We start from the raw sequence: 71,272 nt of genomic DNA, 5'->3' as shown, positions 1-71,272 counted from the left end.
ACAGTGTAATACTGGACCAAACAAACCACTACTTACATACAAAAAAAAAGGATAAATTTTATAAATAGTATTGAGCAAAAGAAGGCAAAAAAGAATACATACTTCAGAACTCCATTTATCCAAAGTTCAAAAACTGGCAAAAATTAAAAAAAAAAAAAAAAAAAAAAAAAAAAAAAAAAACTGGCAAAAGGAATCTACCGCAACAGAAATCAGGATAGTGTTTGTGAACCTTTGGAGGAGAGCTAATATTGACTTGGAATGAATCAGAAAGGGAGCATCTGGGAGCGCTGTTAATATTTTTTTATTTTTTTAAAGATTTTATTTATTCATGAGAGACGGAGGGGGGGGCGGGGGGGCAGAGACACAGGCAGAGGGAGAAGCAGGCTCCATACAGGGAGCCAGACATGGGACTTGATCCTGAGTCTCCAGGATCAGGCCCTGGGCGGAAGGCGGCGCTAAACCGCTGAGCCACCCAGGCTGCACAGTATTTTATTTTTTGATTTTATATTTGTGATGCCCTCTTCCAGAATGGAGAAAAGGCCTCCCAGAAGCCAGGCCAGGGACCCCAGAGGACATAGGTTTTCTTCCAGAGAGAAGAATCAGAGTCTAAAAACACCGTAATCACTTCCTAATCACTAAACTCTACCTGAAGAAATAATACACTGAAACTAATAATACACCGTATGTTAATTGGTTTTAAATTTAAAAAAAAGGGGGGGGGAAGCCTCCTTTGTGGTTAGGGCAAGATTTCATAGGTGTGGTGCACTGGAATCTGCCTTTTCCTTTGCGAATCCAGTCCCTCCCTGCTCACCACAGTACTTTGGGAGTGGGGCGGGGCTCAGAACTTGTCCTTTAGCGTCAAGGTCAATGGATCCCCGGGACTCTCGGGACCTGAGCTATCTGAGTTACCCTTTTGGGAGGGTAGTGCAGTATGTGTAGGAAGAAAGATGGACAGATATCCAGGGACCAGAGGGTGTCTGCCACCAGTGGGGCTCCTCCTCCAGAGGATGGAGGTCTTGCTGGGAGATGGGGTTGGACGAGGAGAAAGGCCCCTGCCCGTACAGTGGATCTGGGGGACGATCCCCAGTGATGGCCAGCAGCAGATACCTGCCCCCACTGGAGCCACCTGCGACCCCGCTCCGGGTCCTCCCGGCTGCCCCGCCGCCGACTCCGCCCGAGCGCTAATCATGCTACCTCATCAGCAGCAGCAACGTTAACGTTGTGTTCTCCGTCATCCCCACTCGAAAGGCAACAGCCCACCCTTCCCGCGGCAACGTACCCGCTTCCGGGTCTCCAGCACGCATGCGTGTTCTCCCAGCGGCCTACAACTCCCAGAAAGTCGCGGGAGGCGGCGCACCACCTTCTTCTACAAGTCGCGTTAGCTGTGGCGGCGGCGCCCTCTCCTGGCGAGAGAAGGAGACGACAGCAGATCCTGGATGTCAAGGATTCAGATCGCAGGGCTCTGAAGTGATCCCACAGGTGAAAGGAAAAATCACCCGCGGAATTCAGCCTCAAGCACCGAGCCCCGCAGTTCCTACTGGATTCATCCTCAACGGCTATACGCGGAGCTCTGAGCCAGCCTGTAGGGGCGGTAGGGACCTTTATCTGGTGACTGAAGTTTACTTTTGGCCACCCTAGGTGTTCTTACCAGAATATTTTCTTTAATACAAGGAAAAGTCAATGGCTTAGACAATTTGTCTAGAAACGAATGAGGGGTAACTCCCTCAGCCAAAGATATGTGAACCTTAGAAAATACTGCATTTATTGGACTTACTTTTCCTCAACATCCTATTTAGAACATTTTCAATTATTTAGAAAACTTAGCAAGATTGTGGGAGCACACACCTAACCCTGCCCCTAAATTAGACAATAAACGTTTAACAACAGGTGTTTTATCACTATACACATAAACACCATTGGGTTTATTTTGATAATAATCGAATGGGATTAAGAGTGGTTTCAAAAAGGCACGGCCTTTGCCTCAGGTTAACACAGATGCTTTCTAGCTTCATAAGTGATGTAAAAAGACCTCTCCAAAACTCACCTTTAGGGACACCTGGGTGGCTCAGCGGTTGAGCATTGACCTTCGGATCAGGGCGTGATCCCGGGATCCAGAATCGAGTCCCACATCGAGCTCCCTGCGAGGAGCCTACTTCTCCCTCTGCCTATGTCTCTGCCTCTCTCTCTCTGTGTCTCTCATAAATAAATAAATCTTTAAAAAAAATAAAACTCACCTTCCTCATTTGAAAATCAGAGTAATTAGAGAGCTCTGTGAGGACTGTATTGCTAGTACCTGTGTGTTCTATACACACTAAACCCTCAATGCAGATTCACTATTGTTTAATTACTAAGGCCTTTTTAAGAAGAATTTCTAGAAACGGAATTCCTAGATGCCAGAATGATAGGAACATTTTAAGTAATTTTATATTATTATGAACTCTCCCTTCATACTTATCCCACGTATACTCACCACCAGATGTTTCCAGAGTCAGATTCTTGGGACCAACAATAGAAATGAGGCAGGACCACAAATCAAATGTAAAGGCAAAGCTATATTGGGGGTGACAGCTCAAGCTGAGGAAAGACAGTACTAACAAGCAAGAATTAAACTCACTCCTCGGGCAGCCTGTGTGGCTCGGCGGTTTTACGTGCTGCCTTCGGCCCAGGGCATGACCCTGGAGACCCAGGACCGAGTCCCATGTCGGGATCCCTGCATGGAGCCTGCTTCTCCCCCTGCCTATGTCTCTGCCTCTCTCTTTCATGAATAAATTAATAAAATCTTAAAAAGAATAAACTCACCCCTCCTAACCATGGAGAGGCCCTGCTTATATAGAGAAAGTTCCATCCACTAAGGTTCCCACTCAGGTCCAATATGCTAAGGACAGAAAGGGGTAAAAAAAAATACCTCATCCTGATTGATCAATATTGGTAGTTAACACAGGCAACTCATTGGTGCTTTTGGGAGCCAGGGTCTTCTGTTTTTGTTTTTTTTGTTTGTTTGTTTTTTTAAAGATTTTATTTATTTATTCATGAGATACACAGAGAGGCAGAGACACAGACAGAAGGAGAAGCAGGCTTCTCGCAGGGAGCCCGATGTGGGACTCGACCCCAGGACTGGATTCACACCCTGAGCCAAAGGGAGACACTCAATCACTGATCCACCCAGGCATCCCCAGGGTCTTATGTTTTAAGTCTGGCTTGTATATGGGGTGGGCCATATCCTGGTTCTGCTTTGTAGGAGAAAAACCATGTAACAACAAAGTGCTCCAGATACACAATGTTTTTTACCTGTAACTTGTTTCCATAGTCCCTTTCATGCCTCTATTGTTTCTCTTGCTATGTAATAATCTACCATAAATTTAACACCGTAAAACAACATGCATTTATTATCTCGTAGTTCCTATGAGTTCAGGAGTCTGGCATGGCTTAACTGGGTCCTCTGTCTTCAGTGGGTTGCATTCTCATCCACAAACGGGGTAAGAGTATACTTCCAAGCTTATTCATTTGTTTAAGATTTTATTTATTCATGAGAGATACAGACAGAGGCAGAGACATAGGCAGAGGGAGGAGAAGCACGCTCCATGCAGGAGCCTGATGTGGGACTTGATCCCAGAACTCCAGGATCATGTCCTGAGTCAAAGGAAGGACGCTCAACAGCTGAGCTGCCCGGGCGTCCCCCAAGCTCATTCAGATTGTGACTGAATACATTTCCTTGTAGCTGTAGAGCTCAGAGCAGCTTGCCTCTTCCAAGCTAGCAACAGAGAGTCTTAAACACTCTTTTCAAGACTTCAGACTGGGGCGCATGGGTGGCTCAGTTGGTTAAGCATCGGCCCTTTTTTGTTTTAATAAAGATTTTATTTATTTATTCACGAGAGACACAGAGAGAGAGAGACAGAGACACAGGCAGAGGGAGAAGCAGGCTCCATACAGGGAACCTGACGTAGGACTCGATCTTGGGCCTCCAGGATCATGCCCTGGGCCGAAGGCAGCGCTAAACCGCTGAGCCACCGGGCTGCCCAAACATTTGTCTTAGGCTGAGGTCAGATCCCATGACCCTAGGATTTCTCCCTGGTTAGCAGGTAGCCTGCTTCTCCCTATGCTTGCTGCTTCCCCTGTTTGTGCTCTTTCTCTGTCAAATAAACAAAAACCTTAAAAAAAATCAGACTGACCAAGTCCAGCTGATTCAAATTAACCTCCCTTTTGATTAGCTTAAATCAACAAATTTGTAACCTTAATTACATCTTCAAAATCCCATCCTTTGCCATACAAACTAAACTAATCATGGTATAAAGTTCTTAGAAGGGATCCCTGGGTGGCGCAGCGGTTTAGCGCCTGCCTTTGGCCCAGGGCGCGATCCTGGAGACCCGGGATCGAATCCCACGTCAGGCTCCTGGTGCATGGAGCCTGCTTCTCCCTCTGCCTGTGTCTCTGCCTCTCTCTCTCTCTCTCTCACTGTGTACCTATCATAAATAAATAAAATTAAAAAAAAAAAAAAAAAAAAATAAAGTTCTTAGAATTCTGTGTACCACAATATCCAATCTAGAAATTGCAGCACATCATTGATTTAACTTGCATGTCCTTAATAATGCACATTTCTTGCATGTCGATTCATTAATACCCAATTTGGAGGGAGGACTAGTCAATATTGTTTATTCATTTCTATGCTGGAGTCCATTGATCTCACAGATGTGTCTGAACTTTAACGTGGAAGCTCCTCTGCCTCCTTTAACACTTTTTTGTTTTGCTTTTCAAGGTGGTGCAGTTCAGCATCATACACTGAGACAGAGATAAAAGTGCAAAAATGATACCAGAGACTAGGGGAGTTGCAACGCCTCAGACTTTAACCACCAGCCAGTGGCAGGTTCTTTTTTTTTGTTAAGACTTTACTTATTTACTCATGAGAGACACACAGAAAGAAGGAAACAGAGACACAGGCAGAGGGAGAAGCAAGCTCCACGCAGGGAGCCCGATGTGGGACTCAATCCCGGGACTCCATGATCACGCCCTGGGCGGAAGGCAGGAGCTAAACCGCTGAGCCATCCAGGGATCCCCGCAGGTTCTTGATTTTAGCATAGAACAAATTCAAGGATGAGTCTGCTGAAGTATAGAAGTGGCTTTATTGCAAAGTAAAATTACACACCTGAAGGGGCGGGAGGAGTGCAGTCACAGATACAGGATCTGAGTCGCTAGGTACATGTGGGGATCTGATCTTTATAAGCAGTTTTATTAAGGGGGTGGAAAATTCATGTAGAGTTCTGGGAATAAGCGGGACCTCTAAAAAGTCTGTATGGCTATACATGCTCGATGCTAGACTATGCACAGGCGCAGTCTGATTTTTCTCTTGGGACACGCCATAGATATTCAAGATCTACTAGGAGTCCTCAAGCGCCCCCAGTGGAGGGGTCATTCTCGGTCATTTGCAATTTTTAAAAAAAAATTTGTTAATTTATTTATGATAGTCACAAACAGAGAGAGAGAGAGAGAGAGAGAGAGAGAGGCAGAGACACAGGCAGAGGGAGAAGCAGGCTCCATGCACCGGGAGCCCGACGTGGGATTCCATCCCGGGTCTCCAGGATCGCGCCCTGGGCCAAAGGCAGGCGCCAAACCGCCTTGCCACCCAGGGATCCCTCATTTGCAAATTAAATGGGTCTTGGTGTGTATGCATGCTGTGAGCTTGTGCAGCAACAGGATTCTTGTGGCCCTGAGAAACCACAGGGGTATCAAGAGGTTGCTTAATCACCAAAAACTCTGTGAGTCATCAAACTCAGTTTCCCCATTTTGTTCCTCCTGCCATTTCCCAACGCTTCCTTATTCTACCTGCCTCCAATGGTTTGTTGTGGAATAACACTGGTAAAAGAGAAAAAGGATAAAAGAGGGAGGAAGCAGGACAGGGCAGAAGGCACTGTCAGATCATAGAGCTGCCAACAATAAGCTCCAGGGCAGAGACTGCTGATTAAAGGAGTGTCATGTTAAGTGCAAACATTCAGGCCTTTGGACCATGGCCTTACTTGCTTAGTGGCCAGGGCTGCTAGAACAGGAGTATGACCCTGGCTCCTGAAGGAGCTCACGGCTAACAGCAGACCCCTCCTTGAGGGGGAATTTGGGCAGCAACTAACCAAGTCTCTAACCTTGGCACATTTTCCGCTGTTGGTTCCTTTTTTTTTTTTTTTTTAACGATTTTATTTATTTATGTATTCATGAGAGACACAGAAAGAGAGGCAGAGACACAGAGGGGAGGAAGCAGGCTATATGCAAGGAGCTCAATGTGGGACTTGATACTGGGAATCTGGGATCATGCCTCAAGCCAAAGGCAGATGCTCAACCGTTGAGCCACCCAGGCATCCCTGTTGGTTTCTTTTTAAGAATAAAATCCTTCACTCAGTTTACAAGTCCATACCTGATCTGAGCCCTGCCCCTCAGGTTCGTCAGGTTCTAGCTCATTGGTGTGTGTGGCCTCTGATCTTCTTTCAATTCCTGATTTCTCTATCAGGCACAGAAAGCACAGTATCCAGGGCCCAAGATAACTTTAAGGGTCCACAAAAATGGTAGAAGTGAAAAATGAATATAATCCCATCTGGATTATATTAATATTTGGACCAATGCAGCCATACAATATAATTTTCTATTTTTGATGAAAGAAGAAGCCCATGATAGCCAAAGGGAAAGAGTCGGGGAAAGGAAGTCACAATCTGCCCCTACTGTGTTGCTCTTCACACTAGGTTCTCTGCTAATAGCACTCTCCTCTCTACTCCTCCTTCTATTCAGCACCTCATTTCTTCAGATTTACTATTGCTTTCTATGACCCCTAAGTGTATAATTTCAGCTCAGATTCTTCCTTGAACTCCAGAGTAAAACAGTCGCTTAATTCCTTGACACCCCACTTGAAAGTCTGATGAACATCTTATAGGCCCCAAACCAAACACTGGTGCTTCCCCCATTCCCAGCCCCTCTCACAGCTTGGCCTGTGCTGGTCACCAACATTTCTGTTCTTCCCCTGGTATAGGCTGAAACCTTATTGGTATCCACACTCTCTTAATTAATATCCTACATGTGATTGGGGAGCAGGTCCTGACAGCATCATGCTCAAATCTATCCAGAATGTAGCCTGCTTTCACTTCCTGTCTGGCTGCCAGCATCTATCACAGTGATGTCACCAACCTCTCTGCTTCTATCCTTATCCCCAAGTCTATTTCCCTACAGCAGCTAGAGAGTTCTATGGCACCTCCCTCCTTTGCTTAAAAGTTTCACAGGTTTATTTTTTCTTTCTTTTTTTTTTTTTTAAGATTTTATGTATTTATTCATGAGACGCAGAGAGAGAGAGAGAGAGAGAGAGAGAGAGAGGCAGAGACATAGGCAGAGAGAGAAGCAGGCTCCATTCAGGGAGCCCAATGTGGGACTCCATCTGGGTCTCCAGGATCACGCCCTGGGCTGAAGGCAGATGCTCAACTGCTGAGCCACCCAGGTGTCCCTCTTTCACAGGTTTCTAACTCCTTCAGGGCAGAAGTCCATACCACAGCCTGAAAGGTCTGACCAGGTCAGCCTCTGTTGCCCTGTTGCCCTGCTCATTGTCCATTCCATTCCCTCTTCCTCAATCAGTTCCAGCCACATGGGCTCTCTCCTTGGTGCTCTCACATGCACAATATGCTCCTACCTCAGGGGCTTTGCACATGTTGTACGCCTTGCCTGGAACACCTTTCTACCAAATATCTACCCAGCTTGTTCCTTCACCTCTTTAGGTCTTTACCAATACCTGGAACATACTAGATGCTTAATGAATTTATTGACTGAAAAACAATCAATTGAACTGTTGGTCCCCATTTTTTCCTGCCTTTGCTAAAGGAGAATTACATGTTCCCATATTTCACTAATGATTTGCAAGGCAATTCCTTGTGGGATTAGAAAGGAGGCATATATATGGGTGATATACATGTATGTCTATGTTTGTATATATATTATATATTTATTCATAAATAGACATATAAATAACAATGGAAGAATAAACCAAATACTAATGAAAAATTATTTATCTACAGGTAGTAAAGTAACCAGGGTGGAAAGGATGGGGATAAGAGGTAGACTTCTCTGAGTATACATTGTTCTTCATTTTTGACTTCGGTATCATGTAATTAGCTTACAGGATTTAAAATTTAAAAAAACTATCAATTAGAAATAGTTTAATCTTCGGGAGTGCCTGGGTGACTCAGTTGGTTAGGCGTCTGCTTTCGGCTCAGGTCATGATCCCAGCATCCTGGGATCAAGCCCGTGTGGGCTCCCTGCTCAGCAGGGTGCCTGCCTCTCCCTTTCCTGCTCCCCTCACTTGTGCTCACTCTCTCTCTGTCAAACAAATAAATACAATCTTTAAAAAAATAGTTTAGGGGGGCACCTGGGTGGCTTAGCAGTTGAGCATCTGCCTTTGGCCCAGGGCATGATCCGGGGTCCTGGGATTGAGTCCCACATTGGCCTTCCTGCGTGGAGCCTGCTTCTCCCTCTGGGTCTCTGCCTCTCTCTATTTCTCTGTGTGTGTCTCTCATGAATAAATAAATAAAATCTTTAAAAAAAAATAGTTTAGGGATGCCTGGGTGGCTCAGTGGTTAAGCGTCTGCCTTTGGCTCAGATCATGATCCAAGGGTCCTGGGATCAAGTCCCACATCAGGCTTTCTACAAGGAGCCTGCTTCTCCCTCTGCCTATGTCTCTGCCTCTCTCTGTGTGTCTTTCATGGATGAATAAATAAAATCTTTAAAAAAATAGTTTAATCTTCTTAATATTCTTCATTAAAATTCATTTTCAAATGTTTAGTAGAAAGAGTGAAATAGGAAGGAAATTGCCCAAGGGCCTCCCTGAGGATGGCCTGAAGGGACTAATTGTCTGTCTCAGGGATCCCTGGGTGGCTCGGCGGTTTAGCGCCTGCCTTCAGCCCAGGGCGTGATCCTGGAATCCTGGGATGGAGTCCCGCATCAGGATCCCTGCATGGAGCCTGCTTCTCTGCCTCTCTCTCTCCCTGTGTTTCTCATGAATAAATAAATAAAATGTTTAAAAAAATAATAATTGTCTGTCTCACATTTACTTTTTCAGGCAATGCCCCCCATTCACAATCTTTTAAAAAAATGACTATTTCTGTTTTGTTTTTTTTGTTTTTTTTTAAGATTTTATTTATTCATTCACGAGAGACACAGAGAGAGAGGCAGAGACACAGGCAAAAGGAGAAGCAGGTTCCATGCAGGGACCCCAATGCAGGACTCCAACCTAGGACCCCAGAATCATGACCAAAGGCAGATGTTCATCCACTGAGCCACCCAGGCACCCGACTATTTGTTTTGACCAAAACCCATCGGTAACTGGAAATATGTATTGGTCAATTATTATCATAAGACAATTGTGCAACAAACTGCCCTTAAAATGCAGTGGCTTAAAATAGTCATTTGTTCTGGCACATACCCCTACAGGTCAATGTGGGGTTTGCTGACCTAGGCGGGGTTTAGCTGAGCTGGCCTTCAGGCTTCATGAGGAGCAGATCTGCTCCCTTTGTCTCCCATCCTCCTTAGACAAGTGTGTTAGCCAAGTCTTGTTCTTGTTATTGCAATGCAGAAGCATAAGAGGGGAAGTCCAGACACATTAGCACATTCTACACCTTTACTCACATCATAGCTGCTAACCCATTTTTTGCCAGAAAAAGTCTCATGCCTTAGTCCAAAGTCAGGGACAATGAGACATAGTGTACATTAATTATCCACTGCCATACAAAAATTACCCCAAAATACAGTGGCTTAAAACAAGAGTAGCAAGCCTTTTCTATAAAGAGCCAGAGGGTAAATATTTTAGATTTGGTGGGCCACATGGTCTCTGTTGCAACTACTCAATGCTGTTTTTGTTATAGGAAATAAGTAATGAATGGACATGGCTGTATTCCCATAAAACTCTATGGACAGCAAAATTTTAATTTCATATAATTTTAACATGTCATACAATATAATTCTTCTTTTGATTTTTTTAACCATTTACAAGTATGAAAATTATTCTGTTTGTGAGTCATCCAAAACCAAAACAAAACAAAAAAAGATAGCCAACTAGATTAGTCCTGGAGGCTGTAGTTTGCTGACTCCTAGCTTAAAACAACAAATATTTGATACCCTCACAGTTTCTGTGGGTCAAGAATTTAGGATCAGCTTAACTGGATGGTTCTTCCTCAGGGTCTCTCATGAGGCTGTAATCAAGATATTGTCTGGGACTGTGGTCATATAAAGTTTAACCGTAATAGAAGATATATTTACAAGTTTGTTTTTGTTGTTGTTGGCAAGAAGCCTCAGATCCTTGTACCTTAAGCCTTTCTACATGGCTAGTGGAGTTTCCTTATAACATGGCATCTGGCTTCCTCCAGAATGAGAAGAGAGAGAAACAATCAAGACTAAAGCCACGTGTCTCTTATAATCTACTCTTGGAAGGGATATACCATCACTTCTGCCACATTCTATGAGTCATACAGACCAATCTTGGCACAGCATGGGACAAGGGAACCACAGGACAGTGTGAGTTCCAGGAGTGGGGAATCACTAGAGGCCATCTTGGAAGCTGCCTACAACACAGCATCTGTTTATTTTCCTTCTACTTGATCTGTTGTGAAACATGGTCTGTCAGACTGTAAAGTTTCCATGGTCTGGATTTTCCTGATCACACCCTCACGGTGTCATCTGTGTTCCCTGAAGTTTCCAGGCCAGGCTTCTTTCTTGCCCAGAGTCATTCCTGCCTTGGCATTTTTGGCTACATTTTACCCCTGACCTGACATCTCCATGCTGTACCTCCTCCACACAAGATTCCTCGAGGGCTACATGCTGCAAGTGTCATTGGATGAATCTTCCTTAAGGACTATAGGCTATATGCAACTCAATGTCTCTCAGTTGGACACCCAAGTAATTCAGTAAGGAGAAAAGTGGAAGCCCCATGACTGCCAATGAACTCAGGTTACCATGCTGGAGGGATTAGAGTTCAGGACCACTGGGACCATACAGCATCCTGAAGATGATGTTACTGGGGCATAGGAAGATTACTCTGGTATCAAGGTGAGTCATAGGGCAATGACTAAAGAGAGAAGATTAAGAATGCTTTCGTTATCCAAGTATGAAGTACTAGGGTCCAGACTCTTCCCTCATGGTTCTTTTTAACTCCATTGCCTCTGTTCATTTGCCAACACTAATCATTTCCTACTGAATGTCGGGCAGCTGTTGTGCTAGGGGCTGCATTTTCTTTGGAAAATCTTCATGTATACAAGTCATCACCACACATCATAAGCATGGCATGTGAAAAGAACAAGAAAATATGAGGGAACAAAAGAGAAGGTACTCTAGATCATATGGACTGTATTATTATTTTTAAAGATTTTATTTATTTATTTATTTATTTATTTATTTATTCATTCATTCATTCATTCATGAGAGACAGAGAGGCAGAGACATAGGCAGAGGGAGAAGCAGGCTCCATGCAGGAAGCCCAACGTGGACTCGATCCCGTTACTCCAGGATCACGCCCTGAGCTGAAGGCAGGCGCTTAACTGCTGAGCCACCCAGGCATCCCCATATGGACTGTATTAGTTTCCTATTGCTTCCATAACAGATTACCACTAACCTAGTGGTTTAAAATAATACAAATTTATTATCTTATAGTCCTAGAGGTCAGAGGACTAAAATGAGTTAGTATTCTTCCTACAGACTCTGGGGGAGAATCTATTTTCTTGCCTTGTCCAGCTTCTAGAAACCACTCACATTGTGTACTTCATGACCCTAACTCACTCCAACCTCTGATTCTATCACCAAAACTCCTCTGATTCTGATTCTCCTACATGCTTCTTACACTTTTGAGGACCCTTGTGATTACACTGGGCCCACCCACATGATCCAAGATAAACTCTTCATCTCAAGATCCTTGACTTAATCACAACTGCAAAATCCCTTAGGCCATGTGAGGTAACATGTTCTCAGGTTCTGGAGATTAGTACACAGACATCTTTGGGGATGATTATTGAGTTCACTACACAGCTCAAGAAGGCCTATTTGAACAGGTCAACTTTAATCTGACCTCTTAGGCATGAAAAGCAGCCAGTATATAACGAGCTGGGGAAGAGCATTTTGGCAAGAGAAGTACTAGTGAAGGTGGGAAGGTGGGAGGTGGGAAGAATTTGGTGCAATCAAGAAACTGATGGCAGGCAATGAGGACAGAATGGATAGGTGAGGGGGTGAGAGCAGGACGAGGGTCAGATGCAATGAGGCTCAGATGTGCCAGCCTTGTGAACACTAATTAGGGATTTGAGCTTCCTTCTGAATGCAATGGGAAGCCACTTGGGGTGGGGTTACCATGGAGAGTGACATGATCTGATTTACATCATTAGAAATTCATGGCATGCTGTGTAGAAAAGATCTTCAGCAAACATATGATCACAAAATTTGGAAATTTAGAAGTCGGGGGTTAATTATCTCAACTTGGAAGTCATCCACATACCAGTCAAAAGTGAAATGGTGAGGGGTACAAGTGACCTCAGACAGTTGGTCAACAAATAGTCTTTGTTTTTCAAATATTTTATTTATTTATTCATGAGAGACACAGAGAGGGAGAGGCAGAGACACAGGCAGAGGGAGAAGCAGGCTCCATGCAGGAAGCCCAACGTGGACTCGATCCCGGCACTCCAGGATCACGCCCTGAGCTGAAGGCAGGCGCTTAACTGCTGAGCCACCCAGGCATCCCAAGTCCCTCTTCCATGCCAGATGTGGTATTACCTGTATGCATCTATCATCATATTGGAAGGAGATACTCTAGAAAAAATTATAAATATTTTCAAAAATATTTTGTTTGAGAGAGAGAATTGGAGAGTACAGGCAGGGAAGGGACAGAGGGAGAGGGAGAAGCAGACTTCCCACTGAACAGAGAGCCCAATCATGACCTGAGCTGAAGGCAGACACCCAACTGACTGAGTGACCCAGGTGCCCCCAAATTATAAATATTTAGGAGTAACCATTGGTTAAGTTTAAGTAGGAAAATGACACTATCTGGTTTACATTTTGGGGTTTTTTTTTTGTTGTTGTTTTTAAAAATATTTTATTTATCTGTTTAACAGATTGAGAGCACAAGCAAGGGGAGTGGCAGAGGGAGAGCGAGAAGCAGGCTCTCCACTGAGCAGGGAGCCTGATGCTGGGCTAGATCCCACGACCCTGGGAACATGACCTGAGAGGAAGGCAGATGCCTAACTGATAGACTACCCAGGTGCCGCTGGTTTATATTTTTGATTTTTTTTATTTTTATTTATTTATGATAGTCACAGAGAGAGAGAGAGGCAGAGACATAGGCAGAGGGAGAAGCAGGCTCCATGCACCAGGAGCCTGATGTGGGATTCGATCCCGGGTCTCCAGGATCGCTCCCTGGGCCAAAGGCAGGCGCCAAACCGCTGCGCCACCCAGAGATCCCTATATTTTTGAAAGATTGTGCCGGATGAGCATCAGGACAGAGCTAAGAACAGAAGGAGGAATGATAGTTAAAGCACTACTACAGTATTTCCTCTGACAAGTTCAGTGACTCAGTCAGACAGGGCAATGGAAATGAAAATGAGACCAACTTAATGTATACTCAAGGTAGCCACAAAATTTGGTGATTGATTCAAAATGAAAGTGGAGGGTCTGTGAACAACTGGGTTAATGGTGATGCTGTCCACTGGTAGAGAAAACCAGGATAAGAGCAGGTGGGGATGTGGGATTAGTATTCAATTTTGGCAGGTTGTGGTTGTAGAATAGAGATGCCTAGCAGACAGATGAATGTGTCCAGTGCTCTGAAAAGAATCTGGAATTAAGCTACAGAAATACGATTTATCAACGTTAAAAATGGTGTTTGAATCCAGGAGATGTTAAAAAGTCCTCAGGACACCTGGTTGACCATCTGCCTTTGGCTCAGAGTGTGATACCAGGGTGCCAGGATGAGTGCTACATCAGGCTCCCTGCAGGAAGCCTGCTTCTCCCTCTGCCTATGTCTCTGCCTCTCTCTCTGTGTCTCTCATGAATAAATAAATGATATCTTTAAAAAGTAAACGTTTAAAAAGTCCTCAAGGAATTGGGGTCTAGGGCACCTATGTGGTTCATTCAGTTGGGTATCAGTTTTCAGATCAGGGCATGATCTCTGGGTCCTGAGATCCAGCCCTGCATTGGGCTTCCTGCTCAGCAGGGGGTCTGCTTCTCTCTCTCCCCCTCTCTCCATCCCCACTGCTCATTCTCTCTCTCTGTCTCATATAAATAAATAAATAATCCTAAAAAAGAAAAAAAGAATTGGGATCCAAAAGAGCACCTAGAAAAGATGAGGGAAGAGTGATCAATAGCTTAGACTGATTTATCTTCCCATAAGCTACCTTAAGGGGCCGCGTTCACTCTCTATGCTCACAGCTCAATCACTTCTTGCAAGACATTTTAAAACAAATCCACATGCTTCCAATGTGCTTCTTCACTTAATACCACTATTTTCTCTCCATGAGTTTTTCTCTAAGCACTTAAAATTATGGTTTTTTTTTTTTTTTTCCAGATTGGGAAACTAGACTCGAAAGTAAATAGTTAAGCAGAAATCAGGGCATTTCTCTTAGAAGCACATGCTGTCCTGAAAACAGATTCACAAGGGATGAACTATATCCCCCCATATTTGTCAGAGACCAAGAATGTGAAGCCTACTTAAAGAGACAAGAGAACCAAGAAAGATGGAAGAACATATCATGAAACACTGATTCAGGACAGAGGCTGAAATAATAATGAACTTGGGGGAAAAGCTGATTAGAACTCGATCCTTCTTCCACTAGGCAATGACATCAGAGAAGTCATACTTAAAAGAAATCATATAAATGTGATGAATGTAGAGAAGTTCAAACAGAGCTCAACTCTTTTAACTGAGCAAGTTCACTCAGGAGATAAACTTAACAAATGTATTGAGTGTGGCAGAGTCTTCACTGAAAAATATTGCCTTTCATAGGTTTCAGAACTCATACAGGATAAAAACCATATAAACACAAATTATTCCTTACTCAGTATGAGAGAATTTATACTTAAGAGAAACTTTATATTTGCAGTGAATTCAGGAAATAATTTGCAAGGATGGAATGTTTTACTCTATATCTAAGAATTTATAAAGAAGGAAAACACTACAATATAATCATTCAGGAAAAGTTTCGTGCTTTTCTCCTTCCTTTCTCAACACCACAGAATGAACGCTAAAGAGAAACCCATGGATATATTCATTGGGGGAAAGTCTTTAAATATAGCTCAGCACTTATGTTGCTATACCAGAGAACTCATACTGGGAAAAACCCTCTATATATAATCAATGTGGAATAGCCTTCAGGAGGTGTTCTCACTTTTTCAACACATGAGGACTCATACTAGAGGACACTGTAAATAGAGTTAATGTTGGCACTCTTCCAACTATGGCTATTACCTTATTTGACACTTGGAAATTCATATAGATTTGAGAAGCTTTTGATTGTAATCAATATGGAAAAGCTGTTAGTTGGAATTCCATTTTATTCGACATCAAAAATAAACCAAAAGAGGCAGAATCCACAAGGTATTTTTGACCCATAAACAGGTATATGCATGTAATAAAACTTTGCACTTGAGGTTCCCTGCAGTTGAGGATAAGCAATTATAAGCAGTTATGTTCTACATATGCCCTTGATTTACCATTGAAACACCATTTAATGGGACTCATAGTCTAGGCATAATGGACAATGTATCATAGAAATGATTGCCATAGATGATAAAATGTAAAGGTTAAAACAATACCGTATCTAACTTTTTATATCATATATGATTTAGAGACCTACCACGTTTGAAGTGTTATACAGAGATTATCTTTTAGTATCATAGGGATCAATATATGCATAATTATATAGTATTCATAGAAGAGGACTGAAGAATATGCCATTCACTTTTTCCCTCCATAATCTAAATGCCATCACTTCACACAAATCAGGGAGGTCTATACTAACTCAGCAATATTTCACACACAGCATTCTACTATTAACTTTAAGAAAGGTATCATAGGGATCCCTGGGTGGCGCCGTGGTTTGGCGCCTGCCTTTGGCCCGGGGCGCGATCCTGGAGACCCGGGATCGAATCCCACGCCGGGCTCCCAGTGCATGGAGCCTGCTTCTCCCTCTGCCTGTGTCTCTGCCTCTCTCTCTCTGCGTGTGACTATCATAAATAAAAATAAAAATTAAAAAAAAAAAGAAAGGTATCATAAAGAGTTGTATGCATTTTCACACTTCCATGAGCATAGCCAAGATCCAGGCAGGATTAAAAAGACATACCACACACCACAGCCGGGTGACATGTCCATTCTCTAAGGATAATGCAAACCTCATAAACTTCAACTAAATTATCTTAAAAAGATGGATCCTGAGGCAGCCTCACCCATAGCTGCCTAAAAAAATATATGGTATGTTCTGGGGGAAGATATGAGGAAGAATGTCCTTCCTATACATGAATGCTGAAGACCTTCCTCTCCATCCCCCTTTATGAGAATCCTTTGAAACACTGGTTTTCCTCCGAGACCCAAGGGAGAGCCCTGCTCCTCTCATACTCTGTGGAATACCACTTTTCCTCTCCAACACAACCATCAAATTCTTTCCTTGCTGTCCCTTTGATCTTGAGACTTCATTCAGTTCCAGACCTCTGCTGGTAGCAAGCCCAGAAACTTCCAGCACCATCTGCTCTCAGATTTAGCATGTAGCCTTTAAACTCAACTGGAGGAGAGGCCTCTGGGGCAGATGCATTTCAAAAAAAGAAGATTTTTGTGCCTGTGGCTATGCCATCCTCCTCATTGTGGAGAGCCCATCTCCCTCTATAGATCTCAAATGTCAGCCACTCTCTTTACCAGCTTTTCTTACAGGCAGGACATAGACACAAGTGTCAATCCTGGCCAATGGGGTGTGAGGAAGTTCATGAGAAAAAGGGTTTCTGGAAATATTTTATCCCTTCTCTGTGCTAAGTAAAGTAATGGCTCCCAAAGACGCTCGTATCCTAATGCTGGGATCCTGTAAATGTGATATTTTACAGGGCAAAAGGGACTTCACGAATGTAATTACATTAAGGATCTTGAGATGGGGAGATCATCCTGGATTACATGTGCTGGCCTAATGTCAACACAATTGTCCTTGTTTAAGAGAAGCAGGAGAAGTAGAGTCCGAGAAAGTCCCTCAGAATCAGAGGGAGACTTGAACATGGCACACTGCGGCTTTGGTAATGAAGAAAAAGATCACAGGCCAAGGAATGCAGTCTCTAAAAGCTGGAAACGGCAAGGAAACAGATTCTCCCCTAGAGCCTCTAAAAGGAATGCAGCTCTTCCAACATCTTTATTTTAGCCCATTAAGACCCATTTTGGACTTCTGACTTCCAGAGCTGTGAGATGATAAATGTGTGTTGTCTTAAGCCTCAAAATTTATGGTAATTTGTTAAAGTAGCACAGGAAACAAATACACTCCCTAATGCCAGTATCTTCAGCCAAATGTTGCATGGCTCCATGCAATGCTTGGAACTGTGATAACCACTTTGAGACTATGGGGACACAAGCCTCAGGAATAATCAAGACAGTACACTAAGGAGGGGTTGAGATAAAAGATGGACAGTGCCTGGCTAAGGGTAGTGGTCAAGTCCAGGAACTATTCCTGGAAGCCCTTTGCCTCTGGATTTCATGCAGTGTCAGATAATGAATGGTGCCATATTTTGTTACTTGGAGGGAAAAAAAAAACCTACAAATTTCTTACACTATCACCCTTTCTTGCTCCCAACCAGCTTCTGCTTTCAAGTGTCTTCTAGTCATGCTGAGCCATGATTTAGGTAGGAAATAGCCATCAGAGGTAACCAAGTTCTGCAGGCTCAGATTGACCATTGCTCACCTGATTTAGAGCCAATCCTTGGGAGATGAACACTCCACAAAGAGCAGAGATCCACTGAAATCAGCAGGAAGAGCCAAATCACCTCAACTACAATCTCAGAGGCATAGCCAAGGGACTCCAGAGAAGGCGCAAAGACATTTCAGAGGTCCAAAGGGAAGAGGTGAAAACACAGAGTGGGACCAAGAAGAGATGGTGGCTTCATCAAATTACATATGCAGACACGGGTACAGTCTCTCCCTCATATTCCTCTTCATAGTAGGTGACATAAGAGTGCTTGAAACAAACCACACACTTCTAAAAAAAAAAAAAGTGCCAACTCGCTGAACCACAAAATGAATTTCCCACCACCATCATATAAAATGTTCTGTGATTATAACGGCATGCTATGGTTGGCTTTGAAGTCTAAATTTATTGGCAAAAAAACAAGGAACATTTTTGAAGTAGTAGTTTCTGGGACCATTTCCCTTTAAGATGAGTTTGAATCCATCTTGTGTGTGGGTGTGTGTGGGGGGTGTTAAGATTTTATTTATTTATTTATTTTTTTTTTTTTATTTTTTATTTATTAATTAAGATTTTAGTTATTTATTCATGAAAGATACACAGAGAGAGAGAAAGGCAGAGACATGGGCAGAGAGAGAAGCAGGCTCCATTCAGGGAGCCAGATGTGTGGGACTTGATCCCGGGACTCCAGGACCATGTCCTGGGCTATAGACAGGCACCAAACCGCTGAGCCATCCAGGGATCCCCTGTCTGTCTGTCTGTCTATCTATCTATCTATCTATCTATCTAGACACAGAGCTAGAGCCAGAGACATGGGCAGAGGGAGAAGCAGAATCCCTGTAGGGAGCCTGATGCGCGACTCCATCCCAGGACCCCAGGATAATGACCTGAGCCAAAGGCAGACGCTCAACCACTGAACCACCCAGGCGTCCTTGTGTGTGTGTGTGTGTGTGTGTTTAATTTAAATTCAATTTGCCTGGGCAGTCACGGTGGCCCGGCGGTTTAGGGCCGCCTTCAGCCCAGGGCGTGATCCTGGGGTCCTGGGATCCAGTCCCATGTCAGGCTCCCTGCATGGAGCCTGCTTCTCCCTCTGCCCTGTGTCTCTGCCTCTCTCTCTCAATCTCTCTCTCTCTCTCTGTGTCTCTAATATAAATAACATCTTAAAAAATAAATAAAATAAAATAATAAAATAAAATAAAATAAAATAAAATAAAATAAAATAAAATAAAATAAAATAAATTTGCCTGGGAAACCCTGGGTGGCTCAGCAGCTTAGCGCCTGCCTTCGGCCCAGGGCATAATACTGGAGTCCCGGGATCCAGTCCCGCGTCAGGCTCCCTGCATGGAGCCTGCTTCTCCTTCTGCCTCTGTCTTTCTGTGTCTTTCATGAATAAATAAATAAAACCTTTAAAAAATTTCAATTTGCCAACATAGAACACTCACTACTCATTCCATCAAGTACCCTCCTTAGTGCCCATCACTCAGTTACCTCATCCCTTCACCCACTTCCCCGTGTGTGTGTGTTTGTGTGTGTGCTTTATTTTTTTTTAAGATTTTATTTATTTATTCATAGACACAGAGAGAGAGAGAGAGGCAGAGACACAGGCAGAGGGAGAAGCAGGCTCCACGCAGGGAGCCCGATGTGGGACTCGATTCCGGGTCTCCAGGATCACACCCCAGGCTGCAGGCGGCGCCAAACCGCTGTGCCACCGGGGCTGCCCTGTGTGTGTGCTTTAAAGATTGATTGATTGATTTTTGAGAGGATAGGTGAAGAGGGGCAGAGGGAAAGAGATTCTTAAGCAGACTTCACTCTGAGCATGGACCCTGACTCCAGGCTCGATGCCAGGCTTGATCCCATGACCCTGAGATCATGACCTGAACAGAAATCAAGAGCTGGACGCTTAAGTGACTGCACCATCCATGCACCACAATCTTAATTGTTCTTGTGAAAAACTAGTCAGTTCTTCCCCCTCATACTTTGGGGAAGAAGGAAATACAGAGTAAAGTCCAAGGGCCAGGATCCCAAAGCATCCTGCTATAATCCTATTTCCTCTTGAATTAAGCCTAGTGATCATTTGGGATTTACAACTGGACTTCCCATTCTGGAACATGATAATCATTTTTACATTAGTATATGTAAACTTACTTATAATTCTTTCCAGAAACTTATCTTTATATAGGTCCCCTGCATTTCCCAACAAATTAATCCCAGACCTTTGACTATATGGAGTATACTTTTTTTTTTTTTTAAGATTTTATTCATTATTCATGAGACAGAGAGAGGCAGAGACACAGGCAGGAGAAGCAGGCTCACCGCATGGAGACCAATGTGGGACTTTATCCCGAAATGCCAGGAACATGCCCTGAGCTGAAGGCAGACACTCAACCACTGAGCCACCCATGTGTCCCCTCTATGGAGTATATTAAGAGAGGAAAAGTACAAATTAAATTTTACATTGAATGAAAAATTACTATTGCTAATCCAGCCATTTTTACATGATCCACAATGCCTTTTATGCAATTCTAAATTCCCAAGCCTTTCCTAATCAAGTGTCTTCCTCCATTATGTATCTGCCAGATTTACCAGAACTCACCAGGCTATTCACATTGTCTTTCTCCAATTTAGCATTACTCTTCATGTATTTTGCTATCAATACACGTATAAGTGGCTAGATGTTGCCCCAGACCTGCTCAGGATGTTACATATTGTGTGGTATATGCGTCTAACACAGTGGATTCCAAAATAGTTTTGGCCATTAAGGTTTTTTTCTTTTTTAAGATTTTATTTATTTATTCATGAGAGACACAGGGAGAGAGAGAAGCAGGCTCCAAGCAGGAAGCCTGACGTGGGGCACGATCCCAAGATTTCAGGATCACACCCTGAGCCAAAGGCAGACACCCAACCGCTGAGCCACCCAGGCATCCCATGGCCCTTAAGGTTTTGAATGAGGGATTGGGGCCCTGTATGCAAACAGGATGCATAACATTTTTGATATTTTACACCCATAATAGTAATTGTTCAGAAATACTTTAACATAGTCAAATTACAGTAAATTAAGTAGTTTAATTTGCTAAATGAGAAAAATAACAATTTGTTGCTTAAAAGTGGCTTTCATGAATAAATCTTCAATAATACACGTACTGAAAATCACCTTTGAACCAAAATCATGTTTTTATCCCATACCATGTAAACAGAATAAATAACTGAAAGAACTTCCAAGGGGGCTTGCTCCCCTAAGTTGTTAAAATCCTCCATCAAACTTGATGGTGGACCACTGCAAGCTTCCCCAGTTACATCCAAAACAAAGCAATAATAACATGACAAATTAATGTGGCTCTGTTGCACTACCTAGGGCTATGTAATATCAATTTTTTAAAGTCAAGATATGGAAAAGGAAGAAGTGAAAGTACTTATGGAATGGGGTAGTGTTTTATCCACACAATTTTTATAGCTATGAAAAATTCAAGGAAATACTGTTAGAATGAAAGACATCGGCATGGTCTCTTAGTAAATACGAATCAAAATCAAGCCTGTCTAAATAAAACAAATTAGATGAACAATGTGCAGCCTGCAGGTGGATGCTCTCCACAGTGACCATAAAGATTAACAACTCCTGGAACAAGTTTAGCAGGCAGTGTGCAAGATGACCCAAAGGGAGGAATAGGGCTGCTAAAACCTGCTAGGAGGGCAGGTTGAATGAATAAATAAAATCTAAATAAATAAATAAATAAATAAATAAATAAATAAATAAATAAATAAATAAATAAATAAAACAAACCTGCTAGGAAACCCCAAGAGGAGAGTACAGCAGGTCCTGGGCCTAAGAATGTTAGGAAAGCCCCAAGAACATTGGAGCCTGGGCCCTGAGGAAAACAAGACCACAGTAGGCCCTGGGACCTGAGGAAGATGAGAGAAGCCCAGATACTGGACTCTGAGGAAGATAAGATTCTTAGTCCTTGCTCCCAAGAAAGAAGAGAACACAATGGGCAGAAATAAGCACACACCTGATCCTGGCCAGCGACAGACTTCTTTCATTTCCTAGACACCAGCCCCTTGGCTCACAGAAGAGGACACTGAGTAGAGGATCCTACCCATTCCACTACTTCTCCCTGACAGAGTCTTTGCTTACCGGAACTTGAGTCAGGTTCCCCGAACACTCTTCCTAACAGGGCCCATCCATGAACTTCCTCCTAGAATCCAGGTTTGTTGTTGTTGTTGTTGTTGTTTTAAGATTTTATTTATTCATGAGAGACACACGGAGAGAGGCAGAGGGAGAAATAGGCTCCATGCAGGAAGCCTGACGTGGGACTTGATCCTGGATCTCCAGGATCATGCCCTAGGCTGAAGGAGGCGCTAAACCGCTGAGCCACAGGGCTGCCCCTAGAATCCAGTTTTAGCAAGAATCCTGTCAGTTTAACAAGACTTCTCTACCTTGAAATCTGATAAAAATTCTCATCCCCACTGTTGTCCTCAGGTATTATCTGACCACCCTGGCCTGCCTTCAGCAAAAATCTTATTAGGTTGGTTCAGCGAGAAGCCCCCAGACTATGTAATTTTCTAGCAACCAACACCCTCCCACACACACTCCAACTTGCTTCTTAGCTATAAATTCCCACTTGATCTTGTATTTAGAACTGAGCTCAGGTCTACACTGGAGCGTCTCTACTTGCAGCAACATTTTTGGGAGTAAAATCTATTTCCACTGTTTAACTTCTTTGTAGCTCTGGTTTTGACAATCCACCCCCCACCCTCCTGCTTATGATGACGTTTTGGAATATAAGTGAGGTTTGGTGGGGTGAGGTCTGGGGCTGACGACCAAGCACGATTTCTTAAGACGTCTTTGGTACAAAATGGTGGTTTTATTAAAGCATGGGCAGGAATTGCTGCTGGCCTGGGGCCTGTGAAGAGTGGCTGATTAAATACCTGGAGTTGGGAGGGGTTTGGGGATAGCTTCATCTCTAAGGAATTTTGGAAGCAAGGTTTCCAGGACCTTGAGGGGGTTTAGCTATTGTTGGGAAAAGGTCATTTATTACCAGCTAATAAAACCTTCAAATGTTTATCGGTGGGCCATGTGCTTGGAGGATGACTGCCAACACGTATTTTGGGGGTTTAGAGATAAAGGAAATTTCTGAATGAGTTTTTATACGTTAAAGTACACTTACAGAATCCTGGGGTTCAGGCTAAGATTGCCTTCTGCCCTTAGTAAAGTACAAACATCCAGGCAGTTGAGTCCCTAGAGGAATGTTTCTCTGCTTGTTTCAAGGACTTGTCAATTATGCCGGCGGGGGCTTGTCCTTTGTCAGGTAGTCTAGGGCACAATTAACCCTGCTTTTCTTCCCACAGCTTGAGTGAACACCTAGGCCTGGGCCCTCTCCCCTACTCCCCTCCCCAGACACAGAATCCCGCCGTTTTCACGTTCCCAGCAGGCCTCACCCCCAATCCTCTCAAAACCCAGGGCTGATCTTAGACCCGCCTCCGGCACACTTCCTGCCCTCCCCAACCCCGCCCCCTCCGTTCAGACACAGATCCACATTCAGCACCGCCCCCACTCTCTTCCGTCCATCCTCTCAGTGCCTCTTCCCAGAACTTCAGTGGACTTTAGCTCCGCCCCCACACTACCCTCCCGTCCCTCCTCCCCCAGCTTGGCGGGACGTTAGCTCCGCCCCCTAGACGCTTCCTGCCCGCCTTGTTCCCGCCCCTCCTTCCTCCACATTGGGTAGGAGTAGCAGTTAGCCCCAACCTTCTACGCTTCCGGGCCCTGCCCGCTCTTCCTCCTCCGCGCTGGGACGTAGTAAACCTTCTCGCCAACACCCCACCCACCTGTAATCAACTTCCGGCCTACCCCCTTCTGCGCTCCTTCCCTACCCAACTTCCGGTTCGTCCCACGAGTGGTCGCCCTCGTGGCGGTGCACGACTCGGTCCTGGCCTGGGCCACTGACTGGAAAAGTGTTGATACACCGCGACGTAGTGTATCCGACTCGAGCCCTCCCCCAACCCAGCTGGACCACCGAAGGTCGCCAGCTAAGGCCCTCTTCTGGGCAGCCGGGTCTTCGCGGGCCATCCGAGATGGCCCTCCAAGATGGCCGCCGCCAGGGAGAGGTCGAGCGGGTATGCCGTAGGGGTGGCTGGGAGTTGTAGTCCGGGCCGACGCGCTGACGCATTTCGCCGCGGGCCGACGGTCGCCATTGTGCGCCGCGCGCTGGGTGAGTGTGGCGCGAAATCTGCTCCCGTCGGGGGCTGTGCGGATCCATCGCGGAGGCACTCTTCGGGGTGTGCAGCCCCAGTCTCCTCTCGGCCAAGCTCAGCAGCCGGAGGCCGGTCTTGCCTGCCGTCTTCCCGCCGCGGGGCCGGAAGGGGCGGTGTGGTCGGGGACTCGGGGCCCACAGGGAAAACAACCCCCTCCGGGCGTGGGGCTTAAATCGGGCTTACCTGTAGCGGGCGCGTGCGGACTGGACAGGGAAGTAACTCCCTCCAGGTGAGAAAGCTGTGAGGACGGCCTTCTCTCCAGTAGGGGGAAACCTGCCCTCCAGGTGTCGGGGAGGAGGGGGAGACGAACCTTTCAGTGCGTTTTTCTAGGTTGGGGGTGGACTTGTCAGTTCACTTTGGTCGGGTCGCTGCTGGGTAAAGGAGGGGTTGCCCCTCTGCGTAGCCCTCACACTCCTCCTGCCTCCCAAATTCAACCTTCTCAGGACTGCCTCCTCCCACGAGATACGTCAAGAAGGAGGTATGGCCTCCGGGCTTCCGACAGCCTGGTTCCATGTGAGTAGAGGCTTCTTTGAGTTTCTGAATCTACCCCTGGATTTGGGGGTGGGGGTGGCCGGATGATAGTGAGATGTCACCTTCCCTCGAGATGTCTTCAGGCCCCGAGCATTTTGGGGAGGATTGAGAGACTGGCTGGGAATGAGAGACCCTGCTGGACAGATGAATCTCAGGTTGCTTAGCTTTCCAAAGGAATGGTTAGAATACAGGTCAGGTTCTGGGGGATTCTGATTTATCCTTTATATAGAGGATAGGCATTGATAGGTTTAATCAGGGAGTAGGCTCATATTTAGATTTCAGTAGCTACTTTGGCATCAAAGCTAAAGGGGAAGTGAGCTCAGTCATTAAGATAAAACAGGAGGATGGGTCCTTGACATGTGAAGGAAGTAGAGGCAGCACAGGCAGTGGGGTGGGGGCTGAACGGTTGAGTGTGATGATTCAGCTTACAGGGAATTCTTTAGGAGGTATAACCACTGATACCAGTATTGGAATCCCCAAGTTAATAAACGGAGAGGTCTTCAGAGAAGGAAGAGCCCTGTCTGGCCTCATGTGTTGTCCTCCTTGCTGTGACCTGAACAGGGTCAGGCTTGGGTTTGCTCAGTTTCAGACAAACGCAGGAACACGTGAGACACCTGGAATGCTCGGGTCATCTTGTAGACTGTGCCTTCATGTGCTGGGTCAGCCTTCCCCCTCCTGTCAGTGTAGGTGACGACAGACCATGGCTGAACAGAAACCTGTGGGTTTTAGGAACCAGTGACCTTTGAAGATGTGATCCTGGGTTTTACTTCAGAGGAATGGGGACTACTGGACCTCCAACAGAAGTCCCTGTACAGGGAGGTGATGCTGGAAAACTACAGGAACCTGGTCTCAGTGGGTAAGGATGGCCTCCATGTCAATAAAGATCTGCGCTTTGCAGCACGAATGTGGTGCCTCTGAAGTGTGTGTCTGCTTGGGCTCAGATTGCAAGGATGAGAGTGAAATTGTAAAGGCTCCAGAGCTTGAGGGAAAAGGCTTTAATTTGTACCTGGAGGGAAAGGTAACTTTATGTGACTTCTGAAGCCACCTAGTCCACCCCCCACAGTCCTTGAATGCTATGGAGGTAGGTCTGTCACGGATGTTTTCAGACAGTAGTGGATGCTCATTTATGTAACAAGAATTCCATAGTATGTGGGGTCGGTGTCCCAAGAATTCAGGAGTGTCACTGAAGACTGATCCCTTCCATTTCTTTGTGATTAGTATGAACTTTTCCACTCTTAGGTTAGTGGCTGCATGGCTGTGGCACCCAGCATCATGTTTGTATTCAAGGCAGAAAGAAGGGAGGGGGCAGCTTTGGCTAGTTCTCTTTTCACACCTACCATATTTAGCAAGAAAGAAAAGTCCCTAAGGCCCCCAGCTGACATATTTTTCTTTGTACCTTGTTGGCCAGAACTGGATCCCATTGCTGGCCAGCCGCTTTTAGTGGCAGGGGAGTCCAGGGATGCAAATAGTTGATAAAGGGAATGGATTGAGTTATCATCACTGACATAGACCAGAAGTCATGCCCTTGCAGGGAATAATTCAGGGACAGCATGTGCCACAGCAGGAACACATTTTCTCCGGAACACAGACCCCCCAAGCCCTGTCTCTTTTCCCTTGGGCAGAACATCAGCTTTCCAAGCCAGATGTGGTATCTCAGTTAGAGGAGGAGGAAGCGCTCTGGTCCGTGGAGAGAGGAATTCCTCAAGACACTTTTTCAGGTGAGAACCAGGCCCACAGGAGTCCTGGCAGGGATGGGCTGTTTAAGATAGGGACTGGTGTCTTAGAAGAAAAGATGGGACAGGGGAAAACCCCAGATGGGGTGTAGCTGCAGACATGCTGAAACTGTTTTCCTCTGGTCTGAGTCAGGGGTACCTCTTGGTTGAATATGAATTTGTTGCAGCTGGCAGGTTGGCTGTAGGGTCTCCATCTGTTCTACTGCTCTTCTTTCATGTAATCCACCAGTATCTGGCTTGGTATGTCTGTCCAGACTTCTTTATAGATGTTTATATGTATGTATATGAGTATGTTTATGACTTGGGGGTGTTACACTCAATACAAATAGGCCTGTTTCATTCATTCTAATAGATACTGTGTAATTCACGTTTGATCTTTCCTCTTGATGGTTGTTCAAGTTGTTGAAGAAAACTTTGTTGCATATTTTTTTTTGCACATTCCATTTGGGTTTTTTGTAGGTAGAATTTCTTGAACTAGAACTTCAGAATCAACCAAGATAGAATCTAAAAATATGGTAGCAACAGATTGCTTTCTAGAATCCTTTAAAATATATGTAGGTGCTCAATTACATGAGAGCTCCTTTTCTGCTTCATTGCCAGCAATTTATAACGATCTTTTTAAGATTTGCGGATCTGATAGTATGTTCAGTGTAGTTCACGTTTTCTTCATGAAGTTTTCTTCATGAACATATATTTTTATGTTACGTTTATATTTTTTCTTGTATGAGTTCATATATTTTCCTTTTTTTTTTCTGTTGGTTTTTGTCTTTTTGGGTGGGTTATTTTGCTGAGAACTCTGCATTCGTTATGAGTATTGATAATGTCTCAGACCAACAGTTACCATCTGCCTTTAAATTTAGTCTCCATAAGGAAGTTTTATGATTCAGGTATTTTTCCCTAACAAAATTTTTTATTCCTATTCATATCATAGTGGCAGATTTTATACTTTCTTGTATTCCTGTATTTTTTTGTTTAATTGCTGCACTTATCTGGAGTTTGTGTATATGGCATGGAGCATAAATTCTTTCAGCACATTTTCTGATTAGATTCTTCCGCTTATCATAGACTAAATTCCCACAGTCCTCATTGGATGCAGGGCTCCATCTTGGTCCCTTCTGCTTCATTGATCTCAGTCTGAGTAAACACCATATTGCTGTACATATGGTAGTTTTATAACAAACCTGGATAAATGGGAGTTCCTCTCATTATTTAAAAAAAAAATTCTTAGCTGCTCTCAACCACCTGGTTTGCCAGATGAACACTTAGCATCAGCTTGTCAGGGGTTCATTGAGAAAATCCTGTTATAATGATTGGATTTAGAATTCCTTGATGCAGAATTGGTTCGTCTAGTTTAACAAGTGTGCAAAGAAATCTGCTCACCTCACTGCCTCACTCAGGCCTTTTGAGTGTTGTTGGGCTTTCACTGTGGTTGCAGTTAATCTTCTCAGGTTAATCTTTGCAATCTCACGTCCAGATGAGACTGTCAGGTTGCTAAATTCTCTTAAAGTTGTCTTATTAGGTTCTCATTAATTTTCTTAGTGCAGCCATTTTACCAGCAAGTATAAAGGAGGAGGCAGCTGTATTATTATTATTATTATTTTACTTCTTTTGCTTAATTACATAATGACATCACATCTAGTACTTTGAAAACACTGAAACTGAGAGTGTGAAGAGTGAATGTCTGACTTAAATAGTACAGTTTCTTGGCTTTGCCGAGCATGATCCTGGACTCTTCTTTGATTCAAATAAGTTTTATTTGGGTAAAGAAATAGTCCTCTAGCTCTTTTGATAAATGAAAAATCAGTAATAGCCCTAGGTTTCCCTCATTATCTTCCCAAAGTGATCCTCACAATTATCTCCTTCAAACAGTTAACACAGTGACTTAATAAATGTAGAAGTGCCCTTGTTGTAACATGCTGCTGGCATCCACTAATACATCAGTATTCATAAATTAGGTTGGGGAGGTGAGTGGATTTTTTAATTATTTTTATCAACTTTTATATCAGGTATTCTGAGTTTGTAAAGAAAACTTTGGATACTCTTTCTTCCCTTTGTTCTTTGCGTTCTAATGCAAGTGACTTTGGAACTACCTGCTCTGGCAGTATGCAACTATGAAATCTGCACCTGGTCCCCCATCTTTGGTGATGATTTTCTGCTTGCCACAACATAGACTGGCATTTATGTGACTCTCTGCCCCACTTTTCTAGACTCAGTTTGATGGCTCAGCATTAGTGTTTTTTTCTTTTCCGTATTCAGATTCATTACTTTCATTCCCTACGTTGAAAACCTTTCCAACCATTAGCACAGGTCACTAAACTGTACCTCACTGGGAAGGTCCCCAGCAACACAAGCACTTTGTATCCACCCACTGTGGTATCTTCCCTGGTGTTTCCCCTTGATCCAGCCTCCGAAAGTCCTTTCCTGTGGTGGTGGCTCTGGTTGTGGCAGGTCTGTGTCTCACCCTACCTGGAGCTCAAGCCCCAAGTTCCTGTGTTGGCAGACCCTCCAGTCTATTGATGATCTAGTAGTTCCCTGAACCTAGCTGCCATGTGGGATTTGGGGCACCTGTGATTCTGCACATCCTAGGAGAACTGGCTTATTAACAGGTGACAGGAGATTCTGAGGTGATGTCCCAGAGCAAGAGACCATGTGCAGGGAGGCTTATCAGGACACTTTATTACCTATGCCTGAGGTAATAGGTGCTGGACTCTGCTCTGTCACAGAGTCCTTTTTTATAGGTTTTCCCTCCACTGCCTCCCTTTACACCTCACAAATACTTGTGGAAGTCCTGGTGTCCCCTGTAGTACATTAAGCACTTTGGTAATAAACCAAAGACCTAACATAATCCCTGCCTCTGTGGACCTTGTAGCCTAATAAATTATGGCTTCTACAAACAAGTTCCCCAGATATCTGTAAACAGATAAATAGTGGTAAGCACTGAGAAGAAAAAGGACATGATGTAAAGTGGGAGGTAGTGGGGAATTACTCTAGAGGAGCTGGTTGGGGGGCACTGCAGGGGTGAAATTTTAAGCCAATTCCCAAAGAAAAAGAATTCTACAGACATGTAAGAGTGGTAGTAAAGAGAGCTTCCAAGTACAGAGACAACATCTGGCATGACCATGAACATGGAACAGCTTGGCACATTCAGGAATCCATCCCTGAATGGGCTGGGAGGAGGTGATTGAGGTATACTGACATGTAGGCTAGGTTTGGCAGTGCACATGTGGCCTCCACTTTGAGGAGAGTTTTGATTTTTATCAGGCAGGTGTGTGATGTGGCGTTTCAAGTACAATTCAGGTGCTTTTGGGCCATATTGGGGCACAGATGGAAGCAGGCTTGGAGCTGTGGTAGGTAGCATCTAGGGAGGAGCTGATGACACCTGGCCTGAGTAGCAGAGGGGTTGGGGAGAAACTGGCATGGGCTTATCCCAATTTATAGGTGGATTCATTGGGGCCAGGTGAGTAATGGGAAGAAAGTGACCAAGAATCCTTCACAGGTAAAGGCTTCAGGGATTTCCTAGGACTATTTATAATGTATGTGTTTGCCACATAAGTTCTTTTTGTATCAACATCTAGTTTAAAAAGAGAATAAGTAAATAAATAAAAAGAGAATAAAGGAGAAAAATTATTACTCCTGAATTTTTGTCTTTAGTCAGTGACATGAGGAAATCTGGTAAAGGCATAAACTTTTGAAGGGTAGAAATGGAGGTTTTGTTTGGTTTTACTCAGTTGAAGTAATTTTTAGAATTACGTGAATAGTACAAAGAACTCCCTTATAGCTTTCACCTAGATTCAATAGTCTGTGGTACTGTCCCATGTCTTGACTGGTTCTGTTAATGACTTGTGAATGAGAAGGAACTTAGAGATGTTTAAGTAGAGGTTTGTGAAGCCAGTGGAATGCACCTCTCTGGACTCCAAAAGGAGGTCCCAGTGGGGCATAGAAACTTGGGAATGACAAGTGTTTGGAATGGCATGCTTTATTACTATTAGATTAGAGCATCATCTCCAGCAGTGGTCTCTTTGCCATCACTGGTGTAGTGGTGCCTCTCCCCAATGCAAGGGACTGGGTTTAAGTGGAAAGTTGTCTTTCTGAGGCAACTCGTTTTGTATGGCTGGCTCTTCAGCTCCCTCTGACAGCAAAAATGCAGCACAGATATTGGCTGCCATTGAAGGTATACTGAGTAATAAGCACATAAGACATGGCCATCTTTAAGGTGGCACTGACTTGGGAAAACAGATACTTGATGGCATTCAGATCTTTAGCTGTAACTCTGTCCTTTCAAGAAAGTTCTGCCATATATGTGGTTTGGGTGGAAAACTTGACATAAGCTAAATTTAATCCATAGAAAAGCAATGGAGTAAAGACACTATATTTAAAGTCATGAATATAGGAAAGCCTGCAGGATATTTAATTCTTGACTTGTCAAGGAAGACACAGGAGAGATGAGCCCTACAAATATGAATGTAGCAACACTCAACTTAGTGTGAACTTTAGCAGAGAAAAATAACCTCTATAAGGAGACTGTTTTGGGGAGGAAGACAAGGAAATCCTTTTCTAGATTTCACCCTTTGTGTAGCCTGAGAGGACTCACATAGGCTACAAAGCAAACATGTAGTAGGTGTAGGAAATCAGTTGTTTTATACAAAGGGTAATTCATTCAAGAACAGTGTGTTCAAGAACACACTCCATAAATGTGTTCAGTGTGAGGAAGCCTACTGTCAGTTCAACCTTTAACTAAGGGAAGGCTCACATGGGAGATAAACATGGAAAGACCATAAATGGAGAAAGTTCTCATGACTTTTTTTGACCTGAGAATTCAAACAGGGAAGAATATCATCATAGCGGGAAAGGCTTCTGGCCTGATTCACTCTGGCTTGTAAAAGCTCATACTGGACACACACAGAAAACTCCTAAAACCAGTTGTATTAAATGTGGGAAAGTTGCATGCATAGCTCTCTTACTCAGCACCACAACAGTCCTACTGGAAAGCACCTGAGAATGTCATCAGTGTTAGGCTTCAGGAGGCATAGAACATGCTGGCAAGAAGCCCTTCAGTAGGAGTCCTCATTGTACTCAGGATCAGAGGACTCATATGAAAGCACTCCCTCAGTGTATTCTGTACAGGCAAATCAGCCTTAGTTCCCACCTTACGTGACAGAACAACAAGCCAAAAATCAAACTGGAGAGAACTACACTGAAGAGTGAAAATGAAATGTCTCATCCTATTTTTATACCAGATAATCATACAGAAGGTAAACTCTGAATAAAACTGGTGACATAAGTATACAAGTATAGTAAAAGAGGTCTTGTTTTTTCCAACTTGTTCTGTTATCTGAGCTGAACACCTAGAACAGATATTAAACAACATGAGAACAGTCTTTATTTCAGTGTCCCATATAAGGTTCCCATTACTAAGACAATGACTCAATCTCTAGCTCAGGAAACTTGGGTGAATAAATGTTTGAAGCAACTAAAAAACAAGAAGACCTCTTCAAAGAGGAGACTTTGAAGACAAGATCAGGCTTTGAGGTGAGAGGGTGGGAAAAGGACGATAAGGGGGAAATCTTGAGATACATAATGCAATTAAGAACTCTTAAACGTTCACATCCTAGGGAGTGGGCCAAAAGTTTAGAATCATGAGTGATTATCAAAACATTTGACAAGAATCTAGCCTAGCAGGATGTGGCCACATACCATGCAACCTTTATTGAAGAATACATTCTCTGTCACCTTTCATATATTTACTCTTTTGGACCCATGTAATCTTGATTCTTTTATCTGGAAACCACTCTGCTTGGTGTCTAGATGTAATCCCCAGGGTAATTTCAAGGCCTGAAGATGCTTTTTAATTGAATAAGGAAAATAGGGGCAATTTGGCTGATTTGGCAGGAGGAGCAGTAACTCTTGATCTTGGGGTCTTGAGTTCAAACCCCATGTTGGGTGTAGAGATTGTTTAAATAAAAACTTAAAAAAAAAAAAAAAGGAAAACAAACATTTGATTCCAAAAGTTCTACGGAAAAAAGGGAAGATAAATACAGCTCAAATAAAAGAACCAGAAATGGAGAAGAAAAAAGGAACCCAAGAGCTAATGTTCCAGAAGGAGAAAATACAAAATCAACTTTGATTAAATAGAGGGAAAATAAAAGACAAGTTAAAAAAACTACACAGGGAAACAGCAGTCACACATTCAGCAATACATGTAGTTTTCATTATAGTACTTTGTACAGTAATGAGCCGGCTATATGTACTGATATGGAAGTCTCCAGGATATGCATATTTATTAAATATATCGTTTAAGATGTATGAAGATATGCAAATGCACATAATATCAATGCCTTTTTTTTTTTAATATTACAAACACAAATGTGTCAGTTATCACTGAATGTAGAAGCTTACAGGCTGAGATGGCCTCCTGAGAAAGAAACTAGACGGAAGAGTAATTTTCCATTTTTAGAAGTGTTGCCCATAACCATGCTGATAAAATGGAAACTGCTATCTCCTGTTGTGTTACCAGTTCATGACACAATACAGATGCCTCAGTAATTACTTGTTGAGTTTAGGAATGAACAAACGATAAAATGGAAAGATTTCTGGAAAAGTTATGGTTGTCAAAATTGGTCACAGGAAAAGTACTAAAATTAACCCTTTTAAAAATAAAGTGGCCAGCTGCCACTTTACTGACCTGGGCAGTGAATATTTTCCAACTTCTTGTTAAAAGAAAATTCCTGTGGTACATGAGCAGTTCAGTGGCAAAACACAGGCTGGAATGCTGACAAATTCTGCAAAGTATACACAGCATTACTAAAGTGCAAAATGAGAAAAACATTAAAAAGGAAATATTTGTAGCTTATTATTATATATGAACCACTTTAAAACTTCTCCTCTGAAATAGTTTTTAAGAGTTCATCAGTATGACAAATTACAAAATAATATGGAGACTAACAGCTTTGGCTTATACCAGGAATAACGAATTTAACACAGAAAAGATTGTTAATAGGTTCTTGAAATGGGATCTAAGAATAATTTAAGAAATGATTGTTAAGGAATCAATTGTTAAGGAGTTTCTATTTGAAAAAATTCTAAGTGGGATGTAGAGTAAATAGAAGCAATGCCCCCTTCCCCGCTTTTTTATCGTTAGTTTCAGAGGTAGAGTGTTATGACTTCTTTTTTGAGGGCTTATAAAGGCTAGAAGTGTATAAAGTCCCTTTAAGTCCTGCTATCATTCTAGCCAGCAGCTTCTAGAGAAATGTTGATGTAGCCATTCTACCAGTGGAAGCAGAAATGCAAGTCTCTGACCTGGCTGGCCTAGGAGTACAAACTGGGAGTCCTCTTACTGGTGGCCTGCACTCCCAGCTACTGCTCAAGCTCTCCAGGGGAAGAAGGGAACTTTGTAGCAATAGCAATCCTCCCACACAATTAAAATGATAGGGAGATTTCTTAATTTGACAGAAATAGGGGAAAATCCAGACTGACAGCTAAAACTCAAGTCACTCTGAAGCTGTGTTGAGTCAACAAATACTGCTTGAGAGCCTGCCAAAGTGCCACATACTGTTACAGGGATGGGTCACAGTGTTGAAAAGGATATAGTCAGGCCCCTGTCTCATTGGGCCTACATTGTTCCAGAGCAGCCACTAGCATGTGGCTGACTACATTTAAACGGACTAAAATGAACTTAACTAGTTCAGTTCCTTAGTTGAATTGGCCATCTTTCAGATGATCATTGGTCTCCTGCAGCTAAAGGCTACTATGTTGGACATTGTAGATCTAGAACATTTCCGTAAATGAGCATTCCATTGGCCAGTGCTATAGAGAAGGTAGAGAGTGATAATTAATGAAGCAAATACTTTGAAGTGGCAGTGACCTGAAGAAAAAAATGAAACAATGGAATATGCTAGAGGGGAGTGACAAGGGTGGGCAATACTAGTTTAGAACTGGGCAGGAAGGCAGTTCTGAGGAGGTGATAAACTTTGGTTCAAGAGCTGGATGGTGAAGGGATACCAGGTAAAGATGTTAGGAAAGACTACCAGGCAGGGGTGTGGCCAGTGCAAATACCTGTAGACAAGGCACACTGGCACATTTAAGGAAAAGTAAGATAGCAGCTGTGAGAAGCACCCTTTGATATAAAGGATATAAAGGAGCAGAGTTTGGACCCCAGCTGATCTGTTCCCCATTGTGGCCTGGGCAGGGCTTCTAGGCTCTCAGCATGGATTTCCTTTGTGTGAAGGATGGACGCTACTGCTTAGTGGGACTGTGGTGTGTAAAGCCCAGGTCTTGGGGGGCCTTCAAGTAACTCTTGTTGCTCAGAGACTTTAATGTAAAGATGATCAACACCTTTGGCAGATCCTCCTTTGGGCCTGGCTTTAGGAATTCGAATGCACAAGACCCAGTTGACATCCTCAGCAGGTCAGTGGGGTAAACAAACTAAACAAACTTAGAAGGTGATGCTATAGGGTGCCCAGCTGAGCTGAAGAGTGATGGGAAGAGGAGGAGAAAGGGTGAAGAGCTGAGGGCATTCTGGACAAGGAGAAAGAGGAACAGGGGAGTGTACACAGGGATAGGGGGAGCTGAGATAAGCATTCTTCCTGGCTTTGGCCTCCAACAAGATCATGAAAGGTCACTGTTAATTAGTCACTGTTGAATTTATGGGCTGACAGCCCTAGTATACCTGGCTAGTTATGGAATTCTGAGCACTGAGAGATGGCTTATCCTGGAAGGGATGCAGCAGAGACATGAGAGGAACTGTAAGAGGAGGAAGAAACAGCAGCTCCCATCAGCCTTTCTTTTTTACATACTATATCTAATCAGAGGAAACTAAGGTCCAGAGGATTAAGCCCCTAGTCCAAAGGCTTGGTGAATTTGTTTAACAACCCACTGAATAGATAGTTGGCAGGTGAGGGGACTAAACTGATCAAATCCCCACCCTAGATCATTCAGTTGATGGATTGAAAACCAGTACTTAGGGATGCCTGAGTGGCTTAGCAGTTGAGCATCTGCCTTCAGCTCAGGATGTGATCCTGGAATCCCCGGATCCAGTCCCACATCGGGCTTCCTGCATGGAGCCTGCTTCTCCCTCTGCCTCTGTCTCTGCCTCTGTCTCTCTGTGGGTCTCTCATGAATAAATAAATAAATCTTAAAAAAAGAAAAGGAAATCAGTACTTAGAGCTGCAGTTGATAGAGACCATTTTGTGTAGCTCCACACAGATGAGTGGATCAGTCAGTCCCAGCTACGCTCCAGTGAGCTGAAGATCAATTCTGACTCTGCCAGCTGGAAAACTTGCTTTCACTTTGTGAAGTGGGGTGACTACTTCCAGTAGGAAAGAATACTTTAGAGGGCTTGGGGGTTGGTCCAAAGGATGAAAGATTTAGAAGTCAACACTGCCTAGAATGACACTTACCCACTGGCTTCCAGGCTTGTGGCTCATCTCATTTTTTGCATAGTACCCAGTAGGTGCTTTACAATAACCCTGCAGAATGTGTTGTCCTGAAGGGCTGCTACAGCAGGGAGAACCAGGCTGCAGATCCACTGAGCGCGCTCAGCACCACAAGGATCAGCAGGGTTCCCAACATCCAAACCTATAGAGGCTTTAAAACTTAAGATGGTAAGAGTTAACATTTTTGAATGAGCATTCAGTTCAGGATTTTGAGAAATTTCCCTGGTGCCCTCAAGGATAAGAGGAAGAACAAAATACCTGATCAGGATTAAAGGAGAAATAATGGGATGGATTAGAATAAAAAGAACTTACAGTTAATTTTCTTAAGAGATAAAGTACTAAGTAATACCTGTGATTAACAAGGAGTAAAAAACAAGTTTTAGAAATTAGCTGGAAAGCATTGTGGAGCATGATACATTTTTTAGGTGTCATGCATTATTGCTCAAAATGGCGCCTGTGGCCCAGCAAGGAGCCGCTAGGGAGCGCTAACTACCCCCTAGCACCCCAATATCCCACATCGGGCACTTTTCAAGGTCCAAGGGAATCTGGGAAATTGCCATCTCTGGCTTCCTGAGTTACTCTTACGGAAATTTCGAGCTCTGAGAGCTCCAATAAAAAAGGAATACATACTTTGCTTTCAAATCAAGAATTTGGAGGTAAATGAACCCCCAGAAGTCCTAAGGAACAGGAAGGGAATTACATGCTAACGACAACAGCAGATATAAACGAGTTGGGAAGGGCAAGCCCCCAAATGAAATTAATACGAAAGTTTAGGGGAAAAGGTCGGCAATGGGAGATCAACGCTGTAAATTTTATCAAAGAAGAAAGTCACTTTAAACCTAGGAAAAGGGACGCCTGGGTGGCTCAGCGGTTGAGCGTCTGCCTTTGACACGGCATGGTTCTGAATCCCGGGATCAAGTCCCACATCGGGCTTCCCTGCTTGGAGCCTGCTTCACCCTCTGCCTCCCATGAATAAATAAAATCTAAAAAAAAAAAAAAAAAAAAAACTAGGAAAGGAATACAAGATGAAAAGCGCGGCCCCGGGCGTGTTTGGCAACCCCGAGCGCCCAGGGCCCGTCCGGGGCGGCGGGCGGCCCCACCCAGCGCGGCCGACTCCTGACCCCGAGCTGACTCACTTCTCGGATAGCGCGCCAGCGACTTACAGCCCCAGTGAGGTCGGTGAAACCGGTAAACCGAGGAAACCACCGACGAGCCAAGGTTTGTAGTCAGGAAGTTGGGAGGGGGAGGGGGAAAACCCCACGGGAACAAAGGAAGGATTGCAAATCGGAGGCTCGAAGATTGTCTAGGAATCGGGTGAATCGCTGCCTCAGGGGGAAGCGACCGCGCTTTCCCCCGCCCCGCGCTCGCCCAAAGGGAAAAAACTTGCAGATCCGCAAGGTGGGTGTAGAAGTTCCAGCTGCGTCCGCGCCGCCCCAGGGCGCGTCCGCTGTCGCAGGGAATCGGGGGATAGGGAACGAGAGCGGAAGAGGCCGGAGCCCAGGGTTCAGCGGTTAGCCAAGGGGCCCGCCATCCGGGCAGGGCTCGGGCAGGCTGCGGGCCGGACCTATAGCCCCAACATGGCGGCCCCGGAAATCGGCGCGGAGGCTCCTGGGAGTTGTAGTGTGTCGGTGCCCAGCGCGTGACGCACTTCTGGACCCGGACGGAAGTTGCGGCCTGCGCTTTTCCGGGCTAGGGGATCGGGGCGTGGCTGTGGGGGCTTGGCCGTTGTCGCCCCGTTTTCCCAGCGTGGGGGGATGGGGACTAGGGTTCGCTTCAGTTTCCCGAACGCGAGCGGAAGCGTGTGCTTGTGGCTGTGGCCTCCGCCGGAGCAGCCTCCCCGGCATCGCCGCGTTCTGGGGGCGGAGCCGCTGAGCACCGCTTCAAAAGGCGCGCGGCAGCCGATTTGAGTCCGAGGAAGGATGGTCACCGAGGAAGGAAAACATTGGCGCGATGCACGCAGGCCGCCGATGCTCTTCGTGTCTTTCCGAGTTGGTTTTGTTTTTATATAACACAGCTGCAGTGACTCCACACCGGTAATTTTTCGCCTCGCTTTTTTTCCTTCACGTGACTGAAGCTTTTCTCTGTTGTAACAGCCACAGCCAAAGCAGTGCTCTTAATGCTTACCTGTGAATCTTGCACGATTTTCTTGAGTCATGTTTTAACATCAGCAGATGTGGGTCGTGGAAAAAAGACCACACGAAGGAGAACAGGCAGGGGCTGTCGTGGGAGCCCACTGGAGCGAGGGAAATGGGGAGTCGGAGGAGGGCCTCCCTGGAGGTTATTGACTTGCAGGGGTAAAAAAGACAAACAGGTCCTGGGTTTGTTGCCACAGAGGTTTCAGGGTCGGAGTTCTGCTGTCCACGTGGTCTGCTTTGTCTCCAAGTAGTCATTCCCTTGGTGTTTGTACATCTGTGTTCCTCTTCAAAAAGCTCCCTGACCACGAGTAGATGAATCTGGTGAGAGTCTTCTGGGCATTTCCCTGGGCAGTCGTTGCTAAGGCTTTGAGTCCATGCTGTAAATTCCCTTCTAGGTAGACTTGTGCTAATCATGTGTATTCAAAACAGCCAGAGTAGGAGGGCACCTTTGCTCTTGACATCAATTCTGCCATTTCTGTTTTTATAAAGCAACGTAAATCAAATTGGAAGTGAGCCATTATGACCTGTGGTTTACAATTTTCCTCTTTGCTTTTTTAAAGCTTTTAACTCATTTAGTCAATTAGCATTTCTTCATGGAGTTGTAGAGAACTTTCTTGTTTCCTATTGGTTTGTGTCCCCTCCTTGGTATTTCCGGGCCATGCTAGAGTTGTGTTAAGCAGCTGCTCTTGTAAACCCTGTGCCAAGACACAGAGCCCCTGACTTTCCCAGTCATTGTTTTGGCTCCCATGAAGGCAGGATCAGGTTCTATTCCATGTGCATGGCTGTAGACCTATACAGTCTCAGAGGTCTCTACTTAATCCTCCTTGTTTCTCATATTTCTTTTCACCTTATAATGAAATATAATTTACATTCTGTAAAGTTTACTTTTTGAGAGTGTACAGTTCATTGGTTTTTATTATATTTACAGTGTTATGTAGCTATCATTACAATCTAATTTCAGAACATTGTCATCACTCTAAAAAAAAAAAAAAAAACACTGAACAACACTCCCCAATTACCTCAATTCTCTATCTCCTCAAAACCACTACTCTGTCTCTATGTTGGTCTGTTTTGGACATTTCATGTAATGAAATCATACTATAGGTAGCCTTTGGTGTTTGGCTTCTTGCACTCAGTATAACGTTGACAAGATTTATCTATACTGTAGCATGCATCAGTACTTCATTCCCTTTTTACTGCCAAATAATACTCCATAGTATGGGTAGACCATATTTTCTTTATCCACCCTTCATTTGATGGACAGTTGAGTTGTTTCCCTTTTTGGCTGTTAGGAATAATGCTGCTATGAACATTCCTGTACAAGTTTTTGTGTTGACATTTATTTTTATTTCTCTTGGGTGTATGCCTAGGAGATTTCCTGGGTTGTAATGTAAGTCTGTGTTTAACTTTTTGAGGAGCTGCCAGACTGTTTTGCAAAATGGTGCAGCGTTCTATATTCCCACAAACAGCAGTCTTTCCACATCATCACCAGCAGTTATGTATCTTTGATAATAGCCATCCTAGTGAATATGAGGTAGTATATCAGTGGTTTTGATTTACACTTCCCCAGTGGCAAATAATGTTGATCATCTTTATATGCTTGTTGGCATGTGTCTGGCTGTGCTGTTGACTTACAGAGTATCCTGCAACCCAGTTGGACCCTCATTTGGATCCTCTTCCTGCTGGTAATCCCCTGATGAAGATCGAAGTCGTTGAAGTCCTCACACTGAACCAAGAGGTAGCCCGTCCCCGAAACGCCCAGATACGGGCCCTCTATGCTGAAGATGAGGGCCTGAGCCTAGATGTGCCTGGGGAGCCCACTCAGCAGCTAGGCAAGCATCCAGGTGACCCCGAGGCTGCACGCCAGAGGTTCCGGGGCTTTTCCTTCGAGGAGGTGGCAGGGCCCAGAGAGGCCCTAGCCCGGCTGCGGGAGCTGTGCCGCCAGTGGTTGCAGCCAGAGGCGCACTCCAAGGAGCAGATGCTGGAGCTCCTGGTGCTAGAGCAGTTCCTAGGCGCACTGCCCAGGAAGCTCCGGATGTGGGTGGAGTCGCAGCACCCAGTGGACTGCCAAGAGGCAGTGGCCCTGGTGGAGGATGTAACCTGGATATCTGAGGAGGAAGGTAAGTGCAATGGAAGGGTGGAGAGAGGCAGTTCTGTGGGGGCAGCTTGGAGGATGAGGGAGCTCAGTTCAGAAAGACCTCAGGCTTCCTGGAAGCAGTCGGAGAAAGGTCACGCTCTCTCCATGTAGGCCAGGGTCTGCCTCCTGAACATGATCTTGAGTCAGTGCTTTAGATGCTTCCTTGCTGAAGTACCTAGTGCCTCTAAGTCAAGGGATCTGATTCAAGAATGGTGTTATCCCTGGACCTATCTATGGAAATGGAAAGTCTCAGACCCCTCTTCACAGCTACTGAAACCTTTGGGTCGGACCTAGGACTACATTCTAACCAGCCCTCCCCAGGCTTCTGATAAAAGCTTACAGTTAAATTCTTTGTTTTCATCCCTTTCAGATCTTTGCTGCACTACAAGCTAATCAAAAGTGTTCTTTTAGTCACTTAAGCATATTCTCAGAATGCATTGGTTTTTTTAAGATATGCCTGATATTTTAAGATTTTTTTAGGTAATTTCTACACTGCCCGCACATGAGTTTCAGACTTTTCAACCTCAGGATAAAGAGTCACATGTTCTACCAACTAAACCAGCCAGGTGCCCCTGCCAGAGTGCCTTCCAATGTTGTGCAATTGGTGGGGGTTGTAGATAAAGTGGTGACCAAGAAAGGACTCAGGCTCATGAGTTCAACAAGACTTAGGTCCAGCAGGAAGGATAGCAATTTGACGAACAGATATGCCTGTGACAATAGGGGGGATGAGAAAAACTCAAAGGTGCTGGCGGGGCTCCTGGAGGTAAGTTGCTGTAGCTAACATCTGGTGTGGAGTTAACTTAGAAGTGGACAGGAAGGGGGCATGTAAGTGGCTTGATTTCTGATCAGGTCATGAGATCCAGCTGCATGGCAGGCTTCCTGCTTAGCAGGGAATCTGCTTCTGTCTCTCTCCATCACCCTCTATCCTCCTCTCTGCCCCCACAGTGTGTGTGTGCACATGTGCGTTCTCTCTCTCTCTCTCTCTCTCTCTCTCAAATAAGTAAATCTTTAAAAAAAAAGAGAGAGAAGTGGGCAGGAAGGATGTGCCAAGCAGAGGACTATCACCTATGAAGGCCCAAAGTGGGAGCAATAATAGTATACTCCAAAATTGGAGACAAATTGGGTAAATCTGTAGTACAAGGGAGCAGGGTCAGGGCTGATGGGGCCTTTGAAGGGATTTTCATGTCCTAAAGCAATGAGAAGTATAAAGCAGTGGGAACCAATCCATGAGCTCTCCCTAGAGACATATGGCTTGGTCTGAGCTCTAAAGATGTACCAGGTTGCAGCTTGCTTTGGATGGTGAACGGTGAACAAGCTCAAAATGAGAAGCAGATTGGCCACCTAGAGCTGTTACTATGTCCTTCAAGAGGTGTAGTGGCTAGGGCAGGAGTGACAGTGGTGGGGAGCTGAGATGGGAGCAAATATGTAGGGTGCATTTGGAGGTGAGATTGCATGAAACTTGATTTCTGTCGGGCTGAGTTTCATGGAGCACGGACACTGCTTTCTTGCTTACCTGAATATGTAATCTCACACAGTCAAAGTGACTATAGATGCAGTTAATTAAATCGAGAATTTTGAGATGGGGAGATTATCCTGCATTATTTGGGTGGGCCCAGTGTAATCACAAGGGTACCTATAAAAAGTCAGGCATGAAATTTAGGGGCAGAGAAGATAGGTGACCCCCAAAGCGGCGGTGACATGAGAAAGGGCCAGGAGTCATTCTAGGTGGCCTCTAGAAACTGGGAAAGGTAAGGAATATATTTTTCCCTAGAACCTCCAAAAGGAGGGTAGCCCTCCCAACACCTTGATTTTATTAGCCCAGTGAGGCTGGTGTCAAGATTTCTGATCTCTGTAATCATAAGAAAGCTAATTTGCATTATTTTTAGTCACTGTTGTGGCAATTTGTTAAGGCAGCAATAGGAAACTGATAGAGATGCCAAGGGGACAGTCTTGGAGCTCATAAGACAAAAGCCAGTTTGTCTGTTATTTCACATCTTGGGGGTGAATGAAATCAATATCACAGAGGATGGTGGAAAGAGGCCTTCCAGAGAACTCTTAAGAATTCTGCATTTGTGATCAGCAAGTTAGTTGGGACTCTTGGTTGTGAATGCCAGGGGAGAATTTACTGAAAAAGGCCCAGGGCAGTCTATTAACTTCAGGCATGACTGGACCCAGGACTCCTGTAGTGTCCTCAGGACTCATCCTCTCTATGATATTTCTGCTGGCCTCTGTTAGCTTTACTCACTAAGGCAAGCTGTCTTCATGTGGGGCCTCACTGCACAGAATTTCTCTTTCCTTAATGTTCAAACAAAAGCCTCTTTGGCTCTGATTGTCTAGCAGTGGGCCCCATCTTCATCCATGATCCAATCATTATGGCCGGGAGGAAGGGGCAGCCTGGCGGGTTAGCCTGGGTCACATCATGTGTTCCTCTTGAGAGTGGGGGTGGAGTCATTATAGAAGCCCATGGACCAGCTGGGGACAGATGAAGAGAGTCAGACATGAAGGAGCTGTGGTTGAAAGGGGTCTTAAGATCAGGCAGAGGTGTTTTCTAAGATGGAGGAAACTTGATAAAACAATTGTCAAGATAGGTGTGTTACAAGAATAGATCTGGTCCTGGGAGTCAGAGGATGTCCTATGGAAAAAATGAGAAAGAGGAAGAGGGTAGAGTACTCAGAGGCCAGAAATGGGGTCTTTGTTGCTGCTGCTGCTGCTGCTGCTGCTGCTGCTGCTGCTTCTTCTTCTTCTTCTTCTTCTTCTTCTTCTTCTTCTTCTTCTTCTTTTCATTAAAAAAAATTTTTTGGGGGGGGAGGGGGTTCTTTGCTTCTGAGGTCAGGTGTGAGGCCAGCTGCTAAGGTGAATGGGGAGATGAGGCAGCTGCTTCAGGGGAGGGACTGAGTCCAGAACAGTCCTTGGAGGGAGAGAAAGTGAGATCAGGGGCTCAGCAGTGGGGACATTAGTGCTCTGTATCACATTGGGTGATGCATCCTGAGCTATCCAGGTGTGGGGATTTGGGCATGGGCTGTGAAGAGGAGCCAGAATGGGGATCTGAGCTGGTAGGGGAAAAGGCTGGAGCACAGATGCCCTCACAGTAGCACCGCACCCAGCTGATCCCCTGTGCTGATGTCTCTTCCCAGCATCACCCTCCCAGGGCCCCATCAGCTCTCTCCAGACCACAACTCCTCAGGAAGAGAAGGAAGAGAACATGACCACCTGGCCAGTGAAGGCACTGCCTGAGGTGAGTGGGGAGTGGTACCATTTCCTTCTCTGGTCATAGTATCCCCTGTGAGGTGACAACCCTTCTCCCCAACCGCCACCCCCACCCGGGGCCGGCAGCCCGCCACAGGCCAGGCCTTTCAGAGTTTCTGAGCGGGAAGGCCTTGCTATCACCATGGGGACCAAGGAAGGGCACAGCAATAGGAAATCCAGAAACTTGAAGGCAGAAGGGAGAGGCCAAGTGTTTATGGGTGTTTGGGACCACGTCTGGATCTGGGTGAGAACAAGACAGCCCTCGTCCTTCAGAAATGCATATTTAGGTGTTTATAACAGAAACAATGTCTGGGATTTGCCTCAAAATATCTCAGATCCAGGGCATAGATGAAACAGCACTGTCCCTGCCTTATCAACTATTGAGGTTCAGAGAATGTGATTGAGTGATGGTATGTGTGGCATTGGTCCCAACTCTGCTGTAAGTGGCTCCTAACTGGCTTAAGCATAAGGTGAACTTATTGGCTCTCACATGAGTGGTCTGGGGTAGGCTTCAGGCAAGGCTATATTCAGGGGCTTCCAGGAGATAAGAGAGAGGAATGCTCTGGTCCTGGTCTAGTGGCTCTGCTTTCTCCCATTCCTTCTCAAGCAGGCTCTGCCCCTCCTAGATCAGGCAGAGTGCCATGGGGAGGCCTCTTCCTCCTAGAGTTCTGGCCAGCTCCCCAGAAAAGACTGATCTCGGTGCAGCCTTTGGCTACCTCACCCCCAGGCAGCCCCAGTTCACAAAGGCAGGGGCTGGTTCCACCACATGTAGAGGCACTATTACCAGAAGAAAGGGGTGTGCCTAGTGGTGGGGCTTGTTTGAAGGGCAGTCTTCTAAGGGAAGTTGCAGGGAAAGGGTAAACTGCAGATAGGGTTAGGTAGAGTGGGGGCAGTTTGCTTATGGCATTTGTAGCTCTTAGTGAAGCAAGGACTCTGCCTCCAACCTGGGCCCCAGACTTTGATTTTGTAAGAAGGTACCCATTGGGCATCTTATGGCCCAAGTCATGGTTCTAAGCAAACCCCAGAGCAGGGGTATCGTCAGCACAGCAGTTGAGAGACCCTGGTAGTCCTCCTTCTGTTCCTGTCATTGACCCTTCTGCTGAGCAGACACAGAATGTGGCATTGCAGGAACCAGTGACCTTCCTGGATGTGGCTGTGGACTTCAGCAAGGAAGAATGGGGGCTACTGGACCCCATGCAGAGAACTGAGTACCATGACGTGATGCTGGAAACCTTTGGACACCTGGTCTCCGTGGGTAAGTGCCCATGCTGACCACTCCACCCTTTTGGGACTGGGAGCACCAGAGGCCCTGAGTTGGGGCTTGTGCCTTTTCTGGGCCCAGTGTGAGAACTAGGCATGCCCTCAAGAATTCCTTGCACCATCCATGCCTTCAATTGGCCCTGTGGAGCTGGAGGGGTGGGCATTGTGTGGATAGCAGCAGCCTCAGGTCCAGCGAAGGACTGACTTGCTGCCCACCTTGAAGGCATAAGAGGAGTTGGAGAGCCCGGACAGTGCTCCCAGTTCTAGCCCCATACCCAATTGCCAAGCTCAGTGTTCCTCTCTTTGCTGCTTCACTGGTTTTTGCTGTTCCCCCAGGTTGTACGACTGTATTGGGGTGGGGGGGCAGCTTTTGAGTTCTTGATTATGTCATATTATCAGCCCTTTTAGCACTTTCTACAGTATCTGGATCTTTTGGGTTCTTTCAGGGTGGGAGACTACACTGGAAAGTAAAGAGTTAACTCCAAAGTCTGACGTTCCTGAGAAGGAACCAGCCCATGACCTGAAATTGGAAGAATTCTCAAGGGATGACACCAGGTCCCCTACCTCAAGAGATGTCTTACAGGGTGAGGCCCCGGAAGTCTTGGACACAGCACAGAGGCAGGTGGGGCCAACTCAGGAAGAAACCCTCCCTCAGAAAAGTCCCCAATCCCAGGCAAACACTAGCCTTGTCACAAGCCATATTTCACTCCAAAAAACTCTCCCTAGAAAACACTTGCGCAAGCGTGGCTCACGGGTTAAGAAGGTGACACGTGGTCCATGTGTAAAAATTCATCAGAAGGGCCACAAAGGAGAAAAAGCCAGGGAAAATACTAGTTGTGGGAGAGCCTTCAACCGGAGCACTCAGCAGATTACATTCACAAGAATCCACAAAGGGAGCCAAGTTTGCCGATGCAGTGAATGTGGCAAAACTTTCCGGAACCCAAGATACTTCTCTGTACATAAAAAAATTCACACAGGAGAGAAGCCTTATGTGTGTCAGGACTGTGGGAAAGCATTTGTTCAGAGCTCCTCCCTCACACAGCATCAGAGAGTTCACACTGGAGAGAGACCATTTGAGTGTCATGAGTGCGGGCGGACTTTCAATGACCGCTCGGCCATCTCCCAGCACCTGCGGACTCACACTGGAGCCAAGCCCTACCAGTGTCAGGACTGCGGGAAAGCCTTCCGCCAGAGCTCCCATCTTATTAGGCACCAGAGAACGCACACTGGGGAGCGCCCCTACATGTGCAACAAATGTGGAAAGGCCTTCACTCAGAGCTCCCACCTCATTGGGCATCAGAAGACACACGGTGGGGTGAAATACAAGAAGAAACAACCTACCTCATAGCCCTCCAGCTGAGCCGGTTGAAGAACATTGCCTTTTCAGCCTTATCCTGCAAACTGCAAAGTAACCTGAATGGGCCTGGTTGGCATTCAGAACTGAATGTGAAAAGCAGCATTGAGTGATGATGTTCTGAAGACCAAAGGACAACCAGGGATAACACCCTGCACATGAGGAAATAAAACTGCTGGGGGGTTGTTGCTAATGAACATAGGTTGGAAAAATATTTAATTTTTCACTCACTTGATTTGCTGTTATAATTTGTTTGCTCATTTGGTCATTAAAAATGATACTAGTGAAACCTGAAAAATGCTTTTAATATAAATTTAAAAAGCCAGGTACCAAAAAGTCTGTGCACTGATATATTTGTGGTAAAGTATTTATGCATATGGTCTAGGACTAAAAAAGAACAAGGATAAATAAACTATATTTCTGTGATAGAATCTGTGTGTTTTTCCCACCTATTAAATATCTTTTCATTAATAATTTGATATTCAAAGTAAGCAGCATTAAGACAAAATGGAGATTGTCAGCTCAGATCTAGATGACTCTGTTAAAGGCTGCAGTCCTTCTAGTCCAAGATTCCAAATGAGTTAGGATGAGTGTGTCATTCTCATCCTTAGAACATCATCAACATGTGGGGAATGTTAGGTTCAGGGAATGGGAATCTCAAGCAACCATTGGAGGTCTAGAGGGAAGTGTGGGAACTTCCCAGGAATGTTCATTCGATTCATTTCTACTTTTTCTACAGGACTCCTTCAATGGAAGGAACTACCCTGGCTGGATGCTCATCACCAAGTTAAGCAGCAGGAGACTGGCAGTGTTAGCACATGTGTCTGATGCCCATATTTCACATTTTACATGACAGGACAGATTAAAATCCTTTCTCCAGGTCATATAGTCTATAACTTGCAACCCATCCCATCCCTTGCTCTACAACTCCACCTCTGTTTTCTTGAGTTGTGCATAATATTTCAAAACATGTTCTAAAATTCTGGGTCAGATATTGAACTTAGGCACATCACATATTGGTTGAGTGCTGCTGTGCATGCCTCTTAAGAGTCCTTGGGTTCATGCTGACAAGGGTGAGGCACAGTCATGGCTTCTGGAGTGAGTATGTCTTGTTCCTTTCTTGACAGGAGTGAATAGCCCCTGGAGACCGACAAGGGGAGCCAGGAGGACATGTGCCTAGAGAATGGTGATGGCACACCAGCTGTCCTGTTGTTCTTCATGCATTAGGCACAGGGCTCATGGCTGCCATATCACATTTAAACCTCTTCATATGTTAGCTTCTTTTTTTTTTTTTTTTTTTTTTTTTAATTTATTTTTGTTTATTTATGATAGTCATACAGAGAGAGAGAGAGGCAGAGACACAGGCAGAGGGAGAAGCAGGCTCCATGCATCGGGAGCCCGACGTGGGATTCGATCCCGGGTCTCCAGGATCGCGCCCTGGGCCAAAGGCAGGCGCCAAACCGCTGCGCCACCCAGGGATCCCTATTAGCTTCTTTGAGAAAGTTAACATCTAGGGGCTTAAAGAACTTGCCAGGGCCTGCTGCCTTCCCACTACACAGTTGGAGATCTTTCTAGGACAGACAGAGCAGTTTTCAGTGGAGAACATCAGCAGTTCCTTTTCCAAGTCCTGATGATGTAAGGATGTTTGTTTACCTTGGGAGTGACCTCACCATGATGCCCAGTGCCCACTGGTGAAAGTCATAGCCATGCCCTCAAATGAGGTCAATTTATCCTGAAATGACATACACTGACTTATTGCCAGAAGATGGTCACTGAAAGAGGTGAGCAGTACTGCTTTCACATCTGTGGTTGTTTCAAATACAGAAATTCTTTACCATTCCTCCATTCCTAGAATCAGGTTGGGCTTCTGACTGCTTCCATCCGTAGGGTGGGCAGAAGTTATGCTGTGTATCTTCCATGAGATGAGGTCATAAAGGATGCTGGGGTTTTCTGTTCCCTCAGTGAAATGAGAAGTGGTGTCAGCTGAAACAGTGACAAGCCTACACAGTGTTCTGTGGTGAATGAGGAGAAGGAATATCATCCCTTCAGAGGGGGTGAATGGATGAGAGTAGGCTTGCCTAGCCGCTTATCCAGGGCCCCTGAGGTTTGGAGTCACTTAGTGAAAGTGGCCAAATTTGAAACCCAGTTGACTGCTTTAGAAGGTCAGAGAAATTCATCTCTGAAGTGAATGGAAGAGCTCTTACTTTCTTTAAAGTTGGATGTAATGATGCAGAATTTGAATATATGAAACTGATGATTTCCCATCTTTTCCCACTCACGCATGATAATAGCAGCACCCACCATTACCCTCACAAGTTTGCCATCAGGGCTCAATGTGTCTGAATCTCCTGGGGGACCATGGGAGGCAGGGTAATGGCCCCACAGATGTCCATGCTAGTCCCCAGAACTTCTGAAAATTGTGTTTCACATGACCAGAGGGACTTTGCAGATGTGATTATGCTAGGATTTTGAAACCGGGAGATCATCCTGGATTATCTTCATGGGCCCAGTGTCATTGCAAGAGTCACCATAAAAGGGAGAAAAGGGCAGCCTGGGTGGCTCAGTCATTTAGTGCTTCCTTCAGCCCAGGACCTGATCCTGGAGACCCAGGATCGAGTCCCATGTCGGGCTCCCCGCATGGGGCCTTCTCCCTCTGCCTGTGTCTCTGTCTCTGTCTCTGTTATGAATAAATAAACAAATAATGGAGAAATAAGACAAGAGGGTCCAAGTAAGAGAGGAAGATACGATGAGATGACAAAAGCAGAGATTGGAGTGATGCAAGGCTATAAGCCAAGGGATGTGAGTAGCTTCTAGAGGCTGGAAAAGGCAAGGAAACTGACTCATTCCCTAGAGCCTTCAGAATAAACAGTCCTGGAGACACCTCAATTTCAACCCAGTGATACTTCTGACCTCTAGGATGGTAAAATAACATATCTGTGTTGTTCAAGCCACTAAATTTGTGGTAATTTATTTCTGCAGTGCTAGCAAACTAAAGCAAGAGGTATATGTGATTTGCAAATTTCTACCAAAAGGTGCTGATCTGTGCCCTAAAGGATGGTATACCTCAACAGGAAACACTGGATCTGTGGGAGGGAATGGGGGCAGGCACTGTGCCTAGGATTGGCAACCTGAAGGGAACTAGTGGTTCAGTTCTAGTGAGATGACACTCCGTTTTCACAGAAATGTGGAGATTGGTTAGGTAGGAAAACTCACCACAATATGGGTTAGTAGGATGCTCAGACTTTTGTGAGCTTGGGACAAGGACTGTTGTCTGCTAGAAAGGGGTGCAAATGTAACATCTGGGGTAGAGGCAGCTGCACTTGTGGAAATGGATGAGGTATAATTATGAATCATCTGAAAGCTGGAGAAAATGGTCCAGTTCACAAGCTGATACCTGGCTTTCTACTTCCTCAGACCCTCAGATCACAGAACATAGAAACAACCACACTTATACTCTTGAAATCTGGCATTTAATAACAGCCAACGATGTGGACAACCATCAGAGCCCCTCCTTGGTTTCAGTATCTTCTTAGCACCCACAATAACCTTGCCAATTCATCAGTATTCTTCTCAATTGTGGGTGAACAGGAGGAAACTCAGTAAGTTGTCCAAAGGGACAGAACTGGAAGTGGCAGAGCTGGGAGGTCTACATGCTTTGGGTCACTTGTTCAACAAGCAGTCCTTGAATGCCTGGAGAAAACAATCCAAAGACACAATTATCCACCTACCCCCAGGGTCTTCAGTTATACTTAGAAGAATATGGAAGGTCATAAAAGATTAACACTAAAATGCAAAGGATTAAAGTAATTCTTCTGGGCTGTATGTAGGGTCAGACTGAAATAGGGCTTTGGCAGTGAGAGTGGAGGTTATTTCAGAATAGAGAATGAGCTAATGGATAAACAAGTACTTGGGATCTGCATCCACCAAGGTATATGGTTCTCATTCTTTTCCAAGAACCTTGTTCACAATCGCCAACATCACTCATGACATTTGGGTATGTCAGGACCTACTAGAATGTCAAGTTTGAAACAATCCTTCAAGCGACATAAAAAATATGGGGAGGGGTGTTTATGCCTGGAATTAGAAACATGGGACTTAGGAGGAAAAAGAGCAAGGGAACAGTGTCCAGAGATGGAAGAAAAGGGGATTTAGGAAAGGGGCATGAGAAGAGGTACACTCAGAAGTTTCATGAAAGGTTTGTGAGCCATTTAAAAGAGTTACAATGATCTCTTCTCTGCCTAAATGTTACTGTGTCAGGATGTGACCCTGGATTTGTAGCAGTCACCATGAGAACACAATGAGGCTTAATGAGAAGTGCTGCCAAAACAACAAGAAAGGAAAGTGGAAGGAACCTGGACCTATAATGCCTCTCCAAGCCCAAAAGCCCCCTGCCTCAGCACTTGCTGGTATGTGAGCTGATATTTTCTACTTTTAAAAGACGATTTACCTTGCACACTGTATCCACCAGCTAGTACCCCACTGCTTGTTTTTCTATTCCCAATTCTTTCAGGTGCTGATTTTCCCACACCTCTCAGTCACTGGGGTGAATGTGGATTTGCAGAAGGCACTCGGGAATTCCACTCTCTTTACCAGAGATTGCTATAGATGTGGGCATGTGACCTAATCCTAGGCAAGATTACTATTCTTGATGGTTGTCCCTGTGAAGACAACTGCTACAGTAATCTCATCGGCCCGTGGAGGGTGGCATAACAGAAAAATGGCAAGTGTCTAGATCTGCAGTGTCTTTGCCATCCACTGACCCAATCTTGCTATCATCTTTGTTCTGGTATGTGCAACAAGTTTCTTATTGTTAAGACCAGTTGGCTGGGCCATTCTGTTACTTGCATGTAGTTAAAACACCCAGCTATTGAAGAGGAAGCAAAAGCATTCTAATGTATTAATCTTTCCTCACAGTAGGAGTAGACATGGAGAATCAATGGGTTGAATATAATTCACGTCCTCTATAATATCTAATATTCATGAGGTAACATGTTATGTTATGTGTAAGGGGTGTCAGAGTGGGAAATCACAACCAGTGAAATGGAAAAGTAGAGTAAGACTTCTAAAATAGCAAAAAGAGGAAAAAATAGAATGTATGAGCAAAAATTAAGGTACAAAAACAAGAAAGGAAAGGAAAGGAAAGGAAAGGAAAGGAAAGGAAAGGAAAGGAAAGGAAAGGAAAGGAAAGGAAAGAAAGAAGGAAGGAAGGAAGGAAGGAAGGAAGGAAGGAAGGAAGGAAGAAAGAAAGAAAGAAAGAAAGAAAGAAAGAAAGAAAAGAAAGAGAGAGAGAGAGAAAGAGAGAGGAAAGAAAGAAAGAAAGAAAGAAAGAAAGAAAGAAAGAAAGAAAGAAAGAAAGAAAGAGAAAGAAAGAAAAAAAGAAGAATATAATAGGGAAGCCTGGGTGGCTCAGCGGTTGAGCACCTACCTTTGGTCCAGGATGGGATCCTGGAGTCCCAAGATCGAGTTCCATACTGGGATTCCTGAGAAAAGTCTGCTTCTCCTTCTGCCCGTGTTTCTGCCTCTCTCTCTCTCTCTCTCTGTGTCTCTCATGAATAAATAAATAAATAAATAAATAATCCTAAAAAATAGCCATAGAACTGTAAGAATGGTATCAATTATATAGGGTGGCACTAAATGTAAATGGCAAAATTCTTTATTAAAAATAAGGATGGAGGGCAGCCCTGGTGGTGCAGCGGTTTGGCGCCGCCTGCAGCCTGGAGTGTGATCCTGGAGACCTGGGATCGAGTCCCGCGTCGGGCTCCCTGCATGGAGCCTGCTTCTCCCTCTCCCTCTGCCTGTGTCTCTACCTCTCTCTCTGTGTCTATGAATAAATAAATAAAATCTTAAAAAAAGAAATGTTTAAAAATAGATAAATGAATAAATATAAGGATGGAAGGAGGGGCAAGATGGCGGAAGAGTAGAGGTCCTCAACTAACCTGGCCCCACAAACTTACATAGATAACTTTCAAAATATCCTGAACACCTATGAATTCGACCTGAGATTTAAAGAGAAAGTAGCTGGAATGGTACAGAGAGAAATTTTTTCTAACCTTTTTAACAAGGTGGAAGATGAAAAAATGAAAAAGAATAAAGTGGAGGAGGGGAACTGCAACTAGCCAGGCTAAAGTGGAGCACTGAGAGCCTCCAGGGCATGAAAGCCCAGCCCTGGAGAAGTGGGAACTTTAATGGGACACCTGGGTAGCTCATCTGTTGAGCATCTGCCTTTGGCTCAGGGTGTGATCTTGGAGTCCCAGAATCGAGTCCCACATCAGGCTCCTTGCAGGGAGCCTGCTTCTCCCTCTGCTTGTGTCTCTGCCTTTCTCTCTGTGTCTCTCACGAGTAAATAAATAAAATATTTTTTTTTTAAAAAGCTGGTGGCTCTGGAAAAAAGTGTAAAGGACTCTAAGGCTTCGTTACTGCAAAATTGAGATATAATCAGGTTGAAATTAAAAATAGATTAAATGAGATGCAATGCAAACTGAATGTTTTAACGGCCAGGGTTAATGAGGTGGAAGAGAGAATGAGTGACACAGAAGACAATTTGATGGTAAGAAAGGAAGCTGAGGAAAAAAGAGAAAAACAAGAGCCTACAAGAAAAGGCTTAAGGAAATAAATGATAGCTTGTAAAGAAGAATATACATCTAATTGGGATTCCAGAATAGGCTGAGAGACAGAGAGAGAGGACCACAAAGTATATTTGAACAATGCATAGCTGAGAACTTCCCAAATCTGGGGAAGGAAACAGGCATTGAGATCCAAGAGATAGAGAGGACCCACCCAAAAATCAATAAAAACCATCCGACACCTCTACATTTAATAATGAAACTTGCAAATTTCAAAAATAAAGAGAAAATTCTTAAAGCAGAGAGAAACAAGAGATTCTTAACTTATATAGGGAGAAATATCAGATTAACAGCAAACCTCTCCATAGAGACTTGGCAGGCCAGAAACGGCTAGCATGATATATACAGGGTACAAAATGAGAAGAACATGCACCCAAGAATATCCAGCAAGGCTGTCATTCAGAATAGAAAGATTAAAAAAAAAAAAGAGAGAGATAAAGATCTCCCAAGATAGGCAGAAACTGAAGGAATATGTGACCACCAAACCAGTTCTGCAAAGAAATATTAAGGGGGACCCTGTAAAAGAAAGAGGGAGCCCAAAGAAACAGTCCACAAAAACAGGGACTAAATAGGTAATACAGTGACACCAAATTCCTATCTTTCAATAGTTACTCTGAATGTGAATGGGCTAAATGATCCCATCAAAAGATGCAGGGTATTGGACTGGATAAAAGAGCAAGACTCCTCTATATGCTGTCTACAAGAGACTCATTTTAGACCTAAGGACACCTCCAGTCTGAAAATGAAGGGGTGGAGGACCATCTACCATTCAAATGTTCCTCAAAGAAAGCTGGGGTAGCAATCCTAATATCTAATGAATTAAAGTTTATACCAAAGACTGTAGTAAGAGATGAAGAGGGGCACTATATCATACTTAAAGGTTCTATCCAACAAGAAGATTTTTTTTCTTTCTTTCAAGATTTTATTTATTTATTCATGAGAGATACAGAGAGAGAGAGAGAGGCAGAGACACAGGCAGAGGGAGAAGCAGGCTCCATGCAGGGTGTCTGATGTGGGACTCGATCCTGGGTCCTCAGGATCACGCCCTGGGCAGAAGCCAGGCACTAAACGCTGAGCCACACAGATATCCCCCAACAAGAAGATCTAACAATCATGGATATTTATGCCCCTAATGTGGCAGTTACCAACTATATCAATCAATTAATAACCAAAGTAATGAGATTATTAGATAATAATACACTAATAGTAGGAGACTTCAACATGGCACTTTCAGCAAATGACAGATCTTCTAAGCAGAACATCACCAAAGAAACAAGGGCCTTAAATGATGTACCAAATGGATTTCACAGATATATACAGAACTTTCCATCTGAATGCAACTGAATACAAATTCTTCTCAAGTGAACATGGAATTTTCGCCAGAATAGACCACATATTGGGTCACAAATCAGGTCTCCACTGATAATGAAAGATTGGGATTGTCCCCTGAATATTTTCAGACCACAATGCTTTGAAACTAGAACTCAATCACAAGAAGAAATGTGAAAGAAACTCAAACACACGGAGGTTAAAGAGCAACCTACAAAAAGATTAATTGGTCAATCAGGAAATTAGAGGAGAATTAAAAAGATTTATGGCAACTAATGAAAATGAAGATAGAACCACTCAAAATCTCAAAATGAGATACCACCTCACACCAATGAGAATGGTGAAAGTTAACAAGACAGGAAACAACAAATGTTGGCGAGGATGAGGAGAATGGGGGACCCTCTTGCACTGTTGATGGGAATGCAAACTGGTATAGCTACTCTGGAAAACAGTGGGGAGGTTCCTCAAGAAGTTAAAAATAGAGCTACCCTACGACCCAGGAATTGCACTACTGGGTACCTACCCCAAGTACTATACAGACATAGTGAAATGCCAGGACACCTGCACCTCAATGTTCATAGCAGAGATGTCCACAATAGCCAAACTGTGGAAGGAGCCATGATGCCCTTAGGCATATGATGAATGGATAAAGATGTGGTCTATATATATAATGGAATATTACTCAACCATCAGAAAGGAGGAATACAAAAAAAAAAAAAAAGAAAGGAGGAATACCCACCATTTGCTTCAATGTGTATGGAACTGAAGGGTATTATGCTGAGTGAAATAAGTCAATTGGAGAAGGACAATCATCATATGGTTTCATTCATACGTGGTTATAAGAAATAGTAAAAGGTATTATAAGAGAAAGGAGGGGAGCTGAGTGGGAAAAATTAGAGAGGAAGTAAAATCATGAGAGACTCATAACTCTAGGAAACAAAGGATTGTTGAAGGGGAGGTGGGCAGGGGATTGGGGTAGCTGGGTGACGGGAATTGAGGAGGGCACCTGATAGGATGAGCACTGGGTGTTATAGTATATGTTGGCAAATCTAACTTAAATAAAAACAAATAGGGGACTCCTGGGTGGCTCACCAGTTGGGTGCCTGCCTTCAGCTCAGGCCATAATCCCAGGATCCTTGATCGAGTCCTGCATCAGGCTCCATGTGAGAAGCCTGCTTCCCCCTCTGCCGGTGTCTCTGCCTCTCTCTCTCAGTCTGTGTCTTATGGATAAATAAATATTAAAAACAAATAAAAAAAATAAAAAGCAGCCACCACCAAAAAAACAGTGCCTGTTACAGTAGGTGAAAAAAAAGTTCAGTCACACCATTCTAATTTGAGATGCTGTAAACCAAAAGTCTAAAGAATGACTGGAGATAAAGTTCCCCATAAAGTAGTACCTGCAAAAGCAAACAAAATGAAGCATGTGTCAATATTAATATCAACCACAGTGGGAATAAAAGTTGGAGGGTTGAACAGGACAAAGCCATTTGGTGTGAACAAGGTTTTGTAAAAGAAGAAATAACAGTTTAAAACCTATATGCAACTAAAAATGGCACTTAAATAAAGCAAAGATCAATTTGAGATACAAGGAAACCTTGATTAGAGAATAGAAAAAGCAATTGTGGAGAAAGAATTTAATATGCTGTCTTTGGAATGAGACATATCTAGTATATGAAGTAAATATAATGAAAATTTAATAATAAAATTAATAAGTTCAATTCTATATATATATATATATATGATTTTTGTACCTTATGGTTTCAAGAATATATGTGTGCTTAATCACAAAGAATTAGCAAATATTAAAGTATGAATTTTTACAGGTGACATTATATGATCATAAGTTAATAAAAGTATAAGTAAATAATAAAAAGATTATTTAAAAAATCCTTATTTCTAAGACACCTGGGTGGCTCAGAAGTTTGGCGATTGCCTTCAGCCCAAGGCATGATCCTTGAGACCTGGGATCATGTCCCACACATCTGGCTCGCTGAATGGAGCCTGCTTCTTTCTCTGCCTATATCTCTGCCTCTGTGTGTCTCTCATGAATAAATAAGTAAAATCTTTTTTAAAAAATCTTAATTTCCTGTGTGTTAATATATAACTTCCAAATTAATCCTTGAACCAAAGAGAAAATAAAAGCAGATTATTAACTCCCTAAAAAAAAGAGAACACAGGATGCTTGGGTGGTTCAATCAATTTGGACATCTGACTCTTGATTTCAGCTCAGGTCATGATCTCGAGGTCATGGGTCTGTGTCCCACAACAAGCTCCACACTCAGCAGGGAGTATGCTTGAGATTCTCTTTCTCTGCTCCCCTCCCTGGCATTCACACATGTATATGTGTTCTCTCTCAAATAAATAAATAAATTTTTTAAATTGAAAAATAATAAATTTTTTTTAATTTTTATTTATTTATGATAGTCACAGAGAGAGAAAGAGAGAGAGGCAGAGACACAGGCAGAGGGAGAAGCAGGCTCCATGCACCGGGAGCCCGATGTGGGATTCAATCCCGGGTCTCCGGGATCGCGCCCTGGGCCAAAGGCAGGTGCCAAACCGCTGCGCTACCCAGGGATCCCGAAAAATAATAAAATTAAAGAGACAACACATCAAAATAAATGGTGCACCACTACACTGTATAATGAAATATTATGGCCTTAATTGTATTATTAAGGCAGAATTCTCAAAAATAAAGGAATATTTTGTTTTAAGTAATTGGAAAAACAATAAAAAAATAAAATAGAAATTTATTCAAGTTAATTGAGATTAAAGCCAAAGTTAATGAAATGGAGAGCAAAGGGAAAGGAGAGAAAAGGTTAATAGATAAATCCCTCACAAGCCTGATTGAGAGAACAGAAGTATTATAAATGAGAAGAAAACCACAGGTACAGAAAAGATGAAAGGAATTATAAAAACTTACATAGAACTATATGGAAATTTTCCTAATATAAATAACAGGAAGCCTGGGTGGTTCAGCGGTTTAGTGCCTGCCTTTGGCCCAGGGTGTGATCCTGGAGTCCTGGGATTGAGTTCTGCGTCAGGCTCCCGGCATGGAGCCTGCTTCTCCCTCTGCCTGTATCTCTGCCTCTCTCACTGTGTCTCTCGTGAATAAACAAATAAAATCTTTAAAAGATAAGTAGCAAAGATGCATAACTATCCTATATAATACTTATTAAAATAAATAAGTAAATAAACAAACAAATAAACAAACAACAGTGACCTAAGAAGCAGCAGAAAACTCAAATAGAATAATTACTACAGAAGTGACATGGACACAAAGGCCAGGAGACTTTATAGCTGACTTTAAATCTAACATTAAGGAATAAATTACTCCAAATTGTTAAACATTTCCACATCAAAATACAATGGACAGCTTCACAAAATATTAAATGAAGATAACATAATACATTGGATAAAGATGATATAAAAAAGAAATTCACTCCCAGCCTCATCTATGAATATAAATACATAAGTTGAAAATAAAATATTTTATTTAAAGAGAGAGAAAAAGTGATCCCTGGATGGCGCAGCGGTTTAGCACCTGCCTTTGGCCCAGGGTGCGATCCTGGAGACCCGGGATCGAATCCCATGTCAGGCTCCCGGTGCATGGAGCCTGCTTCTCCCTCTGCCTGTGTCTCTGCCTCTCTCTCTCTCTCTGTGTGTGACTATCATAAATAAATAAAAAAATTTAAAAAAAATAGAAAAGAAAATATTTTATCAAATCCAGCAGCATATCTAAAGAACAACACTATTACTGATTTATTATTTACGATTGAATGCAAGAATGCTTCAATTTCAGAAAATGTATTAATAATGTTTATTCAAGTCTAAAGAACTCATCCCCCCAAAAAAACTATGAATATAATCAACATGGGATGCCTTTCAGTTGCTTTCCTCTCCTGTTATAGATTCTATAATTCTTACTGGAGAGAGACTCCATGAATGTCATGAATGTGAGAGAACTTTTGGTAGGACATCTCAACTAATTAGGCATCAGAAAACTCACATTGAGGAGAAACTATTCTGTTGTAATCTTTAAGTCGTAGCTTTCATTTTAATATTTATCAAAGAAAGCATAATAGAGGGAAATTTTATGAGTGTAACAATATAAGAAAGATTTCTTTCAGAGCTCTGGTTTTATTTCACATCAGAGAACTCACATTGAAGAGAAGCCTTATGAATGTAATCAGTGTGGGATATACTACAGTCAGAGTTCTCATTTTGTTACTCATCAGAGAATTCATACTAGAGAGAAACTGCACGAGTATCCTCAGCTAGAGGTCTTTACTTATTAGGCATAGAGAACTCACACTAAAGAGCAACCTCACGAGTGTCACAAGTGTGGAAAATCTTTCAACTACAATTCTCACCTCATTAAATATAAAAGAACTCATATTGGAGAGAATCCCTATAAATGTAATCAATGTGCCCAGCTATAGTTTTACCCTATCCTAAAGGGCCAAGGAGTGGCTGGACAGGGTGGGATAAATCTAGTGTTGTAATACTGGAGCAAAGTTTACAAGTAGCAATCTGATGTTATTTTTTTTTTTAGTTGAATACAGTTGCCATTATCTTCATTACTTTATCCACTTGAGACAGGGCCATGGTCTAAGACTAATGTTCCATTGTCCTTACATCTCAAGTCTTTCTGAGTAGAAAGAGTGCAGAAGAAAGCCCAAGTTATTTTTGAGGAGGAGGAGGTCAGGCCCTAAGAGAGCACATCTAACTCTAGAGGGAAAATAATGATGTAACCAAGTCCAAGCTTGTTCCACTCACAGTGGAACAGGCCAATAAGTGGAGAGGCAAGGTGTTAGGGTAAGGAAAGCAACTTTATTCAGGAATTCAGCAGACTGAGAAGATGACAGACTCTTGTCCTAAAGACAACAGTGTGGGAAATACTACAGTCAGAGTTCATACTTAGTAATACATCTTAACTCCGCATGAAATTTGAGCCCAGGCGCTTGGGAAGTCCCTAACAGATCAGGTTTGGCCACTTAGTGCTGACAAAATCCAAAGGTAGATAGACAAGTGGTGGTGAAACAGGAAGGAATTTTTTTCAGTGAGGCCAACACCAGGAAGATAGTGGACTAATGTCTCAAAGACTATCTACAAAGTGCTGAAAATACTTCCATGTTTACAAGGAAAGGAAAATGTAGGGCAGGGATCCCTGGGTGGCGCAGCGGTTTAGCACCTGCCTTTGGCCCAGGGCCCGATCCTGGAGACCCGGGATCGAATCCCACGTCGGGCTCCCGGTGCATGGAGCCTGCTTCTCCCTCTGCCTATGTCTCTGCCTCTCTCTCTCTCTCTCTCTCTCTCTCTGTGTGACTATCATAAATAAAAAAAAAAAAAAGAAAATGTAGGGCAAAGGTGGGTGGGGACACGAAGGTGAGCACTGAGGGTCAAATCAATCACTATCTTGGAGCCAATCACAGATGGAGTCTTGCTGGCTCAGGGCAGTCCTTATTGTTTGAGGGGGTAATTTTGATTTCCTTCTGGGGATGCTTTGCCCTCAGGTTCTTCTACTTGAGCCAAGAGGCAAATTGGAAAGAAGAACCCAACTAGAAAGTTTGAGGTCAAAATCGAGGCAACCAAGGTCATCTTTAATTTTTATGTTAGGAGGAGGGGGAATTGGGAGGAGTTGGAGTCAAGAGGTCAAGTTTCCAGATGGCAAGGCCCCAAGGAAGGTCAAGAAACTGTCTCCAACTAGACCCCAAGATCCGACCTTTACTGCTCACCAGCTTATATGCACCAGCCTTTGTCCCACATTTTACCTTAAGCTCTTCTTTCCAGCTTTTCTCTTAACTCAGGCAAAAACCCCAAGGGATATAGCATCCCATGATGAAAACCAAAACCACTGCCCAACCAATTAACAAACTTCTCTAAAAAATAGTCTCTCAATTTGACAGGAAGAGGAGGAGGAGGAGCAGCAGCAGCCCTGGAGCCCACCTGTTGTCCTGCATCCTCGGTGGCAGGCTGGCTCCTGGCACACAGGCTCAGGCTCTGGGTCTCTTGGGGAATGGACCTAGGGACACTTCCATGGGACTGAAGCCTGAGTGGCGGTGGCATTGACGAGCAGTCCCAGGGGGCCCAATGACATGCAACACAGACAACAGCCCAGCCATCTTCACTGCCCGACGGCCCTGCCTGAGGATATACATAGCCATGACCAGACATTTCCTTGCAACTCAATCAAATTTCTTAAAGAACAACAACAAAAAAATGTACATTTTTTCCTTTTATTAAACAGGTGTACTCATTAAAAAAATAAAAGAAAGAAAATCTAAGATAATCTCTCCATCTCAAGATCTTGAATTGAATCACATTTCCAGAGTTGCTTTTGCCTGCAAGGTAACATACTTACAAGGTCTAGGGACTAGCACATGGACATCTTTTGGGGGCAATTAGTCAACCACAGACATGATCAAAAGATTTGCAAAACTAATCAGTGGGCAAAGGGAGAAGTCAGCTGAGACAGGTATCCTATGCCCTGTGCAGAAGAGGAAATGGTGGAGGACCCCTGGGTGGCTCAGCAGTTGGTCATCTGCCTTTGGCTCAGGGCATGATCCTGGGGTCCCTGCATGGAGCCTGCTTCTCCCTCTGCGTATCTCTCTCTCTCTCTCTGTGTCTCTCATGAATAAATTTTTTAAAATCTTTAAAAAAAAAAAAAAAAAAGAAAGATCCCTGGGTGGCACAGCGGTTTGGCGCCTGCCTTTGGCCCAGGGCACGATCCTGGAGACCCGGGATCGAATCCCACGTGGGGCTCCCGGTGCATGGAGCCTGCTTCTCCCTCTGCCTGTGTCTCTGCCTCTCTCTCTCTCTCTCTCTCTGTGACTATCATAAATAAATAAATTTTTAAAAAAAGAAGAAGAAGAAGAAGAAGAGCAAAAGGTGGTGTGGACACAGGTTTAGTGGCATTCTGGTAGGCGACAGCCTTTTGTGTGGATTCTCCTTCTGGTGAGTAAAAGGTGAGTGTCATCAGAGTTTGCTGTTGTTTCTGTCCTAAGTAGCTTCTGAGTTTTACATTTCATTTGGGAAGAGAAGATGGTGAAAACAAAAAGGGCTGGGGGAGCCAGATTTTCTGCAGCTCTGCTAATCTGTGAGATTGGCCCAGAGCTGAAGAGTCCTAGTGACCCTGTGACACAGTCTTACCATCAAGTTCCTGTCTCCTTGTAGAGCAGTTTCTCAACCTTTGAGGCACTATTGACTTTGGAAGCTGAGTCATCCTCTGGTAGGGGAAATGCTTGGTACTGCCTTTCACTTTTGCCTACCCTCCACACTCACTCTCTGCAAGTTGTGACAGCCACACATCTTCAAACATTGCCAGATGTCCCTTGAGGGCAGACCTGCCCCCAGTTGAGAACCACTGCTCTATAGAAAGGGCTAACTTTCTTTCACTTCCTGGAGATGTGTTTCTCTTTGTGGCCTTGTCCTTTAGTTGAGCTTGATGCTCACTTTGTAGGAGTGTCTCCCAAGTAAACAGAGACATTTTATCAGGATATTCCCAAAGGCTCAGAAGTTACCTCCCAGCAGCTGGTCAGGCATCAGGCCTTTCTTTGGAATATATGGGGCATGGATCACACAGGCCTGCTGAGTCAACTTGTCATGCACACTCACTATATTTAGGTGTGAGCTATGGACAGTGTGGCCATCCCAGTGTCATTGTAGATGAGTGCAACTTTTACCTTTTTGGGGTGGGGGTCATTCTGTTCTTTTTAATTAATGCTGAGAATAAGGTAAATGTGTACTCACACCAGCTCTAAAAGTTGAAAGTTGAACATTTTGTCATAGACTTATGTTCTGCCTTAAATGTTTAGTGGAATATAAATAATCCCCTCCCCCAAAATTTCTTACTGTGGAGGCTGAGAAAATTAAGGCCATTCCACTTTGAGTTCAGCGTTATCACAAGTGCAGCCATCCCAGGCCCCTGTGAATAAGAGCTGAACTTTACCTTACTTCAGTTACAGGAAGAAAACAGCTTACAGCTTAACGTCCTAGAAAGCCCCTATTAGAATGAGAACAGAGCCCAAGCCAAGGGCAGGAAGCCCCTATTAGAATAAGAACAGAGCTCTATGCCCTTGAAAGCCCCATATCAAAATGTAAACAGAACTTGAGAAATTCCTCTACCCCTTCTGAAGATCCCCTAGACCAGCCTATAAAAACTAAGCTGAAACCCACCTCGGGGTCCAAGTCCCTGCTCCGCTGTGTCGGGTACACTTGGACCCAAGCTCGAGCTTGTAAATAAACCCTTGTGTGTTTGCATTGGTGTCGGCTCCTTGGTGGTTTCTCGGATTCGCAATCTTGGGTACAAGATTACTTGACAGCTATTCCAATCATTCTGGCATTCTATTTCTTGCATGGTTATTGCTGCCTTATCTGTATTGGGCCAAGTGCCAAGATCGGACACAACTCTGCCATTTCAAGCGATTGTCTTCTGCTTTAGTATTGAACTGGCTATACTCAGCACTCTCTCCTATTTGTTTGTTTAAAATTTTATTTATTTTTAGAGGGTACATGCGGGGGGAGGGAGGATAGAGGGAGAGGGCAAGAAAGAATCTTAAGTAGGCACCACACTCAGTGTGGAGCCCAACTCCACTCGTAGGCTTGATGTGGGGCTCAGTCTCACAGCCACGAGATCATGACCTGAACTGAAATCAAGAGTATGATGCTTAGTTGATGACTGAGCCACTCAGGTACCCCAGCATTCTTTCTTTTTTATAGTGATTCTCAGAGGACTTGAGTGCTCGTTTTGCCTGAAAGATATTAGGTTTGTGTGAGAAAGAGAGATTGGGAACCACCATGAAGGTGATGGCCAGGGAGTATCTGAAGAATTCAGCTTGGGAAAGGAGTTCTCAGACCCCAGCTGTGTGGAAGGAGTAGAGTTCTCAAAACAGATTGTCTTGGAAATGAGAGAGCACAGTGGGAAGCTGCTTCTGAGGCTTTTGTGGCTCTAGCAGCTGCAAGTGTTGGGTCCTGGCCCATCCGTAGGCACCAGGCACCGTGCTCCTGCTGGCTGTGGTCAGAAGTGGCCTCCAATACACTCTTTGGGGAGCTCAGGACCTAAGAGAAACCACAGCACCTGGAGAATCTTAAAGAGGAGATGAGTAACTGATCTAAACATCTGAAGGCAAAGGTGAGACCTGCCAAAAACGTGAGGCATGGAGAGAGCACACTTTCCCTGATTTGTGACTTGATTCTTGATTATCCAAGGAAATGGGTTTTATAGAGAAAGCAAGACAAGAAAAATGCCACCATTGAATCCTGGGAGAACAACAAGTGTCTGCTTCTGTTGTGCCCAAGATTACGTATCTGAGAAACCACCAAGGAGCCAACACCGATGCAAGTACATGAGGGTTTTATTAATAAGCTTGAGCTTGGGTCCAAGTATATCCCACACAGCAGAGCAGGGACTTGGACCCTGAGATGGGTTCCAGCTGGGTTTTTATGGGCTGGTCTAGGGGACCTCCAGAAGGGGTGGAGGAATTTCTCAAGTTCTGTTTACATTCTGATATGGGGCTTTCAAGAGCATTGAGCTCTGTTCTCATTCTAATATGGGACTTTCTACCACGGAAGTTGAGCTCTGTTCTCATTCTAATATGGGACTTCCTGCCACTGGCTTGAGCTCTGTTCTCATTCTAATATGGGGCTTTCTAGGGATTTAAGCTGTAAGCTGTTTTTTTCCTGTTACTGACATAATATAAATTTCAGCTCTTATTCACTAGGGCTTGAGATGGCTGTACTTGTGCTAACGCTGAATTTAAGGTGGAATGGCCTTAATTTTCTCGGCCTCCAGAGTTCCTGGAAGCAACAAATGAGAGGTGTGAATTTCCTTGGGCCTGTAGCCCAGATGATAGTCGTTTGTAGTTTCAAGAGGGTGAGTGTCCAAGGTTCTTTGTGACCTGGATGGCACCATGCTAATCAAAGATGCCATCTGAAAAAAAAAAAAAAAGATGCCATCTGGCAGAATGAGCAGTAGCTCCATGTGAACAAACATACAAATGCAGTATATATTTCTGGAATGTTGGGTCATCCCTAATGACCAGTGACTGGATAGATGGTGTGTGTGAGTGTGTGTGTGTGTGTGCACGTGCACGCACACACACACACACAGGAGTGGATGTGCTTTTGATACAAGTGGGTGAGCAAGAGGCAAGATCTGGCAGGATTTTTGCCTGGCTGCCTCAGTGGGACAGTCACATGATTCCAGCCAAGCTATTAAGTAGAGTACCGGAAGCAATGAAAAAAACCAGTAAAGTAGCAGATAAAGGGTGTGCCCCCCCATACACAGTGGGGCCATATCCTGCACCTCCAGAGTGACTTGGGGGAGTACACACCTGGGACAACACCTTTCACAGAGTGCCCTTAGCTGTCTTCCTGGGAATTTTTATCCTCCTTGTCTCCATCCCTCCCACCCCCATTTTTGGAAACCAGCTGATGTTTTATTGTGATACTTTAAAATTGTGCATCTTTTTTTTTTAAGCCAGCTCACGTTTCACTGGTATCCAAAAATTGTACAGTTTTCTTGGGAAACCAACTGATGTTTCATTGGGATACTTAATATAATTGTACAGTTGTCTTAACACACTGCTTCCACCTCCCCCAATTTAGTCTCTTGAAATGACAGGAAAAACTGGCCAGTCCTTTATTTGGGTGTTGAGGGATGGCTGTGTATCTGTGGGCTCACAGATCAGATACACCTACATGTCCCTGGGCATTTTTCTTGAGCCTGGGTTAGCCCAAGTCCATCCCTAGGCTCATAGCACTGCAGGATGGCCTATTCCACATCTAGAAAGCTGGCTTGGCTGCCACAGCTGACCTCAGAGCCTTAGACTTTTTTAGGTACTTGGTCAGAGCCCTGTCTCCTAGCTCCTCAGGCCCAAGGTAATATTCCTCAAATGACACTTGCAGCCCTCCCCTTTATCTGGGGTTGGAGATGGGCTCAGTGACATGGGCTTGCTGAGGTGGGGTTGAATTCCTAATTGTTCTCACTTCACCAGCCCTGCCTTTTGAGAACCTCTGCCCTCTTCACAGCATATTCTTCAGGTATGAAGAGGCAATGGAAACACATTCTCACGTGGTCCCATCACAGGTAAGTTAGAAAAGTTTTCTCCCTTTGCCTCAGTCTCCCCAGCTATAAAATGGGTCCAGGAATACCACCCACCTTCTCAGGCCAGCACATGACAGCACTGTAATGCTGCCCTGTGCCTTCATGTGAAAGCCAAAGGCTCTCTGTAGATAAGGCACCTACTCTGTATGGATGAGTCAGGAGCTCCTAGGATGAGACCCAACATGAGTATACCGCACCTGGTTCCCTGGGATCGGTCTCTGGCTCAGACTCTTTGTGATGGCTGCAGAGCTTGCTCTTGAGGAAGGGGAGAACTAAGCCTCCATATCTCATCTATACACTGGGCCCTTGACCCTCACTGAGATTACTCAGGAAAGCAACTGAGAGTGTCCCCTTAAAGTGTGATAGTTGCCCTTAGATGGCTCATGGTGCGGCAAATAGTGGGGTGAGGGGTGGGTCACTGACCTCATTCAGCATTCCAATGCCACACATGTCTTTGTGCTTACTTGGTACTTCCCCTCATGTCCTGTGAGACTCCCTGATGCAGGAGGCTGTCTGCGTGAGGGAGGGCAACTCATGCTAGAGCAGTTCAGGGATGTGTTCAGGTGTCCATTCAGGAAGTCATGAAGCTGAGATGCCAACTCAGGCCTGGCCCCCCAAGGCCAGGACACATGGGTGTTTGCCTGTCAGCCTTCTTTGAGAGCAGGCTTGACCTCGCTCCTTCTGTAAAGGGCCAGGTGGGAACTATGTTAGGCTCTTTGGACCACATAGTCTCTGTTTCATTCTTTTTTCACATTGTCCTTTAAAAATGTAAAAATTCGGGATCCCTGGGTGGCGCAGCGGTTTGGCGCCTGCCTTTGGCCCGGGGCGCGATCCTGGAGACCCGGGATCGAATCCCACGTCGGGCTCCCAGTGCATGGAGCCTGCTTCTCCCTCTGCCTGTGTCTCTGCCTCTCTCTCTCTGTGTGTGTGACTATCATAAATAAATAAAAAATTAAAAAATAAATAAATAAAAAATAAAAATGTAAAAATTCATTCTTACCTCTATTAGTCCTTTTGTGTTGCCATAACAAAATGCCACTGGGTGGTATTAAGCAACAGACATTTATTTTTTCACAGTTCTGGAAACTGGAAATCCAAGATTGAGGTGCCAGCAGTGTTGCTTTCTAGTGAGGACTCTTCCTGGCTTGCAGATGGTGCCTTCTTTGTGTCCTCACACAGAGGTTGGGAGTGAGGCCCTTGATGTTTCCTCTTTGGATTATAAGGACATCAATCTCATCATAAGTGAGCACTGCCCTTATGACCTCCATTAGCCTTAATTACTTCTATAAAGGCCCTGCCTCCAAATAGAGTCACTTTGTGGGTTAGGCCCTCAACATGTGAGTTTTGGGGGAAACATTTCATTTCATGGAAGTAGCCTTCCAAAAATATACATGGCCCTGATTTTTTTTTTACATGGCCCTGATTTGTCCTATGAGCCAAAGTTTAGTGATCCTTGATTTAGAACATGTTCTTTGGCTTCCAATCTGATTTGGTTAGAGAAGCCAGGGGTGGGGATCTCCCAGTGGGGTTCCTGTTGTTTCCTGGTACAAAAAATCAGAAGGACTGTTGTGATCTGTGATAGATGAGACACTCAAAAGTGTAAACACCATGGGCCTGGGTCTGTCTGATCCCAAAGGTGGGAACCCCATGAACGTTCATTGATGTCATCTTGAGCCCATGTCCTCTCCCTCCCTGTGCTGTCTCATCCCCCTGACCCAGCCTCCACATGGGAGAGGCAGAGCCCCATGGTAACATGGGTGATGTTTCAGCCACCTGTGAACTTCAAGGATGTGGCTGTGACCTTCACGCAGGAGGAGTGAGGACAGCTGGATCTGGCCCAGAGGATGGTGTACGGCAACATGACTCTGGAGACCTGTAGCCACCTTGTGTCTCTGGGTAAGACAGGCTCTGCCCATCATAGCAATTTTCTGCTTCAGGGACTCAAAGCTCTGCCTCTTCTTAAGGGTGTGCTTGGGCTGGACCAGAGCATTCCAGAAGTGGGTTCCTTGGATATTGCCACTGGATATAGATATATATAGATATAGATCCTGGATATTGCCACCCATTCTGGCTCTAAGGAGCTGAGAGTTTTGTTGGGAGTTTCCTTGGGATGCACAGGGCTCTCCTAGTCCATCCAGATCTGACCCCAGGGAACGAGGGCTGGGCCAGAGGAAATGGTTCTCTTTCTATCCAAGCAGAGCACAAAGTCTTGTGTTTTTCCCCCACTGACCAAGGCTTCTGCTTTCCAAACCAGATGTGATCATCTGGCTGGAACAAGGACAAGACCCATGGAGGTCAGAACAGGGACCTCCCCGAGGTGAGAGCAGGCCAGAGCCCTGGTCAGTTAACATGGTGATATTGTTCTCTGCAGGTCCCTGAGTCCAAGGAGGGGAGGAAGAGCAGGGAGCTCCTTGGAGAACCATGCTGCTTCCTTATATCCAACAAGGCAGCCACATTCTCATCCAGATCCTCCTGTCTCTCTTCCCCCAATCCATGAGAAACACATTTCACTGCTGTCTCATGTGTGAGTTCACTTCTGTTCCTATCTTCCCTTTTGTCTTCACCCCTCAACTGCTTCATCTATTCCCAGGTCCTTATGCCCTCTCTTTTTCTTGATTCCCTCATGCAGCTCCTCAGATTTCTCACACCTAGTCTTTCCCCTGCAATTGGGTGTCCATTCCTCCTCCATGTTGAACATTCCCACAACTTCTAGATGATCCAGAGGTGTGGTGAGAACTGGAACATCCTAGGAAATGACAACAACCTATTCCTTCCAGAAGGATTCCTACTAAGTCAATTCCTGAACTTTTTTTTCCCACCTCTTCTTATTCCATAGGCCCACTTCCTTATATGTCCCAGTGTGTCAACCTGATTGGAACTCTTTTTTTTCCTTCAATAGCTGATCAAGATACAATTAATGTGCCATACAATTCATTCATTTAAAGTATGCAAAGGGGGGCTCCTGGTGTTGGGTGTCTGCCTTCTGCTCAGGGCATGATCCCAGGATCTGGGTCAAATTGTGCATCGGGCTCCCCACAAGGAGCTTACTTCTCCCTCTGCCGATGTCTCTGCTTCTCTCTCTGTGTCTCTCATGAATAAATGAATAAAATATTTAAAAAAGAATAAAGTATGCAAAGAATTTTAGTATATTCACAGCATGTGTATCTATCACTGTAAGCAATTTTAGAACATGTTCATCACCCCAAGTAATTGGGCTGCTTCTGATTTTTTTGTTATTATTTTGTTTTAATTAACAAATTTTATTTATTAGAGCAGTTTTATGTTTACAGAAAGTTGAGCAGAAAGGACCGAGTTCCCATATATCATACTTCCCACACACACAGTTTCTTGTTGTTAATTTCTTGTATTCTGTGGTACATTTGTGACAATGGGTGAAGCTGTATTCACACATTATTACCAGTAGAGACCAATAGTTTTCATTAGGCTCACTCTTGGTGGTGTACATTCTGTGGGTTTGGGTAAGAGTATAATACCGTATCTCCATCATTATAGTATCACACAAAGTAGTTCCTCTGCCCTAAATATCCTCTGTGCTCCAGCTGTTCTTGCCTCCCTCCACCATAATTCTTGGAAACCACTGGTTATTTTCCTCTTTCTTTCTTTTTTTTTTTTTTTAAAGATTTTATTTATTTATTCATGATAGTCACAGAGAGAGAGAGAGAGAGAGAGAGAGAGAGAGGCAGAGACACAGGCAGAGGGAGAAGCAGGCTCCATGCACCGGGAGCCCGACGTGGGATTCGATCCCGGGCCTCCAGGATCGAGCCCTGGGCCAAAGGCAGGCGCCAAACCGCTGCGCCACCCAGGGATCCCTATTTTCCTCTTTCTAGTTATATCTTTCCCACAGTATCCTGTAATTGGAATCATACAATATATGGCCTTTCTCAACCGGCTACTTCCGGTTGGCAAGAAGCATAATGTGTGTCCTTCACACTACCTTTGAACATTCTCCTAGTGTGTTCCTTCTCTTTCTTACCCTGTAACTCTCACCTACAGCCTCTGTTGTTTTTTCCTCTGAAGTGTCACCTAACTTTTACTTAGCTTTGGTCCTTCAAATGATGCCATTCTGAATTCAGTTTATGGGCAATGACTTTCTTCTCATCTATCATAGATTTACTTTCTAGCTGACTCACACAGTCCATTTTCCTCATTTTGCAACTTTTTAAAAAAGATTTTATTTATTCATGATAGACAGAGAGAGAGAGAAAGAGAGAGAGAGGCAGAGACACAGGCAGAGGGAGAAGCAGGCTCCATGCAGGGAGCCCAATGTGGGACTCGATCCCCAGGTCTCCAGGATCATGCCTTGGGCTGAAGGTGGCGCTAAACCACTGAACCACCCAGGCTGCCTTCTCATTTTGCAATTGTGATGAAGACACTGCTGTAAAATGTTTAACCTCCTTTGCCCAGTTTCCAATGACCAGGCATAACTTGAACACATCATAGGCACCCAAACACTTCTTTCCTTCTTCCCATCTCTAAATACCCTTTCACTCCCTTTCATTGGACCATTGTTTTATTTGAAAAAGTTCTCATCATCAGGGATTCCACGGCAACACCAAAAAGGAACATAGCAGAATCTTGGGAAGGAGAACAGTGTTGGTCATAGAGGGTGTAGGGCTTAGATAAAGACTTTGTCCAATAGGGAAAGGTTCTCCTGGAAGTCAAAAGAGGGCCACAGAGTGTAGTTAATATTTTGCCAATTGGAGGATCCTTCTCTTCTTAGCAGACATGGAGGTGAAGCATGAGACTTGATCAGAATCCTTGATAGTACTAGACATGGGTGGCTACATGACTGAAATGGGAAGAATGACAATAAAGAGGAAATCTTGGAGGACCTAGGCAAGGTCCTGAGCTGGGAGCCTATTCCACTCACTAGAGGCCCAATATTTCAACAGAGGGAGAAGTCCCTATTAGGACAATAACAGGGGTGGTGATATCAATGGCACCACATGCCAGCAGTGCACCACACGCCAAGCACCATGTGGGACTCAGATATCAGTTCATTTGTGCATTAGAGTAAATCGTGTAAGCTAAGGATTTTTATTCCTGGCTTACCACCAAGGAAACCAAGCTTCAGTAGTTGCTAGTTAGTTAAGCCCACTACTTCAAGGACTACAGTGCTTTTCTGGGGAGTTTGTGGCATTGATTACAGAGTTGTTAAAGAGAATTTTTTCTGTGGGTAGCCTGAAGAAATAGTAGAAATGGTATGTTAAGAATATTAAGTCAGTGTTGGTGTTTGGGATCCTGTTTCAAGATGCAGAACCAGAAAATAGATAGACTGACATTCTAGGTCAATAATCTAGGTTGAGGTACCAGTTAGGTTTCCATATTAATTTTTTGTGACTGCTGTAATAGATTACCAGTTGGGTGGCTTAAAACAACACAAATTGATTCTCCCACAGTTTGGAAGGCCAGAAAAGTGAAATCAACACCATTGGGGAGGGATGCCTGGGTGGCTCAGTGGTTGAGCATTGCCTTCAACTCAGGGCATGACCCTGGGATCCAGGATCTAGTCCCACATCGGGCTGAGCCTCCTTCTCCCTCTGCCTCTGTCTCTATTTCTCTCTGTCGCGAATGAATAAATAAATAAATAAATAAATAAATAAATAAATAAATAAAATCTTTAAAAAATACTATTGGGCTGAAATCAAGATATTAATAGAGTCATGCTCCTTGGGATAGTCCAGGAAGAAATCTTCCTCATCTCTTCCAGCTTCTGGTGGCAACAGCATTCCTTGGTTTGTGCCCACATCACTTCAGTCTTTAAGGCCAGCATCCTCAAATATTTTTGTTCCATGTTCATATCACCTCTCTGCATATGAAATCTCTATCCCTCCCTTATAAGGACACTTCTGGTGATACTTAAGGCCCACACAGATACTCTCCCCATCTCGAGTTTTTAATTTAAGCACCTGCTAAGACCCTTTTCCAAATAAGGTACCATATTCACAGGTACCAGCAATTAGAATGTAGGTATCTTTTGTGATTATTGAGGGCTGTCTACTTTAGGCCCAATTCTTTTGTGGATTCCTCCTTTAATCTTGACCATTCCCTGCTTATTTATATTCCTCTCCTCCCTCTTTGGGGATCAGTTCTCCTGGGTCACCTCTTCAATATCTTTGCTTGTTTTTTATACTTTATCACTGATATCCCATTTTCTGATACATCCCCTTTTTTACATCCTGCATAAAATTACAATCCATGGGTTAGAAACAAACT

General features: G+C 44.2%; 2 protein-coding genes and 2 long non-coding RNA genes across 8 annotated transcripts in view; 3 read left to right on the top strand and 1 right to left on the bottom strand.

The window, feature by feature from the left end:
- Positions 1 to 23,727: 23,727 nt before the first annotated feature.
- ZNF274 (zinc finger protein 274) lies at positions 23,728 to 46,410 on the top strand. Its single transcript, XM_077912036.1, has 8 exons — positions 23,728 to 24,109; positions 24,596 to 24,665; positions 25,413 to 25,539; positions 26,306 to 26,401; positions 39,620 to 40,102; positions 43,254 to 43,354; positions 44,473 to 44,620; positions 45,072 to 46,410. The coding sequence occupies exons 2-8, from the start codon at positions 24,633 to 24,635 to the stop codon at positions 45,971 to 45,973; spliced, it is 1,890 nt and encodes a 629-aa protein (XP_077768162.1). The 5' UTR covers positions 23,728 to 24,109; positions 24,596 to 24,632; the 3' UTR covers positions 45,974 to 46,410.
- LOC144322375 (uncharacterized) lies at positions 31,625 to 37,459 on the bottom strand. Of its 4 annotated transcripts, XR_013388036.1 has the most exons (5): positions 36,984 to 37,458; positions 35,812 to 36,830; positions 34,094 to 34,219; positions 33,099 to 33,217; positions 31,625 to 31,761 (listed from the first exon to the last, which is right to left on the bottom strand). It is a non-coding gene; the product is annotated as an uncharacterized LOC144322375 (long non-coding RNA). The 4 variants fall into 4 exon arrangements; XR_013388034.1 differs by having other exon boundaries at positions 33,099 to 34,219; positions 36,984 to 37,459; XR_013388032.1 differs by lacking the exon at positions 34,094 to 34,219 and having other exon boundaries at positions 33,099 to 33,195; positions 36,984 to 37,457.
- A 1,060-nt stretch (positions 46,411 to 47,470) lies between the features above and the next one.
- Positions 47,471 to 51,265, top strand: LOC144322384 (uncharacterized). 2 transcript variants are annotated; one of them, XR_013388037.1, is made up of 4 exons: positions 47,471 to 47,760; positions 49,394 to 49,578; positions 50,237 to 50,385; positions 50,490 to 51,265. It is a non-coding gene; the product is annotated as an uncharacterized LOC144322384 (long non-coding RNA). The 2 variants fall into 2 exon arrangements; XR_013388038.1 differs by lacking the exon at positions 49,394 to 49,578 and having other exon boundaries at positions 50,490 to 51,264.
- Positions 51,266 to 66,780: 15,515 nt separating this feature from the next.
- ZNF544 (zinc finger protein 544) overlaps positions 66,781 to 71,272 on the top strand; it is a 6,476-nt gene continuing 1,984 nt past the window's right edge. Inside the window, 2 exon segments of the mRNA XM_077862817.1 lie at positions 66,781 to 66,931; positions 67,269 to 67,352. Of these exon segments, the coding sequence (XP_077718943.1) occupies positions 66,781 to 66,931; positions 67,269 to 67,352 (235 nt within the window).

Source organism: Canis aureus, chromosome 1, assembly GCF_053574225.1.
Source record: "Canis aureus isolate CA01 chromosome 1, VMU_Caureus_v.1.0, whole genome shotgun sequence".
Taxonomy (NCBI): domain Eukaryota; kingdom Metazoa; phylum Chordata; class Mammalia; order Carnivora; family Canidae; genus Canis; species Canis aureus.
Note: the sequence above shows the minus strand (reverse complement) of the source record. Positions and strands in the feature narration are given on the sequence as shown.

Bases quoted from the DNA above. Each gene is read 5' to 3' on its own strand.
- ZNF274 (XM_077912036.1), top strand. From the start codon at position 24,633: ATGGCCTCCGGGCTTCCGACAGCCTGGTTCCAT. The intron at 26,402-39,619 runs GTGAGAACCAGG...GTTGACTTACAG, and splicing joins TCCTCAAGACACTTTTTCAG to AGTATCCTGCAACCCAGTTG. The intron at 44,621-45,071 runs GTAAGTGCCCAT...GGGTTCTTTCAG, and splicing joins TGGACACCTGGTCTCCGTGG to GGTGGGAGACTACACTGGAA.